General features: G+C 47.1%; 4 protein-coding genes across 9 annotated transcripts in view; 1 reads left to right on the top strand and 3 right to left on the bottom strand.

Moving 5' to 3' along the window:
- LOC103636525 (V-type proton ATPase subunit a1) overlaps positions 1–4860 on the bottom strand; it is an 11749-nt gene extending 6889 nt beyond the window's left edge. The window contains exons 1-3 of the mRNA XM_008658871.3: positions 4401–4860; positions 3433–3477; positions 1–25 (exon numbers count right to left, since the gene is read on the bottom strand). The exon at positions 1–25 is cut by the window's left edge and continues 98 nt beyond it. Coding sequence (XP_008657093.1) covers positions 1–25; positions 3433–3477; positions 4401–4541 — 211 coding nt within the window. The 5' untranslated portion in view covers positions 4542–4860. The remainder of the gene's footprint in view (positions 26–3432; positions 3478–4400) is intronic.
- A 14029-nt stretch (positions 4861–18889) lies between these two features.
- On the top strand, positions 18890–23377 carry LOC100279467 (uncharacterized). 3 transcript variants are annotated; one of them, XM_008656586.4, is made up of 4 exons: positions 18952–19475; positions 19629–20615; positions 20735–20873; positions 21801–23284. In XM_008656586.4, the coding sequence occupies exons 2-4, from the start codon at positions 20545–20547 to the stop codon at positions 23124–23126; spliced, it is 1536 nt and encodes a 511-aa protein (XP_008654808.1). In that variant the 5' UTR covers positions 18952–19475; positions 19629–20544; the 3' UTR covers positions 23127–23284. The 3 variants fall into 3 exon arrangements, with proteins under 3 accessions (XP_008654809.1, XP_008654808.1, NP_001145943.1); XM_008656587.4 differs by lacking the exon at positions 19629–20615 and having other exon boundaries at positions 18890–19475; NM_001152471.1 differs by lacking the exon at positions 18952–19475 and having other exon boundaries at positions 20157–20615; positions 21801–23377.
- Positions 23378–25670: 2293 nt separating this feature from the next.
- Positions 25671–29039, bottom strand: LOC100276971 (uncharacterized). Of its 2 annotated transcripts, XM_035961942.1 has the most exons (4): positions 28975–29039; positions 28679–28872; positions 28273–28345; positions 25671–26023 (listed from the first exon to the last, which is right to left on the bottom strand). In XM_035961942.1, exons 2-4 carry the CDS (start codon positions 28773–28775, stop codon positions 25957–25959), a joined length of 237 nt encoding a protein of 78 aa, XP_035817835.1. In that variant the 5' UTR covers positions 28776–28872; positions 28975–29039; the 3' UTR covers positions 25671–25956. The 2 variants fall into 2 exon arrangements, with proteins under 2 accessions (XP_035817835.1, XP_008657094.1); XM_008658872.3 differs by lacking the exon at positions 28975–29039 and having other exon boundaries at positions 28679–28915.
- A 5161-nt stretch (positions 29040–34200) lies between these two features.
- Positions 34201–35899, bottom strand: LOC100278761 (uncharacterized). Of its 3 annotated transcripts, none has more exons than XM_008656539.4 (3): positions 35583–35894; positions 34550–35001; positions 34201–34467 (listed from the first exon to the last, which is right to left on the bottom strand). In XM_008656539.4, exons 1-2 carry the CDS (start codon positions 35630–35632, stop codon positions 34560–34562), a joined length of 492 nt encoding a protein of 163 aa, XP_008654761.1. In that variant the 5' UTR covers positions 35633–35894; the 3' UTR covers positions 34201–34467; positions 34550–34559. The 3 variants fall into 3 exon arrangements, with proteins under 3 accessions (XP_008654761.1, NP_001359412.1, XP_008654762.1); XM_008656540.4 differs by having other exon boundaries at positions 34216–34549; positions 34626–35001; positions 35583–35761; NM_001372483.1 differs by having other exon boundaries at positions 34208–35001; positions 35583–35899.
- Between the last annotated feature and the right edge of the window lie 34492 nt (positions 35900–70391).

A 70391-nucleotide genomic window follows, 5' to 3' on the forward strand; every position in this document is an offset into this window, starting at 1 on the left:
GTGACATTTCTGCACATCGCTTTACCTGCAATGGAATTAAGATGTGTTTGTCAACATAATTAAAAAGTTAGTGAGACCAGAGATTTTTAAATATCAGCAACAGCCCAAACAATAAGTTTTAGTACTGGCCGCTTCATCATCATATTGTTTATGTACTGTGCTATTTTTAAAGGATGTGAAGTCTGGTTCTAATTTCCTATCATCTACCATACTGTACTCAGTGCTATGAGCATATTTTAACTGGTAACTTGATTGGCAATCCAGTACTAATGATATCAAATAGCATAATGCAATGAGTAGATTAACCCCTTTTCCCCAAAAAATACACTGCATATGTGTTTACCAAAAATCTTGCTTCCCAGCTGCTTCCAATAACTTTGGGAAACAAAGAAAGTTAAAAGTATTAACCTTAACCATTTCATAGAATGACTCGGTTTGATTCTGCATGTTCTCTGTAATAATTTTATGAGAGAACAGAAAGATTCACTATTCATAGTGTGAAAGTGAAACACCTAACCTGTAATGCTTGTACCAGAGAACTGTACTATACAATTAATGTATTTCAACAATTATGGGAGGGGGCACAAACTTGGCTGATGATGCCTATTTGTTCAGAAGAAGAAAAACTACCAGGAACAAAGCTATTAGTAATCTTTCTGTTGAACCTTTCTTGTGTTCCATTTACATTCCAGCAAATGAAAAGAAAAATCCCTAAAATGTTTATCAATGTGTAGTTTCCTTGAAGTGATACATCTTATCAAAACTTAAAAAAAAACTAATCATCTTGCTGCACATTGGATAGTCCTAGCAACACAAGGAGTACTATCTGGGTATTACATAACTGTAACACCCAAGTAAAGATCTTGTTTAACAAATCTCTACTACTTATTAAGGCTATAAGGGTAGCCTGCCGTTCTGCAACTGCCTCCCTCCCGCGCGGCAAAAATATGTGGCAAGCAGGAATCGAACTGTGACCGATTCGCTAGAGGAGCCCACGCTTAACCAACCCAACTACGGTTGTTTTGTGTTACATGTGGTCGTTTATTTATTTTATAGCCGAACATTGTTTCTCTCTCAAGTCTCCTTTTAACTCTCACGCGCACAACGACTCCAAAGAAACCGCACAGCGACGACGACGTCTCTACTACTTGTCTATTACTTGTCTCACTACCATCTCAGTATAAAATCAGTGGGTTGTGGCATCCACTGAAACTTGGTTACCTTCCAATGGAGGTAACCTTAGTGGCTATAATCGTTACCCTTGTTGGCCAAAGTTATTTTTATATGATTATTCTATTAGTTGGTCTATGATTGAATTCTCATATTTCTTGTATAAGATTTATCTTTAGGTGGCTCCTCTTTCACACAGTTGTTATTTTGTTGGTGCAGCCCCGCGCTCTTGCACTTTTTTTTGCAATATATTGTACCCCATCGGTTGGAGTCTTCATGCAATTTTGTGGCTTGATTACATGAGTACTTTTATTTTTCTTATTTCCATCTTTTGTGTATATGTGGATCAATCGATAAAGGCATCGATATGAGTATATGACTCTCGTTACCAAAGCCTAATAAAAAGAAAAATAAAGAATAAATGATCTAATTCATCTAAAAAAGGAGACATAAGATAGGTTTATTATAAAATATAATCGCATATCATCTGAAATTATAGGTTTATTGTTATCCAAAAATAAAATCAGACATTCCTACATTTCTTTGGTCCTGGATTGAGCAATGCTCCCTTTGCATATAACACACTTACACACATTGAGGTTGATGATAATATATGTATTGTTTATTTATTGTTGTGTACTAACATTTCATCCAATATTTGTATGTTGTTGCAACACACGAGTATTGTACTGTCATATATAGAAGTTTGTATGATATTGCAATATAGTGGTGAAATAACTAGATTAAAATAACAAAATTTATGTATGACTAGGATCACAAATGGATTATGAAACATTTTCTTGTAACGGTATAACACATATTTGTACATGAGTTATCGTGTTATTATATGTTATCATGGTATTATATGTTCCGTTGCAACGCGCGGGCACTTCTCTATTATATTATTATGTTTTCTCTAGGAAATGTGTGGTTTTGACGAAGAAGCGAAGTCATATATGGATCCTAGCGCGATAGAGTTGGTAACAACATAAAATAATTGGCCTCAAATAAATTATTACATCACACTTTTCAAATTTGTAAGTCAGGATTTCTTTTATCTATATAATTAAATAAAATGTGCAAACATATAATTCTAATGTCTCATGGTTTGCAGGTTCTTATGCCATGGAGATACTCTACAGGCTATGTACTTTTCGTTATTAATCATGCAAACAAATTTGTGTCTGTGTTTAATTTCACACCTACTCCAGAATGGTGCAAAGATATAACACTAAACAGATTTTGGGAAGCTATTCTTCTTATTTCGAAGAAATATAAGGTTGCATACGGTGTCAAACGTATTGGATGGTCACATGACATTTATATGTGGCGACATTCAATTCGACCTGATGCTCCAATCGATTTAAAAGGGTAATTACTTAAAATTATTATGTCATATATATAGATGTTATGTTTATAATTTCATAATATAACAAAGTTGGTAACTTTTTCAGTCTTAATACTGGTCATTTTGCTCTGCACATTATGGAGTGGTGGAACAGTGGTTTAAAAGCGCAACTTAGTATGGTGAGAATAATAGCATTTCTTATAACATTTCTTTACATGATGGTGCGACTCTGCGTAGGAATTTATTTATTGATCTGTTGACATACGAGAGGAACATATCGATTTAACAGTCATGGAAATATACAAGAGTACCTTGATCATATTATGGAAAAAAACTAGATGAAATAGATAGTTATGCTTATGTTAATTTTATATTTATTGATTTTGAATTTTTGCCATTAAATCTTCTTGTTAAATTTTATATAATACACTATTAGGTGAGTGACTGTGCGTTACATGCCTGAGTTTCTCTTTGATATCATTCCGGATGGCTTACGAATGTTGTCATTCATCTCATAATCGTATAACACATATTTGTGTATATAAGTTATTGAGATATTATATGTTCCAGATGCAATGCACGGACACTGACCTATCTTATATAATATACTAGGTGAGTGCTCGTACGTCACATGCCCGAGTTTCTCTTCGATGTCATCTCGGACAGCTCGCATATGTCATCCTCTATCTCATAACTATATAACACATATGTGCATATATAATTTATCGAGATATTATATGTCCCCGTTGCAACGCACGGGCACTTAGAAGAGATAAGTGAAGAATAAAACAAAATAAAAGGTGGTTTCCAAATACATGTCTAAGATAAGGCATTTGTGTGATAAAAAAAGGTGGATGCAAAGTAAGATGATCAGCACAAAAATGCATTGAAGAATCGGGTAAGTGGGGGAATACCTGGTTGACAAATATACGCTGGAAAGGACTCTTATCCTCATTCAACTGAACAAGATAAGAAAAGAGATGAAATGGTTAACACTATGATAGTCAACACAAAGAGAAACATATATCCTTAAATTCGACGTATCCCCCCCCCAACACACCCACACAGATATTTAATCAAACATCACGTGGGGAAAAACAATATGATTTGAAACCAACCATCCTTACCAATTCACCTTCAAACAACAATACAACAAACTGACAATAACATGTGATTCCTCAGAATAATCAAACCTAATGATAATGAGTCGGTATATAAAAAGCATATAAAACTAAGAGAGTAAAATGAAAATGACATGCCAGGGTTTAAACACCTAATCACAAAACACTGTCACTTTTTTCATTGATTGAACCAATTTATCAGTCTGACTTGCTACTTTTGCTTAAAAGCAGAAGACTATGTGTAATGGTATAAGTAACAAAGGGTGTACCTTCACCCTATAGTAATTTGTCCGCGCAGCTTGTCAAAAGTAGACAGTGGGAATTCTTTGCTTACACTGGCTTAAGGTCAACACAGATGGATACGGTGAATATGATCAAGCGAAACTAGAGCACGGCGATCCAATTTCACGCTTGTCATGAAAACCCCTCCTGCTCTCCTACATTAAACCTGAGGCCTCAATGAGGCTGCTGGGTCTGATCTAAACCAAGCTCCCACGCCAATCGATCAGCGCGGCCGCCCAGCCAGCTCAGACGTGAAACGCGCGCCAAACCGTGATCGAACGACAGCGGAGATCAAAACAGCCGGTCTCCAATCCTACCACGGCCTACAGCTAGATCCAGCAGAGCGCAGAGCGTGACGCGCGCGAGCGGGGCCGGGGGAGAGAGACCACGACTCGAGGCTGGATTCACGTAGATCCGGGCGAGAAGGCCAGAGGCGGTGAGGTAGCAGGGAGCGGCGAGAGAGAGGGAGGGGCACTCACGTCCTTGAACTGGAGTAGGCCGAGCTCGCCGAGGTAGGTGACGGCGAGGCGCGAGCTCTCGGCGGGCATGATGAGCTGCACGAAGCACATCTTCTCGGACCGCATGTGGTCCATCGGGGGCAGCCGGTCGAACAGCCCCATCCCGACCGCCCGCCGGAGCGTAGCGTCGCGTAGCGTAGCGCGGCCTCCCAAAGCTTCCAGAAGGCGTCGCTAGAGCGAGGAGGAGGACGACGCGGTGCGGTGGTCGCGGGTGGCGCGCCTCAGATCTGACTCTCGGAGGGTAGGCCTAATTCTATTTTCCACTCTGTTCTGCCTAGTGCGCAACTGCCAATGCCATGACCCATGAGGAGTGACGGAGGGAGGAAGCGGCTCGGAAAGGGAGGCGCGCAGTCTCTGGCCCGTGGGCCACCATTCCTGGTGGGCGAGGGGAACCGGTCGAGGTTTCAGTTGAGCGCTCGGCCCCCCGGGTTTGGTGTGTTTTACGCAAGTAACCTTGTCGGTCCCGCAATCAACAACAAAAAAAAAACTTGTCGGTCCCGCGTTTCTCGGACTGGGCCTGCCTGCCTGACTGGCTGCCTTTGCCTCCTCTCCTCGTCATGTCATGGCTAGACGACGGACGTGAATGGAACGCAAAGACCAGTCGTCGGCTGGGATCATGCGCGAGCGGCTGGGCTGGGGGCCCTGCGGCGAATACGGGCCCGTATCAGAGGCATCGAGTTGGTACAGCCCATTCGCAGACTTTGTTTGTGGATTTCGAACCAAACCGTGTCCAGGCCTTTTTATGCTTCACCCCCTTTCTGATTTGTGCTACAGACCGGGACTGAAACTCGTCTGTATTTGACAGCGGATCTGTTTTTTTTCTTCTTCTTTTTACGAATAACAGAGCTCCTGGCATTTTAGTTCAGTTTGGAACCGGATTTTAGCAGCGAACGAGGACCTTGAGGCCCCCATGACGTAGACGTGGTACGTGACGCCGAGCAGAGCTGGATCGACGTAGGTTCCGGGCGAGCAGTGGATACGATACGACGGCAAGCAAGTCAAAGTACGACGCCTACCCGGCCGGCGCCGGCAGCAGGCAGCTGCGTCATCGATCGATTGCATTCATCTATTCTGTTCTGTATGTTCAGTCAGGATCGACACCTCACGCGCGCAGAGTTTGTCTTCAGACCAGGTGACCATCTCGGCGCGTGTCGGGTCGGTCAGTAAACCTTTGGCTTCAGTACTCCGCGACTAAACTTCATAGCGGTAGATGAAGCTTTCGAGGTCGGTACATGTACGTCACGGGAAGGAATTCACCCGTGTGGAGTCACGGGTTGGTCTGCGATAGTAGCTCGCTAGACGCCCGATCCCGGCGTACGTACGCTCTGTGAAACGATGGGTCGTCACGAGCGACCGGAGTGACTCACATGCATCGGCCGACGGATCCGCGCCTACCTGAAACGTGCGCACCCGTCTAGTAGGCAGTAGCCCATGATTAGGGATGGCAACGGGTTTAAAACCCGTGGGTATAGAAATTACAAACCCGTACCCACGAGATTGATGTTAAACTCGTACCCGCACCCGCTATCCGCGACGAGTAGCGTATGTTACCCAAACCTGCTACTCGTGGCCCACGGGTTTATGGCACCCGCATACATAGGCCGTGTTTGGTTTCCGCAGATTTTTTTTAAATCTGCATGTTCATGTTACCCAAGAAAACCCAACTTTGGCTTGATTCTACAGATTTTGTTTCTACGAGCGCAGAATCTAAGGCACAGAATAAACTCTGTTTGGATCCATAATATATTTTTAAAATCTACCGTAAACCAAACACGCCCATATATATGCGGGTACACCCACGGGCACAGTACCCATAAGTTGTCATATTATATATTTATATATATATATATATATACATATATATATATATATACATATACATATATATATATATATATATACACGCGTGCGCAGGTATGCGAGTTTATGGACACGAGTATAACATTTTCATATCCACGAGAAAAAACCCGTCGGGTTGAGAATCAAACTCGTACCGTATCCACGGGTATAAACTCACATCCAAATCTGCACTCTATAGGGTTTTTACCCGCGGGCACGTGGCTAAAATGTGCCCGTTGCTGTCCCTACCGATGATGCGCCGCTCCCGCGCGAGTGTTCTTCCGCGTCGGGCGCGCTCGAAAAAGTGAGATGCGGACGGGAGCTGGTCTCTGCTCTGACCGGTCTCCTTGTCGCCCAGGCGCGCGACCGTGGCGTACCGGTGGCGGTGGTGGGGGTCACCCCCGGCATGCACGCCGGAACACTAGAGCCCAAAACCCGTGCTGGTGGATCTGCTGCTCCTCTCCCGACTCCGGTGGTAAGAATGACACTGTAGATCTGAACTAGTAGTGCGGTGGTGCCGTACAGTCATATCGTTCGACATGCGGTTAATACAGTTACTCTAATTGCCCGGTCTCTGAATTCTGAACGTCCTTCTAGACTTTCCACGTGCTCTGGCCCCTTGGTCTCGATCGTATCATACGGTTTGCCACGTGCTTGCGTCACAGCGGTATACTACTACGCTCTTTCCGTACTCGAAACAAAAGCATCGCTCATCAAGTGGACAGCACGGGGTGGCGAGTTGGCGACTGGCGATCGTCATCATCATCATTATCCTAGATCAGGGATCGACGACGGCGCGGCGTCCGAGCCCAACAACGGCGGGGCGTTGAATCTCCTGGGAAAAGAAAACAATATTTGCCGAAAGTCATCAGGTACGGGTACGGACATTTCGTTTGGTTTTCTAGTAGGGCTCGGGAGTCGGGAGACCGCGCACACAGAAATGATTATTGTGTTCCCTCAGCTCGCAGCTCTGGTCGCCGCCGCGGCAGCTTTCTCGGAAATCCTGACTGGCCTGTAGGCCTGCAAATGGGATGGGTGTAAATGGGTATTTTAGGTGGGTTTAAGAAATGGTTTTGTTTTGGTGGATTATGATGGGTTTTAATTATTAACGGGTTGGGTTGGGTGGGTTTATTTTATATTGCGGGTCAAAATAGTGGATACCCATGTGTATAAATGGATTTGTATAGGTATGGGTTTCCATGGGTATTCACCAATCAGACTACCACCTTAATCAGTACCATTTTATTTCAGGTTTAGAGAAGTCTTTGATTTCTTTAGTCACACACAGCACACTATACTATACCATTTTATCAGTACTATTTTTTTAAAAAATGTGACCAACTATAAAGTTGCATAACTTTTTGATATCTATAAATTCTATTTTAATAGTTTCTACATCCGAGACCGTTTACAAAATTTGAATTTTAAATTTGAAAACTTTACACGAATTTTTCAATGATAAGATGATTTCAAATAAAAAAGTTGACAATTACAAAGTTTCATAACATTTCAAGACATACAACTTTTATTTTGGTGGTTTTCCCATCCGAGGTAGTTTGAAAAATTTAAAATTCAAACATAGTTTTGCATGGCAAGATGATTTCAAACCAAAACATTGTCAACTACAAAGTTTCATAACTCTTAAATACCTACAACTTTCATGTTGGTGGTTTTTTCTTTCGATGTTGTTTTCAAAATTCAAATTTTACATTTTTTAAATTCAGGCATAGTTTTCGTTGACAATATGACTTCAAATGAAAAGTTGTCAACTAAAAACTTCTATAACTTTTCAAGATCTACAAAGTTTATTTTGGTTGTTTGATCATTTGTTCATCTCACATGATAGTTCTAACAATATGCACAAATTTTATACATATCTCTCGTAGTTCCATAAACTATGAGAGAGAGATAGGTTTTATGAACAAATTTATTTTTAGTCTATCATATGAAGAAATGTTCAAAATATAAAATGTACATCATGATGAGTTATACAAATTTGTAGTTGAAAACTTTTTCATTTGAATTAATTTGCTGCTTTAAAATATGTATGCAGTTGGCTTGATGTGAGACAATAAGCTAAACCCACGGGTTTTCCATGGGTTTCCACCCAATTACGGGTTGGTTTGGGATCAATAATGTTATTGGATGGGTTGGGTTTAACTTCCCTCTAGTATTTTTGGTTGGGTGTGGGATGGATATCAAAGTAATTAGATTTGGGTATGGGTGGGAGTGGATTGGATTTTTTGCCATTAGCAGGCCTACTGGCCTGTTGTCTGGTTAAGGTTTCTTATATACTACTGCTCACCACCTCCCCTGTGCAACAAGTGCAACGCAGTTACACCAGATGCTGCATTCTATGTCCACAACTCGGTCCCCTTCCCCTCCGGGCAATGGTGGCTTTCGCGGACTCGGACCATGAGATGATTCAGGCCAAGCAACGGAGAGGAGTCTGTTTGCGGCGCCTACGGCCGCCCCTGTTGGAACTTGGAACTGGGAGCTCTGCAGTCTTGAGGCTAGCCGCACTCGCTACTGGACACGCGAACGCTAAAGTATAGCGTAGAAATTTTTGCTGCAGCGGGCGACTGGATGAGATACTCTATGCACTGTAGCGTACGAGTGAACGCTACTACTTCGAGCCTGCGTACGGCGGAACGCTAAACCGATAGAATATGCATGCATGCACGAGCGTGCGTACTGGGTGAATGGTCTATCCACTGTGCGCGACAGCGACCCGCCGACGATGGATTTTTTTTTGAGATAAAAAAGTGTGGGAAAGATGATAGAATATATGGTAGTTGGTATAGGGTAGATATTTAGGGTGAATATGAACGCGGAGTATTATAGGATAGAGTAGAGAATCTCGCTGACCAGGATGAAATATTCCTTTTAGAGTAGAAATTTAGGGTTCCATGAGTGCGGATAGCCTGAGAGTTGGTTTGTCATCCCATTCAGCATGTGTTTCTCGTCCATCTCCGCTTCATCTCAAAAAGGTCTATCACGTACTACCCTGTGTTGACGCCTTTTCGGAGCGCCAAATACTCAAGAAGAACCGGCGGCGGTGCTCTCTGGTCAGGCGCGGACGGTCCGCGGCCTGGGGCCGGACGGTCCGCGACCTGGTGCAGGAGCTCGGGTTCCCTGCCTGACGACCGGACGGTCCGCGCCCTAGGGCCGGACGGTCCGCGCGTGCGCAGGGGCGGCGGAAGATCGCCGGCGGCGCCTGGATCTCGCTCCCGGGAGGGACCCCGTCGGGGAGGAGAGATCCTAGGGGTTGTCTAGGCTCGGGCCGGCCGACCTAGACTCCTCTAATCGACGTAGAGTCGAGGAGAGGCGGAGAATTTGGGGATCGAAAAGCTAAACTAGAACTAGACTAGAACTACTCCTAATTGTACTGGAAATAAATGCGAATAGAAGTTGTATTGATTCGATTGTTGATTACAAATCGGCCGTAGACCTCTCTATTTATAGAGGAGGGGGGGCTGGACCCTTTACACAACTGATTCCGAGCTAATCCCGCGAATATAGCTAACAACCGTAGCACAAAACTCGAAACCCTAATCTGCTCTGCGCACGCGCGGACCGTCCGGCCCACAGGCGCGGACCGTCCGGACCGCGGACCGTCCGGCCTCAGGGCCGGACAGTCCGCCGGCTCATTTCTGGTTCGAACATATGCCCCCTGTCTTTTGGTGGAGCTGGGCGAACCAAAAGCAACTAACTCGATGTGATCACATCGGTTTTCTTAAGCATCTTGCCACATACTAGGATGGTACTGTTTGAGGAAACGTCCATTCAAAGCCTTAGGTAAATCTTTGCCTTGTAATGTTTGTAGTAAATAAGCGTTACCAGACATCACCTGTTTTACTTTATAAGGACCCTCCCAGCTTGGCGACCATTTCCCGAACTTTCGGTCTTTATTCCTTAGAGGCAGAATGGTCTTCCACACCAAGTTTCCTACTTGAAATGATTTTGCTTTGACCTTCTTGTTGTAGGCCCTGGCTACCATGATCTTGTCCTTTTCTATTGCTCCCAAAGCTATCATCCTCTTGTCGGTCACCTTATCAATATTATCCATCATTGAATTATAATAATCAGTAGCAGTTAGATCATTTTGTCTGACAAACCTGACAGCATTCAAACTTATTTCCACAGGTAACACTGCTTCCTGCCCATAGACAAGCTCAAAAGGAGATACTTTAGTAGCACTATGTTTAGATATTCTATGAGCCCATAAAGCTTCAGACAAAATCTTATGCCAATGTTTAGGATTATCAGATACCTTCTTCTTTATCAAATTAATCAACGTCCTATTACTAGACTCGGCTTGCCCATTGGCCTGAGCATAATATGGAGACGAATTAAGCAGCTTAATTTTGTATAATTCAGCAAATTCACGTACCTCCTTTGACATAAAAGAAGTACCTTGATCTGTAGTCAAGGTCTGGGGAATGCCGAATCTATGAATAATATGCTCAGTTATGAACTCAATTATCTCCTTGTGCATCATGTTCTTTAGAGCAACGGCTTCAGTCCATTTGGTAAAATAGTCAGTGGCAACTAACACAAACCGATGCCCCTTTGATGATGAAGGATGAATTTCTCCAATAAAGTCTAATCCCCATCCTCTGAACGGCCAAGGCTTGATGATAGGATGTAATTCGGCTGCAGGGACCAACTGTAGGTCGCCGAATTTTTGACACACTTGGCACCCCTTATAGTACTTGAAACAATCAGCTATCATACTAGGCCAATAAAAACCAGACCTTCGCAACAACCACTTCATCTTTGGAGCTGATTGATGGGTACCACAAATTCCTTCATGCACTTCGGCCATGGCTAATATAGCATCATCTGGGCCCAAGCACTTAAGCAGGACATCATTAACCGTTCGACGGTAAAGTTCATCACTCATCAAAACATACTTGAAAGCTGTTCGCCGAATGTTCTTATTTGTCCTGATATTGGGATTTTGCAAATAATTAAGTATAGGTGTCCTCCAATCACTTGCATCGGCTTCATTGTCAGCCGAATCGATTAAGAGAACATTTCTGGTAACCTCGGACGGTCCGGCGTCATCACGCGGACGGTCCGCGACCTGGGAATTTGGCTCTGCACCGGTTATCAGATTTTCAGTTTTGTGAAATTTCCCTCTCTTTATCCGATAACCTGATGCATCTTGTGCCAAATCGTTAGCTCTATGATTCTCAACTCTAGAGATATGCCGAATACTGAATTCGTCAAAAGAATGGATTATGCTCCAACATTTCTCAAGATAACTATTTAGAGTACCATCAAGACATTGATATTCTTCTAACACTTGTTGGACAACCAGCTGAGAATCACCAAATACCTTCACATGTTTTACTCTCATACCGTTTAAAAGTTCTAAACCGAATAGGAGGGCCTCATATTCAGCTTGATTATTAGTGCAATAAGTTTTCAATCGGCTAGAGAAGTCAAAGGAGACATTACTTGGTGAAACAAGCACAATGCCAATTCCTTGCCCTTCATTGCAAACCGATCCATCAAAATATAAAGTCCAAGGAGTAATAGTGAGGTATGACATGTCTAGTTCATGAATATCATTAACCCGATGTTCTACAATAAAATCCGCTACGACTTGGCCTTTCATAGATTTCAATGGTTCATAAGCCAAGTCATATTCTATGAGTGCATAAGCCCACTTACCAATTCTACCACTCATAATTGGGTTATGCAACATGTATTTGATTACATCGGCTTGACCAGAAACAGTGCAATGACTAGACAGTAAATAACATCTACATTTGGTGCATGCATAAAACAAGCACAAGCATAACTTTTCAATAAAAGTGTACCTTGTTTCGGCATCCACCAACCTTCGGCTTAGATATGTCACCACATGCTCCTTCTCCTCAGTGTCTTGTGTTAGAACAGCCCCAATAACTTTGTCTTCAGCTGCAATGTATAATCTGAATGGTGCTCCTACTTGTGGTGCTTTTAACACGGGCGCCGAAGACAAGTATTTTTTAATGAGATCAAATGCTTCCTGCTGCTCTGCCCCCCAAGTGAATTCAGCATCGTTCTTAAGCCGAAGGATAGGAGTGAAGGCATCAATCTTCCCAGCTAGGTTAGAAATAAACCTTCGTAAATAATTCACCTTGCCGAGAAACCTCTGTACTTCGACCTTACAAGTCGGAGGCCCCACATTCCGAATAGACTTGATTCGGTCAGGGTCTATTTCTATACCATGTTCATGGACGACAAATCCTAAAAACTTACCAGCCGACACTCCAAAAGCACATTTATGTGGGTTCATTTTTAAACCATGCCGACACATTTTATCAAAGGCTTTGCGCAAATCAGCTATATGAGAACTAAACTCAGCCGATTTGACTACAATATCATCAATGTAGACTTCCACAGTGTTTCCTAACAACTCATGGAAGATCAAATTCATAGCCCTCTGATAAGTAGCACCAGCATTTTTCAGACCAAATGTCATGACAACCCACTCAAATAAACCAATGAAGCCTGGACATATAAAGGTCGTTTTAGACGCATCTTCTTCGGCCATGAAAATCTGATTATATCCGGCATTACCATCAAGGAAGCTAATAATTCTATTTCCTGATGCATTATTGATTAATGTGTCTGCTATGGGCATGGGATATTCGTCTTTAGGAGTTGCTCTATTTAAATTGCGAAAATCAATGCATACTCTAAGTTTACCTGTCTCCTTCTTCTCCACCGGCACAATATTGGGGACCCACTCTGCGTATCTGCAAGGTCTGATAAAATCAGCTTCTAACAGCCGGTGGATTTCGTCCTTGATGCGTGGGAGAAGATCCGGACGAAATATTCTAGCTCTTTGCTTGAAAGGTCTGAAACCAGATTTAATAGGCAGCCGATGCTCTACGATCTCTCGGCTTAATCCAGGCATCTCAGTATAATTCCAAGCAAAGCAATCTGAATATTCCTTCAATAGACCGATCATCTCATTCCTAGAATCGGTCTCCAGGGTCTTGTTTACAAAAGTCGGCCTTGGAGTTCTACCATCTCCTATGTCAATCTCCTCCAAAGGATCGGCCGATGTAAACCCCTGTCCTAGTTTATCAAGATCTCTGAATTCCTCTATCATGTCTCCCACAGAGGAATCAGATGATCTTTGTGTGATGGCGGACTTTCCAGTCTCGGGGACCGGATCATCCGTAACACTGTCTTTTCGTTGTGGTAGATGTTCAGTCTTAAAGTCCGAACTCTTTCGGACCAGACCGTCCGGCCTTGGCGGCCGAACTGTCCATGACTAAAGACTCATGAACTTTGTGTGTATTCATCATTTAAACTTTATTTAGGATTTAGCCGATTCTCCATCGACTCTAGCATTACAGGAATGAAACCTTTCTTATCTATACTTATGAATTGATAATCAGAAAAATCTACTCCTGTGAGACATGTAGCAGTCTCATAAGTCCAGAGTACAGGGGCATCGGCCACAGCGATGCAGGCCGATACATCAGCATGTACTTGTTCTATGTCATCGCCTACCCATTGTATTAGCATTTGATGTAATGTAGAAGGTATACATTGATTGGCGTGAATCCAATCTCTGCCTAGAATTAAACTGTAATTTCCTTCTACATCAGCGACGAAGAATGCAGCAGCAAGGGTCTTAGTCCCGATGGTTAATTCAACGGACGTGACTCCCCTGGCTTTGATCGAACTATCAGTTCCAACACCACTGAGGGTCATGTTGGTCTTGACAAGTTCGTCATCTTGTTTACCTAATTTTCTGTATAATGAATAAGGCATTAGATTTACAGCCGCCCCTCCGTCTACCAACATCTTAGCAATCGGTATCCCATCAATGTGACCGCGCACGAAGAGCGGCTTTAAATGATTTACCGATTCCTTTGGTTTAGTAAAGGCGACTTCTTTAGGACCAAAATCAAACTGGGCAACAACAGGTTCATCATCGCCGATGATAGTACAATCGGCAGAAAATGTAATAATATTTACATCCATACCTGGGCGTTCTGGAGAAGCCTCGTAGTCGACCAGGTCTTCTCCCAGCAAGTCGTCCTCTTCCATTGATGTTGTCGTGTCGTTGGAGGCCTCCTGGTGAACGGCGGACGGTCCGTGCGCGGGGGCCGGACGGTCCGCGCCTGGTGCAGGTCGACTTTCTATTTCTGTGGCCGTTTGTTTTTTCTCAACGGCCTTCGATCTCCATTTCTTTTTGCGGTGGCGGGTATAGTGGATGTGTGTCATTAAATGTCTTTTCCGCCTCCTTCTCCTGGCTCTCCTTTGCTCTTAGGCGCTGTAATTTTCTCTTTTGGGATCGTGTCAATCCCGCTGGGCACCATCGAGGCATGGAGTATTTTGGATCGGCTGTTTTGATGGTAGCCGTATCCTTTTCGGTTGTGTTGGCCTATTCGCCAAAAATCATCGGCCCTTTATTGTCTCCCTGTATGACAACATCTGCGGTGCCTATTTTGATGATGTCCTTTTTTGTTGTTCTTTGAGTTGCTATAGTCATATGCCCCCCTGCCGGATTGGTCGGCCTAGGAGGCCGAGTAGTTCGGCAATCTTGTTGGGCCTGTGTCTGGTGACCGGATTGAGTAGTGCTCAATCGGTCTTGTACTGGTGGCGTCAACCTGTCAAAAACAGATGTTTGGGGTGCCAAGGCGGGGTACTGTGGCATCCCAAATGGATATGGTGGCATGCCCCACATTTGATTTGGGCCATACGGCGGAGGTAAATATGTGTATGGATATGGCATAGGTGGATATGGAGGTGGAGGTGTCCATGCATGTATGTTAGGTCTCACTTGTACAGTATGACCTTTCATTTCTTCCGATTGGTGGGGTGGTCCAATCGGCCTGACCTGACGCTGCTCATGAATGGGTGAGCGGGGTCGCTTTGCTGGCCGGTCACTGGGGTCGGCCTTCTTTTTTACGTATTTAGACAATAATTGATCAAAAGTTGGGCCGGCTTTAACCAACCGACCAGCTGCCTTGAATGTATTTGTTTTCCACGTACCTATCTCTGGTCGTCGTGGTTTGAAAGTACGTGGCCGTTGTAAGTCCTGGGTACGGCCAGACCGTCCGCCGGAGCTCTCCGGACCGTCCGGTGGGGTCCCGGACCGTCCGCGCCTACGTGCCGGACCGTCCGGGATACGCAGCACGGGTTCCTGTATCTGTCTCCCTGTCTGCGCTTGCCCCCCAGTACTGGAGGCTGTGATGGTTACTTTTAGGGTCTCCCCTCCATCGGGAGTCTTCTCAGCTATCACTTTCCTGCAAGAAACTTTATGATCCTCATCGGCCCTTTTAGAATCGCCGGTGACTATCTCTTTGCCTTTATCGGCCGTGTTTGGCCGAACCAGGACTTTCTTGCCCTCGAAGTCGATCACGTTCATCGGAAAGGGCTCTGTATCCACCTGCATTTCCTGAAATTTCAATCGTCCCTCATTAATGGCCGATTGAATCTGTCGACGGAATACATTACAATCATTAGTGGCATGAGAAAATGAGTTATGCCACTTGCAGTATGCACGACGTTTTAGCTCGTCGGCGGATGGAACAGTGTGATTTATTTTAATATTGCCATTTTTAAGTAACTCATCAAATATTTTATCACATTTACCAACATTAAATGTAAACTTTACCTCCTCTTGGCGTTTCTTTTGAACCGGCTGTAAGGAAGCACAAGCCGAAGATTTGGCCTGCTTTGGCCAAACCATTTCAGCAGCGTACACTTCTGCTGATTCGTCATCTGAGCTACTTTGGTCGCATTCTACTATGTGTACGTTGTGACGCATTGTTTTAGCAGTTTCTTTGCTCCGGCTTTCACAAGCCAAAGCTCTCTGGTGTAACTGTGCTAGTGTAAAAAATTGGATGCCTTCTAATCTTTCTTTTAAATAATATCGTAGACCATTAAAGGCTAATCCTACTAGTTGTTTCTCTGCTAAATGAATTTGAAAGCATCGGTTTCTTGTATCTCGGAATCTCCGGATGTAATCATTAACTGATTCATCTTTTGTCTGTCGCAACGACACTAAATCTACCAAATCCAACTCATAGTCACCGGAGAAAAAATGATCATGAAATTTTTGTTCTAGATCCCCCCATGATGAAATGGAATTAGGAGGTAAAGTGGCATACCATGCAAACGCGATTCCTGTTAGCGATAATGAAAATAAACGTACGCGAAATGCCTCTGTGTCGGCCAATTCTCCCAATTGTGCTAAGAACTGGCCTATATGTTCGCGTGTGTTTTTCCCTTGATCACCCGAAAATTTTGCGAATTCGGGTATCCTGGTTCCCTGTGGGTATGGGTGGTGATCAAATCGGCTGTCATAAGGTTTCCGATATGATTGCCCCCCAGGGACCATGCTTACTCCGAGCTTATCTCGGAACGCCCCGGCTATTTCTTCCCTTACTATATCAATGACAGCCGGTGCGAGACCACCGGCTCTCTGGTCAAACATAGGTGGGGTTGGCTGGATATTAGCATGTTGTCTTTCCCCCCATTGGTTTGAATTACGTGGTGCATTTTCATTTGCCCTATATGGGTCATAGGTTTGATCGTTTCTTTCCGGCCTCCTGGGTGGGGCCGGAAAGCTTTCCTGGGCTCTGGATCTTGAATTAATGGGTTGATGCATTGTATAGTGCGATGGGAAGTGCTGCTGGGACGGGCGAGGATTCCGGTAACAATCCTCCTCAAAAAGGTCATGTGCGGACTGTCCGGACATTGGCCCGGACCGTCCGTGATTATGTGCGGACCGTCCGTTGTTGTACGCGGATGGTCCGACTGGGTAGTTTAGATTTTGTGTCGTATGTGGTGGTTCGGGCGCATATCTAGGTAACTCATTAAAAATCGGCCCGACTGTTGTTGGTCCGGACGGTCCGCGCTCACGTGCGGACGGTCCGGGCATGTGCAGATCGGCTGATTTGCTGCCGATTTGCGGTTGCTCAGGGTATGTGTCCATCGGCATCCCATAAAGGGGTTGTGACTGGTCGTGACAACCTGTAGCCGATGTGTTACGCGTGTTACCTCCTAACTCAACCTCGTGTGAAGGAAAATTTGCGATGTTAGACTTATCGAATGCACGTACTAGTCTCTTAACATCGCTTTGCATACCCCCTATGATGCTCTGCATTTGTTCACGCTGCTCTTCTACATAATTTCTAAGAGATTGTAGCTCGTTGGTATTACTTACATTGGGGATATCTGGCGTGGGTTGGAGCGAAGCCTGATCCGTCGCCCGATGTCGGACGACCTTGTTGTTCCTGTCCACTTTGAAGTTGGCCAAGAATTTTGCTTTCGCCTCCTGGATCATCCGCTCTTTGTGCTCCTCAAACTGGAGCTGCTCGTCAGCCGGCAAGGTTTCCCAAGTCGGCTCTATGACGTTGCTTGGAGAAATATCAGAGCTCTCCCTTGAACCGGCCATTGAGGGCCGATTTGATGAGCCTAGATGTGTCTTTCCCCAGCGGAGTCGCCAAAAAGTATGTTGACGCCTTTTCGGAGCGCCAAATACTCAAGAAGAACCGGCGGCAGTGCTCTTTGGTCAGGCGCGGACGGTCCACGGCCTGGGGCCGGACGGTCCGCGACCTGGTGCAGGAGCTCGAGTTCCCTGCCTGACGACCGGACGGTCCGCGCCCTAGGGCCGGACGGTCCGCGCGTGCGCAGGGGCGGCGGTAGATCGCCGGCGGCGCCTAGATCTCGCTCCCGGGAGGGACCCCGTCGGGGAGGAGAGATCCTAGGGGTTGTCTAGGCTCGGGCCGGCCGACCTAGACTCCTCTAATCGACGTAGAGTCGAGGAGAGGCGGAGAATTTGGGGATCGAAAAGCTAAACTAGAACTAGACTAGAACTACTCCTAATTGTACTGGAAATAAATGCGAATAGAAGTTGTATTGATTCGATTGTTGATTACAAATCGGCCGTAGACCTCTCTATTTATAGAGGAGGGGGGCTGGACCCTTTACACAACTGATTCCGAGCTAATCCCGCGAATATAGCTAACAACCGTAGCACAAAACTCGGAACCCTAATCTGCTCTGCGCACGCGCGGACCGTCCGGCCCACAGGCGCGGACCGTCCGGACCAGGACCGTCCGGCCTCCGGCTCATTTCTGGTTCGAACACCCTGCCTGGTTTATCTCTCACAATATCTTCAATTACCTGTCTATCCAGGCGCGGACGAGCTGTAAAGCCTTGGATCATCTCCCACACGCCTCAATCATCCGTGGTAGCCCCAGCTCACGCGCGTGGCTATCAATAGTTAGTTATGCCAGAGGCACGTAAGCCTAATGTAGCACAGCTAGCAAAGCAACACGCGTCTCTCTTTCTCTGGCGACTGTCGCTTGTTGCGCCTCATTCTGTTTTTATTCAAAAATGTTTCTCGGTATCGTCCGGGCGCGGGTTTCGTTCTGCTAAAGCTCCATCTCCATCTAATTAACTCTACATGTGCGTGCAACACGCATGCATGACTCCAGGCAGCAGCTAGCGAAGCGCTGACTGTGGGCGGCGCCCCGGCCGCTGCTGCTTTTGCGTGGGGGCGTTTTTGAGTGAGCGCGAAGACTAAGCGAGCCAGCGAGCGAACAAAAGAGGGAGCCGTGGAGTGGTGGGGTTCTTGCTCGCTTGCTTGCTTCAGGCCTACCTTTCGGCAGTCTTAAGCTTGGTGGTTGTAGTGGCGCAAGTATAATGCGTTATTATCCTCCACCAGAGAGGACCCATAGGCCATATGCATGTAGGCATGTAGCTGCAAGTCTCTCTCTCTCTACACCCTATACTTAGTAGCGGAGATCATGCTGTCCCTGTCGCTGCCTAAGTGGTTGGAGGACTGACTAGTTAGTGCCAGACCCAGACTAGAGACGGGCAAGCCAGCAGCCAATTCGTCCGTGTTGTTGTTGCTGTTGTCGTCGTCCACTATTTAGTTGCTTTGCGCGCGTGCAGAGAGCGAGCTACCTACCCTATAGAGTGTACATAGCAAGCTCCGCCGCCGTCGCCATTCCTAGACACACCTTAGCTCGCTCTCGCCCATGTCCGTGACAACAAGGGAGCCGGAGCTATAGCTGACACCCGCTTTCGTCCTTTGTCCTTTCGCGGCATTCCTCTTGGCCTTGGATGGAGGGGTGCCCGTGCCTCTGAGCTCCGGCCTCCGGGAATTAATAAAGCAAGATAGGAGGATATCGCCATGCAGGCGGCGGCCAAGGCCAAGACAAGGTTTGTTCTGTTTCATCCCCCCCTTCTTCCATGTGCTTCCGCCTGATGATTGATGCATATGCATTTTCCTCGTTTATTTCTCTCCGCGTCAATCTTGCCGATGCTCATTAGATTCTCCTCTCCGAGTCAATGTCATGTTCCACTCTGCTGCAGCATGCACGAGCTGACGAGCTAATCGCCTACTCTGTGACTGTACACGCGCTCACGAAAGCGCAGAAGCGAGGCATGTTCTCTCTGCTCAGCAGTGGTCGCAAAGCAACAGAGGCTCACAGACAGCTGCAGCGACGGTTTGAGAATTGAGACGGAGTTATGCGACCGGGCGGCTCTAAACTACGTACCGTATTGCTTTCCTCCTCATCAGCATCTATCTACCCACGTCTCCCATTTATTTTTTACCTTTTTCATGGAGCGAGCCGACGAGGAGGAAGCGACCAAGTTTTCAAATCACAGCCGCATGTGATGTGACCATGGGGGTGTCCGTGTCCCTCCCGTTCTTGAGCTCGGAGCCAAGGAGGACAGGCAGGTCCACTTGTTTGCCTAACCCGCATCTGTCCGGGCGGCCTTTTTGATCCCCGCCCCTCCGCCCCACCCCATCTCACTCACACTCTGCCCGGCCTTTTGATCCCCTCCACGCCCGTGCTCGCCTACGCGGCGGAGATTATGTTAAGCTAATGCTCCTATCCCAGTTCGGCCTCGGAGTTGCTCTTGCTCCTCCCCTCCACTTCCTGTCGGCCTCTTGCGCTTTCCGGCCTCGGATTCTTTGTGTGCCCACCATTGCATCTAGCTGCGGCTTCTCTCCTTCGCTCTGCATCTGAGTCGAGCACTCGAGCTGGAGCATCGATCCGCCTCGTCCTTCCAGACGCGGCTTCAGCTAGAATCCATCGCTCTTTTTTTAGTTCGGTTTCCATTTCCCATCAGAGCTTCCAACCGGTTCTACTCGATTTGGATTTTTGGAGCTGGAGTCTCCCAGAGCAAAACTTCCCCTCCCCTTCCCTCCTCCTCCCCCCTTGCATTTGACATGAGGAGGAGAAGAGACGCTGCAATCTCCCCCATGTTATAAGGCTAAGGCATGCTGTCGTTGAACAAAATGCATTTCCTCAAGTTATATTCCAGCACCAGCAGCAACAGCAACAGCTTCAGGTAGTGTGCTGTTCTCGGGGCGTGAGCTTGCCTTGCCTGCACTAGTTGTCCTCTGCGATTTTTGAGGTCCTCGGATCCATACCTGATGATGTCGTGGCTAATTTTCCTTTGGCGTGAAGGAATGGCTCCTCGGAACACCCCGCCCGGACGTCCTCCCAGGGCAGCAACAAGGCCGGGCGGACGGCGAGGATGGCCGAGTCTCCCACCGGCCTCAGCCCCAAGGTGGACCGCCGCACGGCGGTGAGCGCCGAGAGAGAGGTAAAAATAAAAAATGGCGAAATCCCCACCTGTGTCTCTCTGCAGTTTCTCCATTTCAGAATGCTGTTACATTCAGTAATTTCGCGTGGCAGAAGGTCAAGCAAGCCTCGGTGTTTCTGTTTGGTAGTACCGTCCAATTAAGTTCGTGACAAGTCTTTGAAAGACTGCTACTGTTTACTGCTCTTAAATGCGTTGAATTTCTATATCAATTTCTCATGGTTCATGTGATTAGACAGTACTGCTCATATCTGTTTTAACTCTGGTACTCAATTAAATGGTCCTCGGCGTCTCGCTCTGTCTCTCATGATGCAGCAAACTGTCAGTTAGGCTGAAACAGACAAGTGTAGCCAAGCTCCCAAATCAAATGGTCCAGGTCCAGGGTATCGAATGGCCAGCAAACCCTTGGAATAATTGAAGCTGGTCCTCGTGTTGCCACCCAACTGATGGATTAAGATGGCGGTACCAGCTCTGCTACCACCAGTGTCGCTGCAACCAACGGCAAAACAGGCGTGTCTGATAGAACTGATGACGCAAACTCTTGTTTGGGACCGGGACCAGGAACCGTAATTGACACCGGACAAAAACCCTGAAAATAGGAAGGCTATCAGTCATATATCCCATCATGCTAGTCATTTTCTCATACAGAAACTAGAATTCGGTAGCAAGACAAGATTATCGCCGACCTTTCAACAACTGTATGCTTTTTTTCTATCTAGATACTGGAGATGAGCTAGAAAGTTTCTCATGACCACTGCACTGCATTGGTTAAGCTCGCCAGCGTCTCCCAATCGAAAAAATGTCACTGTGCAAATCAAATCACCAGAAGTTTTTCAAACGGAGCTTGAGAAGTAGTACAGTACAGTACTAATATTGACATCAGTGATCTCGTCGGCATTAATTTGTCCTTGTGTGCAATGAAATCACCAGAAAAGGAGGCCACCGACGACGAAGCTGTCGGAGCTGGAGTCCCAGCTGTCGCAGCTGCAAGAGGAGCTCAAGAAGGCCAGGGAGCAACTACACTCCTCTGAACTCTCCAGGAAGCGGGCCCTGCAGGAGGCCGACGACGCCAAGGCGCAGGCGCGCGACTCCAAGGCGCAGCTCGCCGAGCTCTCGTCGGCCGAGGAGACCCGACTCCTGGAGCTGCGACGTCTATCGCAGGAGCGCGACCGCTCGTGGCAGTCGGAACTGGAGGCCATGCAGAAGCAGCACGCCGCGGACTCGACCGCTCTGGCCGCGGCGATGGGCGAGGTGCACCGCCTCCGCGTTCAGCTCGCCGCCGCGGCGCGCGCCGACCGCCGGCAGGACGTGGTGGAGGCGTTGGCCACTATCGACGAGCTCAGGGCGAAGCTCGAGGCGAGCGAGGAGGCCGAGGCGCAGGCGCGCGCCATGCACGAGGAGTGCAAGCAGCAGCTGGAGGCGAGCCGGGCCACCATCGATTCGCTGCTCACCGACGGGTCCAAGCTGATGGACTCGTTCAGCCTCGTGGTGAAGGAGCTCGAGGAGTCGCGTGCCAAGGTCAAGGCCCTCGAGGACGAGATCGCGGAGACGTCGTCGAGGGCCGCAGGCGACCACTGCAGTTGCTCGGGCTCGGAGTCAGAGGCCTCCGAGCTGAGGGCGGAGCTAGAGGCCGCGGAGGCCAGGTACCAAGAAGAGAAGATCCTTAGCACTGTCGAGACGCAGTGCGCGTACGAGCTCATGGACCAGATAAAGACAGAGTCCGACCTGCGGCACGGCAAGCTCGCGGCGGCGCTCGAGGGCGCCAAGTCCGAGGTCATCTTCCTCAAGGCGAGTCTGTTCGACAAGGAATCCGAGCTACGTAGTGCCCTGGACGCGATCAAGAAGCTACAAGCGGAGACGAGAGCAGACGGCTCGGCCGACGCGCTGAAGCAGCAGCTGCAGTGCGCGCTGCACGAGAACGGGCAGCTGAAGCAGGAGTTGCACCAGTACGAGTCCGAGAAGGGCTCCGCGACCGCGAGGACGGCGGAGGCCGACGCGTCGGAAGCGGCGAAGAAGGGTGAGATGGAAACCGAGCTGCGCCGCCTGCGGGTACAGGCCGAGCAGTGGCGGAAGGCCGCGGAGACAGCCATGGCGCTGCTGACGGTTGGCAAGGGCGGGAACGGCAAGTTCGTGGAGCGGAGCGAGTCGTGGGAGGGCGTTAAGTACGCGGGCCTCTGCGAGGAATTGGACGACGACGCGGCTGTCAGGAAGAACGGCAACGTGCTCAGGAGGATCAGCGGCATGTGGAAGAAATGAGTGCGATCGGGCAGCTGAGCGGCGGACGCGGCGAGGGCTGTACTGATCTGTAGCCTTGGGTCTCTCTGGTGTAATTGTTTTTTTTAAAAGGAGGATGACCCTATGGTTTTAGAAAAAGAAAGGTAACAAATATAATACATGAGTTGCCAGTGACAAAAGAGCACAAACCAGTACTGACAGATTTAAGCTAGCAACAAAAGAACACAGACTACTATACACTCTGAAACTATGATAAACTCTGAAACTATGATAAACTTAAATCTCCAGGACATCTGATGGCACCAGCGTAGACAGATGAAAATTCTTCATCTAGCGAAGAACTTCCATCTTTCACTTGGATTACACGCTCTCTATCCACCTTCTTAAAAAGAATGCTCCAGTTCTCTAACATTGATAGCGCAATGTTCAGTTGGATCATGGGAAACCTTTTTCTCTATAACCATCTTATTCCTTGTGGTACAAATATGCCATGCAAATCCTACAAAAAGAACATCAAAAGTCTGCTAGGCAAGGGCCCTTGCCCTGAAGCCAACTTCTAATAAAGTTTGCATAGTAGAAGTGTGATCCCACTTAAACACTTCTCTCAAAATTTCAAAACTGCTAGGCAAGGGCCCCTTGCCGGACTGTGATCCCCCTTGAACACTTCGACACAAAATAGATAGGTGACAGCAGAAGAAAATATGATCAATTGTTTCAAAATTTCGACATAAGCAACATTTGCCACTATCCTTCGAATCCCACTTGACTAAACATTGAGCCACCTGCAGTTTTTTATTGAAGTTTTGCCAAAGGAAGAACTTACTTTTCAAAGGAATTCTGCACTTCCACAAAAATCCAACTATCATGCTAGTTATACCCCTATCAATCATGAACCTATATAAGGATTTAGGTGCTGTTTGGTTCAGATCTTTTGGCCTGTAATCAATTCACGGCGCTAATAGATTCCTTCAGTTGGGGTTTGGTTGGATAGAGCTGCAATCCATCACACCGTGAATCAATACGGGCCCATGAAACTTCGTTAGCGCTCCTCACCGGACGCTATCTGATGACCCCCGTCGCTCCTCTAAAATTGGCTGCTGCAAGGGATTGGATCATGTTGCCCAAAGCAACCAAACAAAATCAGGTAATCATTGCATTGCAACGATTCACGCTGCAATCTCATTCCATTACTGTTACCGTTACATTTGATGAACCAAACACCACCTTAGTAGTGAACTATTTACTTTTAGAAACCACCCATGATAGAATCAGGCCTATTCACTAAAGATACTGTCTGAAGAGCATTAACTAAGACTAGCTAATTCTACCATTCCTAGGCTGACAGATCTCCTAAAATCAACATCCCAATCCTCAATGGTCTCAAAGTCTCAACAGAACAGCTAGGATCTCTAACAATCCTATAATGATCTTCTTATAGAATCTTTAAAGGATTTATGAAGCCAACAGCCATTCCAAAACTTAAAAGTTCTCCAATTACCAATATGAAAGTTTGTCCCTACTTGAAGAGATGTTTCACTTTATGCAACCCACTCCAGAATTGTGATCCCCCTTTAGCATTAGAAGAGAAGAAATCTCCCTCTTTCATGTATTTTGACTTTAAGACTTTAAACCATCTAGAATGGACAGGCATCCTATACCAAAGTTCTAATGCTTGAAAACATTTAATACTTTATAATTATTTTTACGTAAGTTTATCTAGCAACCAAAAATATTCAATATAAAGTTATAAAATATTGATATAGAAAGATAGTATATTAAAAAATCGACATACTGAGGTTATGATCGCCCCCACGGTATTTTAATAAGAAGACATTCTCATACAGGTTGAAAAAACCTCTAAATCCCTGCTCCACCTATACACAGCGGCACCGTAGCGTAGCCCATATAAGAACGACCACGACCGAGACTTAGAATTGTGCTTTGACGTAGGACAGATGAGAGAATTTTTTTAATCACAGCCTGAAAATTCGCTCTCACGGGAAGTCAAACCCAGAACCTGAGGAGGAGTGCTATTCAAACCCGGCTAGAGACGCTTTCTCAAGATAGTATATTATATACGGTCATAAATGATTGTGTTATGAAGTGAACTAGTGATAGAGAGGTGGTATTGTTGAATAATAGGTCCTAAGTTTGATTCTCCAATGTTGTAGGCTTTTTTATTTTTTTTGGTTTTCTGGAGACCATTAACAAAGACATGAGTGTTAAGACGTCTGACTCTGTAAATTAATGAAGACAGATGTGTCTCCACTAATTTATTAATGAAGGCAAAAATTTTGATTAATGCAAATGTGACAGCGACAGATGTCGTGCCTGTCTTCGTCAATAAGAAACGACCGTATCTGAAAATGAATTCAGTGCCATGGCTGATTCTACTCATAAACTGTCTATCTACTTTATTAGATAGCGTGAACAAAGAAAATAGAAGAACTAATGAACTAGAAAAGCAAAACATACGGATTCAAATGAAAGAAATGTGATGTCACGTTGGACTCATGTTCATTTTCCTCAAAAAATTATAATGTGAAATTTGAAGAAACAAGCTAATAATACTATGAATGTGATGTCATGCAGTCAAACTGTGGCCACATATAGTAAATGAGTAACAAAACATAATACCAAGGAAATGGATATAATTACAGTAGAACTCAGGATGTGATATCGTGCGCTCAAACCTTAGTTACACACTTACACAAAGTACATTAAAATAAAGAATAATGTTAAGAATCTTACATATTGGAACTACATCATACACATCACTACAGCTTGTTGGAACCCAGTTCAGATTCCAGAACTAGCAGATTTTGCTGCTTCTGTGTTTTGCGTTGAAGGCTTAGGAGGAGGGCATGCCAATTCCCATGCCGTAATTTGCGCCTTGGAAAATCCGTGCCTTCAGGTGGCTGAAAGAGGTTCATTAGAAAGTAGTTAGAAACAAAAGGGTTTAGTAGCATGAAACATTTAGGAATTCTTAATATTATTAATGGAAAAACATGGGCAAGTGACAACAGACTGAAAAGTAATAATATGACCCACGATTCTGTTTCAAAGAAGAACAATGAGGTGAGAAGTGGGTTCGTACTCCCCCAATTTCAAACTGTAATTCGTTCTAGCTTTTTAGGTCCCTAGTTTTTGCTAGGCACCTTGATATATATTATGTCTACATACATAAGCAAAGCTATGAATCTAGAAAAGCTAGAATGACTTACAATTTGAAATAGAAAGAGTAATTATTATAGTTGTTAAGGCGTCGCTTAAGCGGTAAGGCACCCTCCTCGCCTTACGGACGCGAATAAGGCGTCCGCCTTAGGCATCAAGGGTTATATGGTTTAGTGTTTCTTTGTTTGGCGTTTGGGCTATTGGGGTGCAGACTTTGGCTTTCGGCAATTGGGCTGGTATAACCTATTAACGTTGGGATGCAGGACTGCAGGCTGCAACGTTCATCCGTGCTGCGTTGTTTGGGCTAGGGCGCTGGGCTGTGGGCGTTCGGCTCTCACCCTTTCTGCTCTCTCTGCTCTCACATCTATGCTGTCTGCTCTCTCTGCCTGCGAACAATAGAAGTATTACCACTTACTAGCAGTCCAGCAATTTGTTTTGCTTTTTAAATGATGAATGTGAGTGACAGTAATGACTGATGAGGCGAACGAGGAAGATGGAGAAGAGAATCCTCCTACATTTCATGATGAGTTTGACGATGGTTATTGAGATGGGAGTGTTATCTACTACTATCTATTGCTAGTTATGTTGAACTTTAAGTCTATTATGTTGGTTTATATTAAACTTGTACTCCTATTTGCTACTATAATATTATTATCACTATCTATTTGAGACTGTATTCTATTTTTATTGCCTACTTTTATATATTACTAAGGTGTCGTCTTGCCTTACGTCTTATCGCTTAAAAGATAAAAAGGGGTTGGTCACCTCGCCTTGCCGCCTTAACAACTATGGTAATTATCAACCAGCTACTTCTTTATTGGGTTGGTATCCTAGCTTGCTCTGGATATCTTTTTTTTCAGTGTTATAACCCCTCTGATCTTCTAGCAGAGTTAGAGTGGTTGTTTGTAAGGGTCAGTAAGGAACCATTTCCTTCATCTCTCTTTAATATAAAATACACAGTTCTAATGCATGTTCAAAAAAATATCAACCAACTACTTAAGCTGTACTTAGTTAGCATTTCACACAAAACTGAAATTTTGACAAACGTATAGCAAAGTAGATTATAATGTACATTTTTACCTATCCAACCGAAACATATCCTGAATATGCTCATGTATAGTAACACTAGCAGATTTAGTAATGTGCAAGGAAAAATTGGTACAACTTGTATTTGTAGTTAACTAAACAACCCAGTTGTAAGCAAAGATGGAATCTCCTAAGTCACACTAAAGTCATAAACAATGAGTCCACATCATCTAGTGCTTAAAAAGAACACTAAAGGATAAATCACATTTGATGAAGAGGTAACACGTTTTTCAGCAAGCATTTTTCTATGAGATGAATTCAACTAACATTACTGTACTCAACAAACCAAAACGCACACTTAATGTTGCAAATCAGTTCTTAATTAACCTGCAAGAAATAGAAATACACAATCCTGGATCATAATGCATTTTGTTTCAACAACCTGCATTGTGACAGGGTGCTGTTGGAATATTTGCCTTCAATCTAGGGAAATATTTATCTAAATTCGCCGTTGAATTACATTAAACTGTCCAAATGTTCTAAAATGGTTGGCTGAGTTAGAGCCTTAGAGATTGCTCCTTCCATCTTCCAAGTTCTAAATACTCCGATTTTCATGTAATCTCTTTGCTTTCAGCGCACTGAACTTTTGCCAACAGAACTGAATCAGCTCTTGCATTCATACTATTTTTCTACTTAATTTTAAACTGATTTAGTAAAACTAGGAACCTATTTCCTAACAAGAAATACTCGGCTAGAGCTCATATAACATAAACAAGAAAAATATCAGATACCATATTGCAATTTTCAGACTTCTTAGGAAACATCAACAAGTTTCCGTTCCCACCGTGATTTGGGAACTTACAGTTCTGAAGCTCAATAAGGGCTTGTTTGGGAGGCAGTGGAATCCATTCCCCCTGGTCCCAAACATGCCCTAAAAATGTAATCAACACACTATTTGTTTGGATACCTTTCGTAGACATCAGTGGCGAAGCGGGATCCGTTGAAGCAGATGAACCAGAGCAGGATCAGCACCAGTATGTCTACTCTAGTTAAAGGATGAACATAAAATCCAGTTACTTCGAAAGGAACACCGGATCAGAAACATTGCCCAACAAATTCGAAGAAATGCTGGCGCCGAACGCGGAATCAACGGATTGCCTGGCCGACAAAACGTTTCCCCAAAGAACGGATCCAACAAGTGCCTACCCAAACCTAAGCCCTGCCGGGACAGAGGCAAAGATACCCCGCCAGAATCAGACGGGGATCTAACATAAGCCTTAGTTGATGACGAAGTCGAGAAAAGCAAGGTCGGAATCTGCAAAGGGGACAGTAATACATAAACTGAATTGGATCAAGACACGGCGGAAGGATACTGAATAGGCAGCGCTCCCACCAATCGAGCATGTAGAGGCCCATGGTGACGTTGTAGAGGTGGATCTTCTTGCCCACCCAGCTCATCTCGCCGGCCATGTCTTCTACAGGTTCCGCCTTCTTACGGAGATCTCGTGGGCCGTGGGCGCCTGTGTTCCGCAGGTTCAACGTAGCTGAATTCTGAATCAACGGTGCGCTGTTGGGGACACAGAGGTTGTCGTTTATTTATACAGAACATTGTACAAAGAATCGGAAAGCCTGACTGCCTTTGTTTACTCCCTGCCTTGTTTTACTAGACCTATTCCATGTCGTTTGGGCCTAGCCGCGCAGATTTGAAGTCAGCGTCAGCCGGGTCAAATTTGGCCGCCGAGTGCAGCTGGCTTTTCTTTTCCAACTAGTACAGCACGAACTGCTTTGCACGCACGCGTCTCATGGTGCACCAAAATCCGGTTCAGTCTATTCCTATTTCATATCAATTAGATGAGATTGAAAAGATTTAGTAAATATTTTGACTTATAATGAATTTAAACTTACAAAATCCTGTTCAATCTATATGAGTTGAGATGAAAATGAGGGGACCCTTAAATGGCCAAATCCCCTCGGTGTCACCGAAAATTATAGGGCTTCTTTCAATCATTTATTTCATCTCAGTGTCATCGATTTAGAGTTTCATTTCCCACACTATGGGGGTGTTTGGTTTGAGGAACCATTCCATCCAAAATGAGGTGGTGCATCATGGATTCATTCCTCAAATTTGGTGGAATGACCTCAATTCTCATATTAGTACTAACTAATTAACTATGAGGAATAAGGTGGTGATGGATAAACTCATTCCAATCCACAAACCAAACAAAAAAGTGAGGAGCGAGAAGACGATAGACTAGCTCATCCCTCAAACCAAACATACTATATCATTTCGTTGGTTTTAAAGGATGTTTAAATGTACTAGAGCTAATAGTTAGCTGCTAAGGTTAGTTGAACACATTCAAACAACTTAGGTAATAGTTCACTTTTAACAAATTAGCTAATAGTTAGATATCTAATTACACTATCATTTTTTAGCCAACTAATTATCAACTCTAATGCATTCAAACACCTGGTTGTTAGGTCTCGTATAGAAACAATAATTTTATTCTCCAAGATACAATAAAATTTTGCTACATTATCTTTAAAAACCATTGTACAAAAATTTTGCCTATTCCCTTAGATACCATTGCACTGAAAATGTATTCATTTCAAATCTCACAAGGAGAGTATATATATGTGTGAGAGAAATAGTGAATAAAAATACAAATATAACACCTATTTAGGGCCCCTTTCGCACAACTCTTAGGGCGGCTCCAGCTCGGGTTCATCGTAAAGTCCTACCAAATGTTCAAAAAAGGGCTTATCATCGATAGCGCTCCAAGAGTTGGAGTTGTTTCCTTGTTGGAAGCGAGAGCACAAAAAATGTGGTTTATATCGGCTCCTCTTACATTTTCCTGTAAGAATCTAGTACGCTTAGAGGGAGGTGAATAAGCTGCCTGCAAAAACTCAACTCCAAACCCAATCAAATTCTCAAGTGGCAGTGCCGCTCTACACCCGACACTACCGTGGTCCGACACTACCATGTAGATGTCATGCGCTTCTGGACAACCTATAATGCTCAGGCTCAGATCAAACTTTAGCAGGTTCAATGAATACTAGTAACTAATTTATACCTAAAGTATGAAGTTGAAACTAGCAATCCATAGTAAACAGAAAGCACATGGTTATAAGATCTTCTAACTAAATATCACTCAAACCCTGACTATTCATATGTTCATTTTAGATCAAGCACACAGAGACACAAGATTTATTATGTGGTTCAGCTCGCTATAAAGGCTTGTCTATCTCCACGTTGTTGAGGAGAGCCACAACAGAAAATGGTCTCACACCCTTTCTTGATCTCAAGCCAAAAGCTTTCGCTCTTAGGATGAGAGGTTTTTTCACTATCTCAAGGGAAACTTACAAAGATCCAAGACTGCAACAAACTCTTGCAGCTCATGTAAGATGCACAACGCTGGCTAGGAGCAAGCTCCAAGAATCAAGTGAGTAATGGCGGTCTTTAGAACTCCAATGCTCAAGAGGAAGATCTGAGAAGGAATTAGGGTTCTTATTGTTCGTGATGTTCTTCTCGGTTTGAAATGGTGAGAGAAAACTGTTGAGCTTGGGGATGGAGTGCGTGTGAAGGGATGTTTCTCCATGAGAGGTAAAGGGGACATAAGTAGTCTTTTTGCTATATCCTCCTGTCAGGATATGCAACATGTGACTGTTAGGGCACAGAATGAACAATTCGAAGCTCTAGTGTCCCAACAGATATTTTTAAAGTTTGGCAGTGCCGCGTAGACCAGAGAACCCAGAACGACTTGGATTTTGGCACTTAGTTTCTAGACCTAAATAGATATGGGAGATGGAGTTTGAGCACTGGAGAAACAAGTAAAACTAGTAAACTCACAGATTCTTGATAGTACGGCATCTCTATACTATAAAACAATATAAATGTTCAATACAACCCTCGTTAACTTTTGGGGTCCCTTCTTTGCCATGTGGTCAAGCGTTACACAATTATTGTTTGTTTTGTGCTGAAAAGAACAAGAAAGGTCAATCACAAAAGCAATCGCTATTTTGGCAATAAGGAAATATACAATTTATGATTGCTAATTACTTTGGGCAAGTTTGCATTTGTGCGCATGGCGCATTTGTCCAACTGTGACATCTAACACTTGATTGTTGATCCTTATCGGGTATGGTAATTAGGGATACCCATATTACACCCCTAAATCGCGCTTAAACCCTAAAAATACAATCAAGCTGCGTCCCCTGAGATCTAAGGATCAAGAGCCACGCTTCGCCCGAGGTCTCCCTCAGGGATCTCCACAAACTCTGCCTCGCCCGAGCCTGCCCTCGAACGGAGTGTGTTCTCAGGAGAATCCTCGTCATGGCTGAGGTCCCCTCACCCCAGAACGGTGGTCTCCGCCTCGCCCGAGCGTGCCTCGGGCAAGGGAGACAAACCCAGGGCAAGACTCATTCGAAGTCTGCCGAGGGACAGCTGCATTCAATGTGCGTACCTAACCCATGCAAGCTTGCGTGTGTGTATAGGAACAACAAGACCGCGGTCCTGTCATAGATTCACCAACTATGATTACGCAGGCGACCATTGTTCATGCAGCACGTCGTCTGCCAACTCTCGATGGGACATATAATACAAGGATACAAGTTAGCCCTCGGGCGCAAACTCTGTCTCGCCCGAAGCGGAACTCGATCCTCGTGACAAACTCTGCCTCGTCCGAGCCCGATCTCGGCTACCTGCGCCCCGCGAACCCCGCAGGAGGCCACTCCTTCAACAGTTCGGTCGCGACCTCGGGCAGACTGCCGCCTCGCCCGAGCCCGGCTCTGACCTCGATGTCCGCAATGGGAGGACGCCCGACGTCATCAGAAACTGCAGAGCTAATGCACTAGTTGAGAAGCTTTTTTCCATACTTAGTACGGTGTCAACCACTACAGTATGGCCAACCCCTCGCCAGGGGGGCTCGGGTACGTGACCGAGCCCTTAGGCTTGGCCTCGGCTCTCAGCAGGAACTAAGTGGGCATAAGTCAACAACAAGTGCATCCCCTCACAATGCGCAGCCAACTCCCGTCCTCCAGGCAGCTCCTCTTGGAGGCTATAAATAGGATAGCCCACGGCTTCTGAAAGACACAGGAAAACACTTCACAAGTTTTCTCCTCCACACGGTATTGGCGCTTGCCTCAATCATCCCTTGGGACTTGGGATCCTTCCCTCTCTCGCTCTGCTTGTACTCCCTACTGCAAGCACTTAGGTGCAAGTAATATAAATCTCATCACCTTCTACTGGAAGTAGGATCTCTTCTTGTCCGAACCAGGATAAAAGACTTGCGTCAACTTACATCACCATCTGGGTCAGGGGCATGCAACATTAGGTCCTCAGATCCAAACACTGACTACTATATATACACTTGTGTTAGACAATTTACATTGCATGTACTTCTATGTAATAAACTGATACAGTTCCGCAAATCTCATCTGTGAATGAAGTTATGTTTGCCCTTTCCCTAATTATTGTTCGTCAACATTGCTTTCTAAACTTGATTCAATGTATATTCATATCAAAGAAGACATTTGAGTCATTTCCTTTCTCTGTCTAATTACATGTTCTCATCCACAGCCTTGGTTGTCCAGAGCCTATGATCCTTGCACCGAAAGATATGCAAGTATTTAGAGGTGCAGATGGCATTGCATGCAAATACAACTGGAATTCATTACCCTTGGCAAACATGCAGGTTATAATGATTATACTTGACAGCATACCATATATTTGATGTTCCTTTTTTAGACGTGGACTCATCACTCATGTACACTGTTTGTCACAGCAATGTTATTGGGTCCTACTGGGCAGATTCCCCAAGATCTATGCTTCCAATCTACCAAGAACTGATAGCAGCTGGTATCAAGATCTGGGTTTTCAGGTGAGCACCAGTAGTTTTAGCCTCTCCTGTATTATTTTTCATGACAGCAATTTACCGGGTGTGCTCACGTCTGATTCAGATTTTGGTCAGTTCTGCAATTGCATGTTTTGCAATTTCATGTTTTTAGGTGATTTCATTGTACGGAGTTATTATCTATAGGTGATTTCATGTTCTGAAATTGTAGTATCATTTTACTGGTATTGGACTGCTGGTATAAATGGATGTTTTCTCCAAACATTTTAACTTGTGTGGATGTTTTCTCTTTTTTTTTTAAAAAAAAATGAACCTTCTCTGAAACTAAGTTTTCATGCAGAATAATGTGTCGTATTATCATGGATTGCATTGACTATTGACTTAGGTGCATTTTCCTTCTCTACCTGTTCTCAGCAGCAACACAGATGATGTAATTCCTGTAACTGCGACAAGGTACTCGATAGATGCTCTCAAGCTCCCAACGGTCAGTACAAGAACAATCCGCACTAATAAGAAAATTCTGGAGCAGAATAGATTTTCCAGCTTAATTTAATTGCTATTTTCCTGATGTCACAGGCTGGAGGTTGGAACCAAGTATACAAAGGACAAACCCTTGTAACCATAGCAGGCGCAGGACATGAAGTGCCGCTGCACCGGCCTCGACAAGCTTTGATTATGTTCAGACACTTCTTGCAGAATAAACCAATGCCAACAAAAAAAATAGCAAATTGAAGCAGAATTTTAGTGTAAAATACCAGTCATATTTTTTCAAATTCTTTTTACTTGATTTGATTGTTATTGTTATGACATATTCTTTCTACATAGAGTATGTCACAGAGAACCACTTTTAGGCATAGATTCTCTTCTCCCAGATATTCACTTCCCATAAAGAATCATGAGTAGCATTTATTCTACCAAACAGGCCCTAATTGTGTAATCTGGATTCCTACAGTAAAATTCAAATACTTATGATATCACAGTACCAAAAAATGTTTTTTTTCAAGAAAGTAAGAGAGCTAGGAAGCTAAACCATCCACACATGCAAGCGAGACAAGAGTACAAGACTAATCAAAATTTCAATTCTATGACATAATACAAACGCTATAGAACCAATCGGAATACACAAACCTTTAATCATTTTCCCGACACCAACCAAAATTTCAAAAACCATGTTGCTCTATACTTACCAATGTACAGAGGAAACACAGAGGCATTACAAACAGCAAGATGACTGAAAGCAGCATGCAGCTGATCAAACCTCTGAAAAGTCTAGACACGCCAAGAAATATCTTCCCTTGCTCCACTTCGTCCTCCTGCAGTCCATCGCCATCCCAGGTTACAGCAAATTCAAATTCATCCAGGCTGGAAGAAGAACACGGCACACCAACTCGACACCTGCAATGCATCATCGATGCGTGAAGGGAACGACAGCAGAGTCATCCGACGACGGCTGCAGCGCGCTGATCCTGACCACGTAGCTCTTCTGGCTCGACGCGACGCTGCTGCGGCCCGAGCCGGAGCTCGGGCGCGTGTCGTCCGAGGAGCCGTCACCGCCGAAGAGGCTGGAGGAGCTGGAGTCCTCCTCCTCCTCCTTCCCGTAGGCGCTGCCGATGTGCCCCCCGCACTTTCGGCAGAGCAGGCGCGACCGCCTCCTGAAGAGGCCCCAGGAGCGGGCGGAGCGGAAGTAGGGCGTGCAGGTGAGCTCGTGGGCCAGCGTGAACCGGCTCTCGTCGACCGCGACGAAGGCGACGACGCCCTTCCTGATCTGCTTGCGGTACTTGGGCCCGATGCCCTCCGTGTCCCGCGCCGAGGAGCTCAGGTTCAGCGCGTACCCGCAGTACCCGCAGCTGCCAGTGCCAGTGGCAGCAACAGTGGGTGTGAGTGGAGAGTGACAGACATGTCGCCAGCCAGGAAAACCACCCGGCAGTTTCAGGTGCAGAGGGCGTGCGTGCGTGTGATGAATGCTGGTGCTTGAAAAATTGTCACTTTTGCAAAGGACTCGGCAGCTGTATTTCTCAGCCGCCCTGACCGAAACCTTAGTCCTTAAGTAAAGAGTGACACGCCGAGTCTGGGTTTGGGGGTATGAATGAATCGGTGCTTCCGCTTGTCCTTGGCAAGCTTGCGGAGGCCAATCGGAGAACGGAAAATGATTGGGACAATTCGCACCAATCGCTTAGTTCCACACACACACACATACAGTAGGGCGAACTACATAGCGAATCAAAAGGTAGCAAAGAGAACGAGTAGCAGATTAGCAGTAAACCGCAACTCAAATATTCCCCTACTTCCTAGTGAAATATTCCGTACTTCCCACTGAGGATCAGAGATGGATGGATTCCAAATGTTTTGATCCAGCAGGCCGGCAACAGAAGAAGAAGGAAGTTGAGAAGCGGCAGAGAGAGAGAACCGAATCGCGTAGGCATCGAACCTGTAGGTGACGTCCTTGATGGAGGAGTAGCTGTCGAGAGACCTCTCCATGGCCGACGATTAGGGACGGTGTTCGCTTCGCTGGCGCATCCACTTTTCTCTCCTGCTGATCAGAGAGCAGACGGGACGGGAGAGAGGAGACGTGGGGCGAGTGCGGGTGGGGGAGAGAGAGCGGGGGTCAGGAATTCAGGAACGCGAGCGGTTTGCTTAAAAGGAAGTTGTTTGGTCGGGTTGCGCCACCGACCGGACACGGAGGATTGGCCTCCGGCCGAGGCTTTGCGCCGCTGCTAGTTACGCAATTCTTTAATCAGGTATCCTAGTTGATTAACTAGGCAGCGCCGTGATGGATTTGGTTAAGCATGGGCGCTGGCTTCTGCTCTGACCAAAGCGCGATGCTATTGCAGCGACGGCCGTGCCGATATGGATGCCCAGGGTCCAGGGACCAGGGTAGTGGAAGCGTCAAGCGTGGCAACGTAGTGCAACGAACGAAAAGGACCAGGGGGCACGCGCCGTCGTGACCAGGAGAGGCGTGGCCGCGACGTGTTTATACCCGGAGAGAGAGACGACGACGGCGAGAGTTGGGCTGGGCGGCACGTCCGCCTGAGATTAGGTGCCACATGATGGTTGGTCAGCGCCTCTGCTAGTGCTTTTGCTCGGCCATGCTCTTACCAGCATCTTGTGCAACGATCTGTCATGTTTTTTTTCCTTCTCAAAAGCCGAACGGCCATGGTTTGCTCTCATCAGCAGCTTGTGCGTCGATTAGCCATGTTTTTTTATTTAGGCCTTGTTCGTTTGTGTCGGATTGCACTCAGAACCGTTCCAGCTAATCAAAGTTTATATAAATTAGAGAAGCAATCCGGTTAGAAATCGTTCCGACCTACCAATCCGGCACAAACGAACAAGGTCTTATTATTCTCTAAGTCGAGCGTCGTGTTTTTGTGGGGGGAGACGTAACGCACTCTCGCTCGAAAGGCCAGTGCCAGAGGATTTAAAATTAAAGACCTCGAAGGTCTGAAGAGTGAGCTACATTACAAAGTGCACGGAGAGAACGCACAGGCGAAGACTTAGGCGCTACCTCCACCCGCATAGACCAGGGCGAAGAACATCAAGAACTCCAGAGACTGAACAATCTGGACTGCGAAGACCATACATTGTAACCTGTCACTAATTGTAATAGGGAGCCCGTGTATAGTCAGCCCATGCTACAGGATTCCGACTGTAAGCTGCCACGCGAGCAGAGTTAGTAATGGGTCAGCCCATGTTTATAATTGATTACACTGTAATGATCCGTCATAACCCCGTAAGGGGAAATTCCAGGGATAACGTAGGTAACTGAGGGTATAATCGTCTTTGATGGGGCGGGGCCGACCCTCGGTTACCTATAAATACCCTGTATTGTACCATTGTGAGAGACAGAGAAAAACATTGTTGTCCTAATACATTGTGTTTATCGACATCAAACTGTTTCCTATTCTTCCACTGTTTGAGCTTAGCTGACCACGAGTTAGTAAGTTCCAATAGGCAGTATGAGAGTCTGTCCTCGATATTTTTCACATGTTGGTTGTTCACTACAAACCAGCAGTCTTGTCAATGATGTTCGGATTGCGAAATGTTTTTTTTTTTGTTAATCCTCCACCACAAATGCAACCCCGTCATGTTCCTGGAAATAGTGTGCGCGCGGTATGATCGACAACCTGCAAAGCCAGAAATGCAGCCATGTGAAGCAAAGCAACTGCCACGCCTTCTGTGCTCAACTTCAGGTTAAAACAAGACGGGGAATCCCTCGTTGTTTCAGTAAACATTAGGTTGCATAGAATAAATTTATCCGCAAATAAATAACAGAACAGTAAAGCCACAGGATTTCGTTTCATATCATATAAGGATTTCACAGCCTTAGGAGACACTGGTAACGAGTCAGTTGGTAACGATGATATTTTATTAACCAATCTGTCGAATCAATTGTTATAGTCGATTGCCGGGCTTCTATATTCATAATATTTACAAAATATCCATTCTTTGTTGAATACAAGTGGTTGTGAGCTCTATTGGTTAGAATCTAGGCGTGCGAGGGTGGAGGGAGACCTTTTGAACCCCAATGCCACGCAGTGCTTTGCTCGTTGGACATTTATTTTTTCCTTTTATTTCGCTGGCTGCGCTCGTTGGAGGAGACAACGCACGAAGCGAGAAACTTCCATTTAAATATAGTAGAGATTTGCACGTGTATAAACATATGAGATTTTATGTCTGATCTAGATTTGTCGGTATAAAGTGGATAGATGAAGCTAACACAACAAGTAGGATATTAAGTGAGCATAGTACATAAATGCAAATTCATCATAATGCTTGTTGAACTGCACAAAAAAGGCTGAAAGAAAGGTAATCACGTGAAGAATATACAACATCAAATATTGAAATATTTAAAACAAACATGTCCAATAATCTACAATGTCGTATGAGCTACTTTTGAAATAAACTATGGTTGAAAATTGAATCATCACATTGCCTTACAAACAGTAGTATATTGCTATAGATGCCTAGACTTGGTGAGACTTATATGTGTAGTACTGAGTACATTGCATTGATTTGCTTGCTAAAAATCTACCATGCTCCAAGAAAACATGTAACTTCCAGTATAATAACTTTCTTACCTAGCACTGATATTACAAAACTAGGGACCTACCTGAGTATGATTACTTAGCATGCCAATAAGCAAAAAATGAACAGAACCATGTGTAAATATTAACATGGAATATTTTTAGTTAAATAGATTTATCAACCATTCTGCCCAATCCAATTTCACGTCAATGTTGAATTGCTCCTCAGGGCATATCCCCCCATGTGCATACACAGTTGGATACACATGGGGATGTGTGTGCAGTAGGAAAGAGCATGTGCTCTTAGGCTATCTCTAGCAGCTTATCCATCTTCATTTCTCATTTCAAACTCCACTATAAACAATGTATTCTACAATGCAAAACAATGTAAATTGGTAACTCCAAACTGTGTAACATGGCATAAGTCTCCAAAGATCCCATATCTTGGAAGTAAGTTATGAATTCATCCTTATATATTTTCCCCGCGCCAAAGTCTCACTTATCTTGCACCTGATTTTTAAGTTCTTCATCCAATTTTTCATCAGAAGGTTTTCCATCCAAAACTTTGATCACAGCCACTAGCCCAACAATCTGATTTTTGTTCTCCGGTATGTCTATTCCGAAAAAAACCTTGCTCTGGTATCCCAAAACCAAACAACCAGAGCTTCCCGTGAGAATGACACCCTGTCCCCATATGTCCAAACTCACTACACTTGTAGCACAACATATCGTTTGTGCATTTAGATTGGTGATGACCTATCCTCATACAACGGAAGCATTTGATCTGCCTCTTTTGTTCATCCTTCATCCAAAATTCCTTCTCATTATGCAAGAGTTTCCTATTATCAGAATTCTGACCCCCCATGATAGAAGACTGCACCCCTGATCTCTTTCTCTCTTCCTCGCTAGTCCGTCTCCTTTGCTACTAGCCTCAAAACGCTCTTCTTCACGTCGACTTGCAAAACCACCCCTACCAAGAGCAAATGACGGACGACCTCCCTGCCTCCTTTCCAAAGACCACCCTGCCAAGATTTCCAGTACCCGTGACATTTTCCTGACGGCGTCACCCTTGTTCCTAAAGATCCACTTCTCTACTCTCCCCTTCGCCCTTCTGAAGTTTGGATATCAAATCCTGCTCCCTTTTAAAGTCCAGATCCAAGAGATCATCGTCTTCCATTCATTTCCCTTACCATTTCTTCCAGTGCTCGATCCTTGTTCCCTCCGCCACGCCATCCCTTCTCTGACTACATGTGCAAAGAAACGCTCAAGACTAGGAGGATGTCCAACTTGATGAACACAACGAGCAAGATGACCTAGACACCATATTTCATCCAATCTGGCTAGGAAGAATTAGTTGGCTATGCTAGCTTTCCTAGGCACCCAAAAACAATCCAGGTAAATGGGCATCCACGAATGTCCAAATATTTGGGCCGAGGAAAGGCCCTTTCCCTTGTGTTCCAAGTTTCCCGCTCTGTCTTGCCTGCCATCATCCACCATGGATGAATCTCCATCACTATCTTCCATAAGATTCCTATCACCATCCTCCAACATATTCTGATCCTGGATTATGAGCTCCTTGCTCAAATCGCCTAAAACACTTATTGATCAATCGAACAAACAATTATGTTGTCGGTGTTTCGGACCCAGGGGACCCTCAACCGAACCGACTAGTGAATTTTATGTCGTGTGTCCCTGCCCGGATGGATTGATGCAAGATGAAACACAAGATTTATCCTGGTTCGGGCTAAGATGGTCCTACTTCTAGCAGAGGGAGGATGAGGCTTATATTATCTTGCACGGGGGTGCTTGTAGTAGGGGATACAAGCTTTATGAGACAGGGAACGAATCCTAGGTCTCTTGAGAGATCGAGTGTTGTGGAGTGAAGGTTGCACTGAAGAGTTCTTTGTTCGTGTTGCGTGAGTCGTAAGGGTGAGCTCCCCCTCCCCCCTTTGGGAAGGCCCAACATCTCCTTTTATAGGTACATGGAGGTGATCCAGCTGTACATATGGGGGTGTGGCTATATGCTAACGTGGCCGGCGGAGAAGTGCTTGAGCCCTGTAGAAGCGTGGCTGGCGGTGCGGCCCCGGGTCCTGCTGACGTTTCTTTGACTTCGTAGAGAGCTTGAGGACAGTCGACGTCATGGGCGCATGTCGGGGATCATCATTACCTGTTACTGGAGTAATTTGATGTGACGCCGGTCTTGTTCCTTCGTAGCCTGAGGTGGCTAGCTAGGGTTAGGATAATGTCATATTCCCTGTTCGCATAGTCGGTCCGAGGCTGTCTCGGGCGAGGCGGTGACTTCTCCCGAGGCCGAGGCCTAGGTCGGGCGAGGCGGAGACCTCCTCCCGAGGACGAGGTTGAGGCCGAGGGTTGGGTCGGACGCGGTGACGACTCCTCCTGAGGCCGAGGCTGGGGTCAGGCGAGGCAGAGCTCCCTGTCGTGCCCGAGGCTGAACTCGGGAGAGGCGGTAACTTACTGTTGTTAGTCTTACCCTGGTGGTTGGCATAGTGGTCAGAATGGGGTGAATAGTGTCGTCATTCTGTCAGAACGATCAGTAAAAGGGTGAAGTGACTGCGGTCATTTCGACCTTGCTAACCGCGGCGCGTGTGTCAGGATAAGGTGTCAGGTGATCCTTGCATTAAATGCGCACGTGATACGGTTGGTGGCAAGGCGGTTTGGCCGAGGCCGCTACCCGACAAAGTTTACCCGAGTTCTGCCTCGGGCAAGCCTGGGGTGCGCCCCCTGCCTGAGGGGGACCCTTGGGCGAGCCGTGAATCCGTATGGGACTACTATTCTTGCCCGAGGCTGGGCTCGGGTGAGACGGGACCGTGTCCCTCGGTAGACAAGGACTTAACTCTGAACTGTGCTTACCAGTCTTTTTAAAAGATGTTCTTCAGCCATGTTTAGGAGTACCGGGGGTACCCCTAATTATGGTACCCGACAGTAGCCCCTGAGCCTCAAAGGGAGTGTAGGCACTCGCTTGGAGGTTCTACCGGACTTTTGCAAGGCGACTGATCTTTTTTAGCGGTATTTTGTTCCGATGGGTGCGCGCGAGCGCACCCGTCGGGTGTAGCCCCCGAGGCCTCGGAGGAGTGTTTTGACTCCTCTAAGGTATTAACGCTCTTCTTGTTATTCCTTGGTTGGCCTTGTTCTCTCATGCGGCCTGGTCGCAGTTTGGGTGCATAGTCAGGCCCTAAGTTTTTAAGTTAGCTTGTCGACGCGGTCAACAATTTAGCCGTAGCCTGGTGCGAGAGCAGCCCCCGAGCCTCTGCACGGAGCAAGAGGACGATCAAGGACCGTCTCGGCTTTTTATAGTATGCCCCTTCGTTGCCTTTCTGCAAGGAAGAAGGGGGGAACGCTGAAAGGGAAATGTGCCCTTGGGCCATTTCTAAGTATTTTGGTGATTGAGTGCCAACACAAGTGCTTAAATGTGAATCTATGCTCATGGATGAACAAAGTGCAAATCAAGAGCAAAGGTATGTTTCTAAGTCTTAGTACATTGGTTTTGTGTACTAATATACCTGTCTAAGTATGAGAAACAGGAAGAAGAGGAAAAGAGAAGAGTTGGCTGTGTACAGCCAAGAGGCTGTTTCGGTCTGGGGCACCGGACTGTCCGGTGGTGCACCGGACAGTGTCCGGTGCGCCAGGCTGCCTCGGGCGAACTGGCCGCTCTCGGGAATTGACTGACGACGTACGGCTAAAATTCACCGGACTGTCCGGTGTGCACCGGACTGTCCGGTGTGCACCGGACTATCCGGTGAGCCAACGGTCGGCCGGGCCAACGGTCGGCCGCGCGATCTGCGCGGGACACGTGGCCGAGCCAACGGTCGGAAGGGGGCACCGGACTGTCCGGTGTGCACCGGACATGTCCGGTGCGCCAACGGCTCCCGCATCTGCAACGGTCGGCTTCGCTATTTAAGGAAGGGAATCGGGCACCGGACAGTGTCCGGTGTGCACCGGACTGTCCGGTGCGCCCGACGACAGAAGGCAAGGATGGCCTTCTAGATTTGTTCTCAACGGCTCCTAGCTGCCTTGGGGCTATAAAAGGGACCCCTAGGCGCATGGAGGAGAACACCAAGCATTCCTACAACATTCCTAAGCACCAAGACATCGATTCCACGCATTTGGTTCATTGTGATAGCATCTAGAGCTCTTGTTGAGTTGTGAACTCATTGAGTTGTGTTGCGAGCTCTTGTTGCGACTTGTGTGCGTGTTGTTGCTCTGATTTTGAGTCTTGTGTGCGTTGCTAGTTCTCCCTTACTCCGTATTTCTTTGTGAATCTTAAGTGTAAGGGCGAGAGGCTCCAAGTTGTGGAGATTCCTCGCAAACGGGATATTGAAAGGCAAAGCAAAACACCGTGGTATTCAAGTTGGTCTTTGGACCACTTGAGAGGGGTTGATTGCAACCCTCGTCCGTTGGGACGCCACAACGTGGAGTAGGCAAGCGTTGGTCTTGGCCGAACCACGGGATAAACCACTGTGTCATCTCTGTGTTTGATCTCTTGTGGTATTGTGTTTTGTTGTGACTCCTCTCTAGCCACTTGGCAATTATTGTGCTAACACTTAACAAGTTTTTGTGGCTATAAGTTTAAGTTTTCACAGGATCACCTATTCACCCCCCCTCTAGGTGCTCTCAATTGGTATCAGAGCCGTTCTCTTCACAAAGGGACTAACCGCCCGAAGAGATGGATCCTAAAGGGAAAGGAATCGTGATCAACGACAAGGAGAAGGAGTCCTTCGTCAACGAGCCAAGGGATGACAAGTCCAACGACTCGGGCTCGGGCCACAGACGCAAAGATGGGAAGAAGAAGAAGACAAGACGTATCAAGGAGATCGTCTACTACGACAGCGATGAGTCTACTTCCTCCCAAAAGGACGACGACCACAACGAATACGAGAGAAAGAAACCGGTCAATTCGAACTTTTCTTTTGATTACTCTCGTATTCCTCAAAGTACTAATACTCATTTATTATCTATTCCACTTGGTAAACCTCCTCATTTTGATGGAGAGGACTACGGATTTTGGAGTCACAAAATGCGTAGTCACTTGTTCTCTCTCCATCCTAGCATATGGGAGATTGTAGAAAGTGGAATGCACTTTGATAGTACGGATAGTCCCATGTTTATTAATGAACAGATTCATAAAAATGCACAAGCTACTACTGTGTTGCTAGCCTCTTTGTGCAGGGACGAGTACCATAAGGTGAGCGGCTTGGACAATGCCAAGCAGATCTGGGACACCCTCAAGATCTCTCATGAGGGGAACGATGTCACCTTACTCACCAAGATGGAGTTGGTGGAGGGCGAGCTTGGACGGTTCGCAATGATAAGGGGCGAGGAGCCAACTCAAACATACAACCGGCTCAAGACCCTTATCAACAAAATAAGGAGCTACGGAAGCACGCGATGGACGGATCACGACGTCGTCCGCCTAATGCTAAGGTCCTTTACTGTTCTTGATCCTCATTTGGTGAACAATATTCCCGAAAATCCTAGGTACACCAAGATGTCGCCCGAAGAAGTACTTGGGAAATTCGTTAGCGGGCGAATGATGATCAAGGAGGCAAGATACGTGGACGACGCCTTGAATGGTCCGATCAACGAGCCGCAACCCCTTGCTCTCAAGGCAACGAGGAGCAAGGAGGCGCTACCGAGCAAGGTGGCGCAAGTTGAGGCGGTCGGGCTAAATAATGAGGAGATGGCTCTCATCATTAAGCTCTTCAAGACGGCGCTTAAAGGTCGCAAGGGACAGCCAAGCAAGACCAAAACAAAGGAGAAGCGCTCGTGCTTCAAATGTGGTAAGATTGGTCATTTCATTGCTAACTGTCCCGATAATGAAAGTGACCAGGAAAAGGGGAACAAAAGGGAGAAGAAGAAGCATTACAAGAAGGCCAAGGGCGAGGCACATATCGGAAAGGAATGGGATTCGGATTGCTCCTCCTCCGACTCCGACAATGAAGGACTCGCTGCCACCGCCTTCAACAAGTCATCCCTCTTCCCCAACGAGCGTCACACATGTCTTATGGCAAGGGAGAAGAAGGTATGCAATCAAAACAATGTCACTTATGATTCCTCTAGTGATGATGAGTCCAGTGATGAAGAAATAGATTACTCTAGTTTGTTCATGGGATTGGATAGAACTAAACTAGAAAAGATTAACGAATTGATTGATGCCTTGAATGAAAAGGATAGACTCTTAGAAAAACAAGAGGATCTTTTATATGAAGAGCATGACAAATTTGTAGAGGCTCAAAAATCTTATGCTTTAGAAGTTAAAAGAAATGAAGTGCTTTCTAGTGAATTATCTTCTTGTCATGAAACCATTGCTACTTTAAAAGGTGTTAATAATGATTTAAATGCTAAACTAGAAATGCTTATAGGAGTTGTAATGCATATAATGCTTTTGATTCTCATGCCATGTTTGCTTCTAGCTCTTCTTATGTGCATGATAGAAATGTTGGTAGGAGAAATGTTGTTCATAATATGCCTAGGAGAAATGTTGTTCCTAGGAAAGTAAATGAACCTTCTACAATATATCATGCTTTGAATGCTTCCTTTGCAATTTGTAGAAAGGATAGAAAGGTGATTGCTAGGAAATTAGGGGCAAAATGCAAGGGTGATAAAACTTGCATTTGGGTCCCTAAGACAATTGTGACTAACCTTGTAGGACCCAACAAGAGTTGGGTACCTAAGTCCCAAGCCTAAATTTGCCTTGCAGGTTTATGCATCCGGGGGTTCAAGCTGGATTATCGACAGCGGATGCACAAACCATATGACGGGGGAGAAGAAGATGTTCACCTCCTACGTCAAGAATAAGGATTCCCAAGATTCAATTATATTCGGTGATGGGAATCAAGGCAAGGTAAAAGGGCTAGGTAAAATTGCAATCTCAAATGAGCATTCTATCTCTAATGTGTTTTTAGTGGAAAGTCTTGGATATAATTTGCTATCTGTTAGTCAATTATGTCATATGGGATATAACTGTCTATTTACAAATGTAGATGTGTATGTCTTTAGAAGAAGTGATGGTTCACTAGCTTTTAAGGGTGTATTAGACGGCAAGCTCTACTTAGTTGATTTTGCAAAAGAAGAGGCCGGTCTAGATGCATGCTTAATTGCTAAGACTAGCATGGGCTGGCTGTGGCATCGCCGCTTAGCACATATGGGGATGAAGAACCTTCACAAGCTTCTAAAGGGAGAACACGTGATAGGTTTGACTAACGTACAATTCGAAAAAGATAGACCTTGTGCAGCTTGTCAAGCAGGTAAACAGGTGGGAGGAGCGCATCACAGGAAGAATGTGATGACCACTTCAAGACCCCTGGAGCTGCTGCATATGGACCTCTTCGGACCCGTCGCCTATCTGAGCATAGGGGGAAGTAAGTATGGTCTAGTTATTGTTGATGACTTTTCCCGCTTCACTTGGGTGTTCTTTTTGCAGGATAAGTCTGAAACCCAAGGGACCCTCAAGCGCTTCCTCAGGAGAGCTCAAAATGAGTTTGAGCTCAAGGTGAAGAAGATAAGGAGCGACAACGGGTCCGAGTTCAAGAATCTTCAAGTGGAGGAGTTCCTTGAGGAGGAAGGGATCAAGCACGAGTTCTCCGCTCCCTACACACCACAGCAAAATGGTGTGGTAGAGAGGAAGAACAGGACGCTAATCGATATGGCGAGGACGATGCTTGGAGAATTCAAGACCCCCGAGTGTTTCTGGTCGGAAGCCGTGAACACGGCTTGCCACGCCATCAACAGGGTCTACCTTCATCGCCTCCTCAAGAAGACTTCGTATGAGCTACTAACCGGTAACAAACCCAATGTATCTTACTTTCGTGTATTTGGAAGCAAATGCTACATTCTAGTGAAGAAAGGTAGAAATTCTAAATTTGCTCCCAAAGCTGTAGAAGGGTTTTTGTTAGGTTATGACTCAAATACAAAGGCGTATAGAGTCTTCAACAAATCATCGGGTTTGGTTGAAGTCTCTAGCGACGTTGTATTTGATGAGACTAATGGCTCTCCAAGAGAGCAAGTTGTTGATTGTGATGATGTAGATGAAGAAGATGTTCTGACGGTCGCTATACGAACCATGGCGATTGCAGAAGTGAGGCCACAGGAACAAGATGAACGAGATCAACCTTCTTCTTCAACAACGGTGCATCCCCCATCTCAAGACGATGAACAGGTTCATCAAAAGGAGGCGTATGATCAAGGGGGAGCACAAGATGATCACGTAATGGAGGAAGAAGCGCAACCGGCACCTCCAACCCAAGTTCGAGCGATGATTCAAAGGGATCATCCCGTCGACCAAATTTTGGGTGACATTAGCAAGGGAGTAACTACTCGATCTCGATTAGTTAATTTTTGTGAGCATTACTCCTTTGTCTCTTCTATTGAGCCTTTCAGGGTAGAGGAGGCCTTGCTAGATCCGGATTGGGTATTGGCCATGCAGGAGGAACTCAACAACTTCAAGCGCAATGAAGTTTGGACACTGGTGCCTCGTCTCGAGCAAAATGTTGTGGGAACCAAGTGGGTGTTCCGCAACAAACAGGACGAGCACGGGGTGGTGACGAGGAACAAGGCTCGACTTGTGGCAAAAGGTTATGCCCAAGTCGCAGGTTTGGACTTTGAGGAGACGTTTGCTCCTGTGGCTAGGCTAGAATCAATTCGTATCTTGCTAGCATATGCCGCTCACCATTCTTTCAGGTTGTTCCAAATGGATGTGAAGAGCGCTTTCCTCAACGGGCCAATCAAGGAGGAGGTGTACGTGGAGCAACCCCCTAGCTTCGAGGATGAACGGTACCCCGACCACGTGTGTAAGCTCTCTAAGGCGCTCTATGGACTTAAGCAAGCCCCAAGAGCATGGTATGAATGCCTTAGAGACTTTTTACTTGCTAATGCTTTCAAGGTTGGGAAAGCCGATCCAACTCTGTTCACTAAGACATGTGATGGTGATTTGTTTGTGTGCCAAATTTATGTCGATGACATAATATTTGGTTCTACTAACCAAAAGTCTTGTGAAGAGTTTAGCAGGGTGATGACGCAGAAATTCGAGATGTCGATGATGGGCGAGTTGAACTACTTCCTTGGGTTCCAAGTGAAGCAACTCAAGGACGACACCTTCATCTCCCAAACGAAGTACATGCAAGATCTGCTAAAGCGGTTTGGGATGAAGGACGCCAAGCCCGCAAAGACTCCGATGGGGACTGACGGACACACCAAAGGAGGTAAGTCAGTTGATCAAAAAGCATACCGGTCAATGATAGGGTCTTTACTTTATTTATGTGCTAGTAGACCGGACATTATGCTTAGCGTATGCATGTGTGCTAGATTTTAATCCGATCCTAAGGAGTGTCACTTAGTGGCGGTGAAGCGAATTCTTAGATATTTGGTTGCTACGCCTTGCTTCGGGCTCTGGTATCCAAAGGGGTCTACCTTTGACTTGGTTGGATACTCAGACTCCGACTATGCTGGATGTAAGGTCGATAGGAAGAGTACATCGGGGACGTGCCAATTCTTAGGAAGGTCCCTGGTGTCATGGAACTCTAAGAAACAAACTTCTGTTGCCCTATCCACCGCTGAGGCCGAGTACGTTGCCGCAGGACAGTGTTGCGCGCAACTACTTTGGATGAGGCAAACCCTCCGGGACTTTGGCTACAATCTGAGCAAAGTCCCACTCCTATGTGATAATGAGAGTGCTATCCGCATGGCGGAAAATCCTGTTGAGCACAGCCGTACAAAGCACATAGACATCCGGCATCACTTTTTGAGAGACCACCAGCAAAAGGGAGATATCGAAGTGTTTCATGTTAGCACCGAGAACCAGCTAGGCGATATCTTTACCAAGCCTCTAGATGAGAAGACCTTTTGCAGGTTGCGTAGTGAGCTAAATGTCTTAGATTCGCGGAACTTGGATTGAATTGTAGCATACTTGTGTTTATGCTTATGATCATGTTCCTTCTGCATTTTGTTGCTTATTGTGGTGCTCAAGTTGTACAAACACTCCCTGGACCTCACAAGTCCGTTGCAAAGTGATGCACATGTTTAGGGGGAGATGTGTTACAACTTGACCCTTTGAGACTAACCATGTGTTCGAGTTTGATAATTTAGTCTCGAAGGAGGATTGAAAGGGAAAAGGTGGACTTGGACCATGAAAGACTTCCACTGCACTCCGATGAGAGGGTAACTTATTCCAAGTTCATCTCATAAACTCTTATTGCCATTTGATCTTAATTGAAGACTTTGGTGAGGCAATGGGGTTATAGGGCCAAGATTGATCCCGTTTTGGTGGTTGATGCCAAAGGGGGAGAAAATAAAGGCCAAAGCAATAAATGGATCAGCTACCACTTGAGAAACTTTGAAAACAGTAGAATAGAGCTTTTGGTTTGTCAAAACTCTTGCATTGTCTCTTTTGTCAAAAGTTGGCCTCTTGTGGGGAGAAGTGTTGATTATGGGAAATAGGGGGAGTTTTTGAAATCTTTGATCAATCTCTTTTGGAATGACTCTATTTATGCTTCAACATGTGTGTTTGACTTAGAGATAGAGATTTGAGTTTGATTTGCAAAAACAAACCAAGTGGTGGCAAAGGATGATCCATATATGCCAAATTGAATCAAAATGAATTTGAGTTTTTTATTTGAAGTGATATTGCACTTGTTCTAGTTGCTTTATGTCGTGTTGGCATAAATCACCAAAAAGGGGGAGATTGAAAGGGAAATGTGCCCTTGGGCCATTTCTAAGTATTTTGGTGATTGAGTGCCAACACAAGTGCTTAAATGTGAATCTATGCTCATGGATGAACAAAGTGCAAATCAAGAGCAAAGGTATGTTTCTAAGTCTTAGTACATTGGTTTTGTGTACTAATATACCTGTCTAAGTATGAGAAACAGGAAGAAGAGGAAAAGAGAAGAGTTGGCTGTGTACAGCCAAGAGGCTGTTTCGGTCTGGGGCACCGGACTGTCCGGTGGTGCACCGGACAGTGTCCGGTGCGCCAGGCTGCCTCGGGCGAACTGGCCGCTCTCGGGAATTGACTGGCGACGTACGGCTAAAATTCACCGGACTGTCCGGTGTGCACCGGACTGTCCGGTGAGCCAACGGTCGGCCGGGCCAACGGTCGACCGCGCGATCTGCGCGGGACACGTGGCCGAGCCAACGGTCGGAAGGGGGCACCGGACATGTCCGGTGCGCCAACGGCTCCCGCATCTGCAACGGTCGGCTTCGCTATTTAAGGAAGGGAATCAGGCACCGGACTGTCCGGTGCGCCCGACGACAGAAGGCAAGGATGGCCTTCTGGATTTGTTCTCAACGGCTCCTAGCTGCCTTGGGGCTATAAAAGGGACCCCTAGGCGCATGGAGGAGAACACCAAGCATTCCTACAACATTCCTAAGCACCAAGACATCGATTCCACACATTTGGTTCATTGTGATAGCATCTAGAGCTCTTGTTGAGTTGTGAACTCATTGAGTTGTGTTGCGAGCTCTTGTTGCGACTTGTGTGCGTGTTGTTGCTCTGATTTTGAGTCTTGTGTGCGTTGCTAGTTCTCCCTTACTCCGTATTTCTTTGTGAATCTTAAGTGTAAGGGCGAGAGGCTCCAAGTTGTGGAGATTCCTCGCAAACGGGATATTGAAAGGCAAAGCAAAACACCGTGGTATTCAAGTTGGTCTTTGGACCACTTGAGAGGGGTTGATTGCAACCCTCGTTCGTTGGGACGCCACAACGTGGAGTAGGCAAGCGTTGGTCTTGGCCGAACCACGGGATAAACCACTGTGTCATCTCTGTGTTTGATCTCTTGTGGTATTGTGTTTTGTTGTGACTCCTCTCTAGCCACTTGGCAATTATTGTGCTAACACTTAACAAGTTTTTGTGGCTATAAGTTTAAGTTTTCACAGGATCACCTATTCACCCCCCCTCTAGGTGCTCTCAAACGCGCCATGTTACCCTCGGTGGGTACTGAACACGGTGTTTCCAGTGAGTTGTTAACGGGTAATCCGAGTGGACGCCTGAGCCCCGTTCGATAAGGGTCGGCTAGTGGCCTAGAGGCGCGTTCCAAAAGTACCTGCAGGTGATTCGCTGGACCCAGACCCATTTGGTAGGGTCCGAGGGCTCGGTGCCTCCCTCCGGTGGGATTCCATTACAAATCGTTCCCGCTGGTCTCGGAAATGTCCTAGGGTACCTCGGGAGCATATCCCGAGCCTCGGCCATGTAACAGATGTACCCAGAGTCATCCCTGACTCTGCATGCTCTGGGGCGGCTATTGAACCCTTCCGAGGGGCCAACCTTCGAACCCCTAATCAGTAGAGGGCTTGGAGCCCAAGTGGTCTGGGGCGGTCGTCGAACCCCGTAGGGCGTAACCTTCGAACCCCTGATCGGTAGGAGGGCTCGGGGCCTGTTTCCTTTGCTGAGAAGGACTCTTTCGAAATATCTCCTTTCCCGATCCCTGCGGAGAGAGAGAGGGGGGAAAGTAAAAAAGGATATAAACTAAAACAGTGTAGCACACCTTTTTGAGGCGGTCATGATGACGGAGGCGAAACGGCGCCCGCTCGCCTGCTAGGGGTGACGCGTGTCCTGTCAGAGAGTTAATGTGACTGGACGGGCGACTCGCGGGGTATCCGTTGCACGTGCGCGAGTCATTCGAGGAACGGAAAAGCCGTTTTGATTTTGAATTTAAAATTCACGAGGGGCTCAGGCGAAGTTTTGGGTGGATTCTGCCCGGGCCTTTATATACCTGGGAGGGGGACCGGGAGTGGTTTTTTACCCTGCCATTTGCGCTTCCGTTCGTGCCTTCTGCCTTTGCTTCCGTAACCTGAGAGAGTAGACAGAGAGAAGAGAGAACCGTGCACCTCGTCCCCTCTGCTTCCGCTTGGCAATGGCCGACAAGCCGACCGTCATTCCGCCGCGCGACCCGTGGCCCTCCTCCACCGTCACTGCGGAGGATCTGCAGGCCCTCGTTGCTGAGGGTCTGCTCCGTCCTCTCTCCGGCGGGCCGCAGCCTGAGTGGTTGGCCCCCGGGAGCGAGGCCGACCTGACTCTACCGCCGGGGGTACGTGGTCAGCTTTACCCCTTTTCATGAGCGGGGGTTTGGGATGCCGGCGAGCCGCTTCATGCGGGCGCTCCCGCACTACTACGGGTGGAGCTTCACAACTTCAACCCCAACTCCATCGCGCAGGCGGCCATTTTCGTGGCGGATTGCGAGGGGTTCCTAGGGATTGACCCCCACTGGGACCTGTGGACCCATCTCTTCTCCGCGGAGTTCTTCACCGCGTCGACGGATGTGAAGAAGGTCCGTATGGCGGTGCGGGCTGGCGGCTGCACCCTCCAGCTGAGGTTGAGGCACGCTCAGCAGTACATCCCGGCCTCCCTTGTGTCTTCGAACAAGGGGTGGCAGAACCGGTGGTTTTATCTCCGGAATGATGACGGGGTGCTACCGCCTTTTTCTCAATGAGTGGTGACCGCCGCCGGTGATAACTGGCGCTGGGGGGCCACACGCGAGAACCAGGAGAAGCTCCAACCCATTCTCCGTGCCCTGCAGAAGCTCCAAGCCGAAGGCCTTACCGCCGCAGGGGTCACCGCCGCTATCCACCGCCAGAGGGTGCTCCCATTGGTAGAGCGGCGGTTGCGGCTTTGGGAAATGAAGCCGGGGGTCGATTTGGAGGGTTCACGGATGTCCTCGACCCCCTCTCTACCGACGACCTCCTCAGACGAATAGCGGGCATGGTAGGGAGGCTGGACGCTGGCGTCCTTAACCAGCCTCCGATGCGTCCCGACCACGGGTATGTGTCCCTGGTAAGTGTTCGACCCTTCTTCTGTTCTGTGTCGTGTTTCTTATGTTTTTAGCCCTTACCCTTGGGATTTTTGCTCGTCCCCAAGGGTTGAGGAACTTTAAAACCTTCCGACCACCGGTCCCGGAGGACGCGGCGGATTGAACCGCGCGCAGGCTCGCCGCGGAGAAGGATAAGCAGAAAAAGGACGCGGAAAAGGCCCGAGCTCGCGAGAGGATGCGGGCTCGGGAAGCCTTGGAGAAGCGTCGTCAGAGGCAAGCAAGGGGGGCTCCCGTTGGAGCCATCACCGGACACGCCCGACGACGATGATGATGATGATGATGATGATGATGATGACGAGGGCGATGACATGGTGGCCTGACTTGGCCTCAGTCCAGATACGAGGCTGGGCCAGGGGTTGTCAAGCCAGCCCCTAGGTGGGCTAGCACCACCGGTGTTTGGGGCCGGGACACCGGGGTCCCGGTCCGAGGAGCGGAGGCGGGCAGAGGGGGTACTTGACCCCTTGGCCGAGATAATTGGGATGACTCCGGGGGGCCACGCCGACCCGCATGCCCCCCGAGAGCAAGTGCCCGTGCCAGCCGTGCGGGAAGTTGTTCCCTCGGCTGTTGTGACATCGCCAAGGCAGGCCGCCCCCTCGTCGCCCCGAGCGTCCAAGGCGGAGGCGGCGTCGAAGCCGGTCGCTGGCCAACTCTCAGCAGCGTCTACGGAGGCCGGGGTCCGAGAGGTCTCCACGCAGGCACGATTGGCCTTGCCCCAGAGCGAGTGAGTATCTGAGGGCACCCTTGTTTCAGCTGTTTTTCTGTGTATCTTGATTTTGTCTTCTCTTCTTTTCAGCAAGCGGAGGCAGGGCTCAGCTGGTCTGGCCCCCACGAAGGCCCTTAAGACGAGACCGGCCTCTTCAGCCGGAGCTGCGGCGCGCCACGCCGGTTGGTTGGCCTCCGCGCAAGGCGCCCTCCGGTGGGGGGGGGGCTAGGAGGCACGGGCTGCCATGGGGCAAGCCTCCCAGGTAGACCCCCCCGGTTCGAGCGGCGATCGTGCCAGGGGAGGTGGTTGACGCGACGGTGGCTTTGGGCCCGCCTTCCTCGTTGCTGACGCCGACGTCGATTCCTGCCGGGGCCGCCGCTGGTGCGTCCACGGAGCTGCACGCCACCGCCGATGTCGAGATGGCTGAGGTGCCTCCGCCCCTGGCTCCTTTGGTCCTGGTCGTCCCTGACTCCCTCGTTTTCGACCATGGGGAGGGGGCGACCGTTGTCGCCGAGGTTGGTGAGCAGAGGCCTGTCGCCTTGACCGAGGAGAGGACCGATGCGTCGGCTGCAGAGGGACCTGATGCCTCGGTCGCGGGGCGCACAGATCCTTGGCCCGTCGTGGGGAGCGGCGGCCTCATCCCCACGCAGCTCAATCCCAATGAGTAGGGAGCGCAGCCGCTCGTGTTTTGGGGCCGCGATACCTCATAGCCTCTCCTTGCCCTTAATGATGAGGGAGAGGAAAGGTTGAGGAAAGTTTTTCGTGACTATAGCGATGCGGTGATGAGGTCGCTAAAGACAGCCACGTACGTCCTTTCCCAAGACATTCCCAGGGTCTTCCAGGTAAGGATTTAGACGCATACCTCGTGTGGTCAGAGCATTCTTTGTGATATTCTATTTTTCCTTTCAGGAGCTCGCGGACATGAGCGCTGCTAAGTCGCTGTTTCTCCGCTGTGAGAGCAGCGTTTGGGAATCGCTGCGGCAGCAGGGGGTCGTGCTTGCCGAGGCCAATGAGCGCCTCACCCAACAGAGCGCCGAGGTGGCGGACCTTCGGCTGCTCTGTGAGGAGCTGAAGTCGTACGCAGCGGCGGCGCGGACAGAGGCGGCGTCGGCACGGATGGAGGCTTCGTCGGCTCGGGAGCAGGTGGCTTCCCAGGCCGAGGAGACGCAGAAGCGGCAGCTAGAGCTTGGTCATAGCCGTCGGGGCAGGGTCCTTTCGGAGGGCCTGGCCGTAGCCGTCGGGGCGGCCTGGTCTACCCAAGCAATGGCTACACAGCAGCATGCCCGGGCCAAAGGTATGTTTTGCCTGCTTCGTGATTTTGCTTTAGCTTAACTCTTCTCCTCATGTCTGAATATTGTCTTGCTGTCTTCAGGGTTCGATACTGCTCTTAATGAGTCCGTTAAGAACTGCAAGGCGCTTGCCCAGGCGGCCGAGCAGAAGGAGGCTGACCGCATGGCTATGTCCAAGGCCATCTCGGCCTTTTGCTGGACTTTTGGCCTTGACGATGTCCCCTCGGGCAGCTCTCCTCAGAGTCGCCTGCGGGCCTTGGGCGGCCACGTGCGCAGCAGACTCCACGGGGCGTTGCATCATGGTGTTAGGCGGGCCTTCACCGTCCTCGCTTCCCACTACGACGTGGATTTGGAGCGGGTCAGCGAGGGCTACTGCCTACCTGATGACGAGGATGCCACCCTGGCCGAGGCTAAAAGGCTTAATGCGGTTGCCGAGGGTCCAGGCGCGGCGTTGGCCTCCTTTTTTGAGGTGGAGATCCTCCCACCCGTGTCGCCGTCCGAGGCTAGGCCACATTCTGCCCCCTGCCAGCGAGGCTGCTTCGTCTGCCGCAGGTGGAAACGACGCCGAGGGTGCTGCTCCTCCCCCTGCCGATGCCTGAGCCTGTGTAAGATGGTTATTTTAAGTATGTGTATGTTTTCTGTGGCTGCTGAGGCCTGAACATTTGGGTGTTTGAGTATAAATCCACGTTTCTTTCCTCTCGTTTCGAGCGTTAGGACTTGTTCGGTAGCAGAATCACTTATCCGAGCGTGAGTTACCTTTCGCGGAAGGTGATGAGTGAGGTATCCGTATCCCGGAGGCGTAGGAGTCCCTTGGCTCAGTCGGCCTTGCCGTTCGAGGTCTCTCTCGTTCGTTTTTTGGATTCCGTTATCGATATAGTCGATAGGCACGAAAGTTGTTTTGGTAGAAAACTTTTCCGAGGAAAATTTTGACGCAGAGGGGGTTCCCCCCTTCTAGCCCCCGAGGGAGGGTCAGTGTTTGCTGAGGCAAGGCTGATCCTTCCTTGCCAGTTAGACTTTATTTATACATGTAAAGGAATCGAGATACATGAACGGCTTGAAACATTTAAGGGTAAAAGCGACGTAGTTGTTCGATGTTCCAAGCGTTGTTGTAGACCTTGCCTTGATCGTTGGCTAGCTTGTATGTCCCGGGCTTCAATACTTCGGCGATGATGAACGGCCCTTCCCAGGGAGGAGTAAGCTTGTGGCGTCCTCGGGGGTCTTGTCGTAGCCGAAGCACCAAGTCCCCAACTTGGAAGCCTCGGGGCCGAATCCTTCAGGCGTGGTAGCGTCGTAGAGACTGTTGATACCGCGCTGAGTGCAGTAAGGCTACGTCCCGAGCCTCTTCTAGGTGGTCCAATGAATCCTCTCGGCTGGTTTGGTTGTTTTGGTCGTCGTATGCCTTTGCCCTCGGGGAACCGTATTCTAAGTCCGTGGGTGGGATGGCCTCGGCCCCATAGACCAGAAAAAACGGCGAGAAACTCGTGGCTCGGCTCGGTGTTGTCCTCAGACTCCAAACCACCGAGGGTAGCTCTTTTATCCACTGCTTGCCAAACTTGTTGGGGTCGTTGTAGATCCTTGGTTTTAGTCCCTGCAAAATCATGCCATTGGCACGCTCCACCTGTCCATTTGTCATTAGGTGAGCTACGGCGGCCCAGTCCACACGGATGTGGTGGTCCACGCAGAAGTCTAGGAACTTTTTCCCCGTGAACTACATGCTGTTGTCGGTGATGATAGAGTTCAGGATCCCGAAGCGGTGGATGATATTTGTAGAGAACGCCACCGCCTGCTCAGACCTGATGCTGGTTAAGGGTCAGACTTCGATCCACTTGGAGAATTTGTCGATAGCGACCAGTAGGTGCGTGAAGCCCCCAGGTGCCTTCTGTAAGGGACCGACGAGGTCCAGAACCCACACAGCAAACGACCAAGTGATAGGTATTGTCTGTAGAGCCTGAGCAGGCAGGTGTGTCCGTCTCACATAGAATTGACATCCTTGGCAGGAGCATATAATCCTAGTGGCATCGGCCACCACGGTCAGCCAGTAGAAGCCTTGTCAGAAAGCATTTCCTACAAGGGTTCGAGGTGCTGCATGGTGACCGCAGGCCCCGAGTGTATTTCATGTAACAGCTCTTGTCCTTGGGTGATGGATATGCATCGTTGGAGAACGCCTGAGGGGCTGCGGTGGTACAACTCTTTTTCATCACCTAGTAGAACGAACGATTTGGCACGTCGAGCCAGTCGCCGGGCTTCGACCTTATCGAGGGGCAGCTCTCCTGGGAGGAGATATTCCAGGTACGGGGTCTGCCAGTTTAGGATTGGTGTGACCCCATTCTGCTCCACCTCGACGTGCAGGGCCTCACCCTCGGCGGCCGAAGGTACCTCGAGCTGGGCCGAGGTCCCTTCGGGTTCGGGTGCGTCGTTGAGTTTTACGGATGGTTGATATATGTCTCTGGAGAAGACATTCGGGGGAATTGTTGTTCGTCCCGAGGCTATCTTGGCCAGCTCATCTGCAGTTTCGTTGTACCGTCGAGCAACATGGTTGAGTTCCAACCCATATAACTTATCTTCCAAGCGCCGAACTTCGTCACAGTAGGCCTCCATTTTTTGGTCGCGGCAGTGAGAGTTCTTCATGACTTGGTCAATAACGAGCTGCGAGTCACCACTGATAGTCGCCTAGAGGGGGGGTGAATAGGGCGAAACTGAAATTCTCAAAAATAATCACAACTACATGCCGGGTTAGCGTTAGAAATATAATCTAGTCCACGAGAGAGGGCGGAAAACAAATCGCAAGCAAATAATAAAGTGAGACACGCGGATTTGTTTTACCGAGGTTCGGTTCTCTCAAACCTACTCCCCGTTGAGGAGGCCACAAAGGCCGGGTCTCTTTCAACCCTTCCCTCTCTCAAACGGTCCCTTGGACCGAGTGAGCTTCTCTTCTCAAATCACTTGGGAAGCAAACTTCCCGCAAGGGCCACCACACGATTGGTGCCTCTTGCCTCAATTACAAGTGAGTGTTTGATCACAAGAAAGAATGCGAAAGAAAAGAAGCGATCCAAGCGCAAGAGCTCAAATGGACACTACAAATCACTCTCACTAGTCACTAGGGCTTTGTGTGGAGTTGGGAGAGGATTTGATCTCCTTTTGGTGTGCTTTGCAATGAATGCTAGCTCTTGTATAGTGGTTGGAAGCTGGAAACTTGGATCCAATGAATGGTGGGGTGGTTGGGGTATTTATAGCCCCAACCACCAAAAGTGGCCGTTGGGAGGCTGTCTGTTCGATGGCGCACCGGACAGTCCGGTGCACACCGGACAGTCCGGTGCCCCCGCCACGTCATCAGTGTCGTTGGAAATCGACCGTTGGAGTTCTGACTTCTAGGCCCGCCTTGATGTCCGGTGGCGCACCGGACATGTACTGTAGAGTGTCCGGTGCGCCAGCATGGGCGTGCCTGACCTCTGCGCGCGCTGGCGCGCAATAAATGCGCTGCAGGTAGCCGTTGGCGCCTGAAGTAGCCGTTGCTCCGCAGATGCACTGGACAGTCCGGTGCACACCGGACAGTCCGGTGAATTATAGCGGAGCGGCTAGAATGAAAACCCGAGGCTGGTGAGTTCCTGGGGCCACCCTTCCTTGGAGCACCGGACATGTCCGGTGCACACCGGACAGTCCGGTGAATTATAGCGGAGTGGCCTCTGAAAATTCCCGAAGGTGACGAGTTTGAAACCTGAGTCCTCTGGTGCACCGGACATGTCCGGTGGCGCACCGGACAGTCCGGTGCGCCAGACCAGAGGAGCCTTCGGTTGCTCCTTTGCATTTTGTTGAACCCAACACTTGGTCTTTTTATTGGCTAAGTGTGAACCTTTGACACCTGTATAACTGATACACTAGAGCAAACTAGTTAGTCCAAAGATTTGTGTTGGGCAATTCAACCACCAAAATAATTTAGGAACTAGGTGTAAGCCTAATTCCCTTTCAATCTCCCCCTTTTTGGTGATTGATGCCAACACAAACCAAAGCAAATATAGAAGTGCATAATTGAACTAGTTTGCATAATGTAAGTGTAAAGGTTGCTTGGAATTTGAGCCAATATAACTACTTACGAGATGTGCATGGATTGTTTCTTTCTTATTTAACATTTTGGACCACGCTTGCACCACATGTTTTGTTTTTGCAAACTCTTTTGTAAATCCTTTTCAAAGTTCTTTTGCAAATGGTCAAAGGTGAATGAATGGAATTTGCAAAGCATTTTCAAGATTTGAAATTTTCTCTCCCTGTTTCAAATGCTTTTCCTTTGACTAAACAAAACTCCCCCTAAAGGAGATCCTCCTTTTAGCGTTTAAGAGGGTTTTGTTATATCATTTTTGAAATACTACTTTCTCCCTCTTTTGAACACAATTGGATACCAATTGATAAATACTCTTGGAAAACACTAAGTTTTTGAAATTGGTGGTGGTGCGGTCCTTTTGCTTTGGGCTCATACTCTCTCCCCCTTTGGCATGAATCGCCAAAAACGGAATTATTAGAGCCCTCGAAGTAATGTCTTCCTCTTTGGTCATAAACAAATGAGTTAAGATTATACCAAAGATGAAGTCCTTTTGTTCTCTTCCCAAAGATGGAGAGTGGCTTGGAGCGACGGCGAAGGATGGGTTGCGGAGTGGAAGCCTTTGTCTTCGCCTAAAACTCCAATTCCCTTTCAATATACCTATGACTTGATTTGAAATAGACTTGGAAACACATTAGTCATAGCATATAAAAGAGATATGATCAAAAGTATATAAATGATCTATGTGTGCAATCTAACAAAAGAAGTTGCGGGAATCAAGAATATTGAGCTCATGCCTAAGTTTGGTAAAAGTTTGTTCATCAAGTGGCTTGGTAAAGATATCGGCTAATTGATCTTTAGTATTAATGTAAGCAATCTCGATATCTCCCTTTTGTTGATGATCCCTAAGAAAATGATACCGAATGGCTATGTGCTTAGTGCGGCTATGCTCGATGGGATTGTCGGCCATTTTGATTGCACTCTCATTATCACATAGCAAAGGAACTTTGGTTAATTTGTAACCGTAGTCCTGCAGGGTTTGCCTCATCCAAAGTAATTGCGCGCAACAATGACCTGCGGCAATGTACTCGGCTTCGGCGGTTGAAAGAGCGACCGAATTTTGCTTCTTTGAAGCCCAAGACACCAAGGATCTCCCCAAGAACTGGCAAGTACCTGATGTGCTCTTCCTGTTAATCTTACACCCTGCCCAATCGGCATCCGAATAACCAATCAAATCAAATGTGGATCCCCGAGGGTACCAAAGCCCAAACTTAGGTGTATAAGCCAAATATCTCAAGATTCGTTTTACGGCCGTAAGGTGTGATTCCTTAGGGTCGGCTTGGAATCTTGCACACATGCAAACGGAAAGCATAATGTCCGGTCGAGATGCACATAAATAAAGTAATGAACCAATCATCGACCGATATACCTTTTGATCTACGGACTTACCTCCCGTGTCGAGGTCGAGATGCCCATTGGTTCCCATGGGTGTCTTGATGGGCTTGGCATCCTTCATTCCAAACTTGCTTAGGATGTCTTGAGTGTACTTCGTTTGGCTAATGAAGGTGCCCTCCTGGAGTTGCTTTACTTGGAATCCTAAGAAATACTTCAACTCCCCCATCATTGACATCTCGAATTTCTGTGTCATAATCCTACTAAACTCTTCACATGTAGACTCGTTAGTAGACCCAAATATAATATCATCAACATAAATTTGGCATACAAACAAGTCATTTTCAAGAGTTTTAGTAAAGAGTGTAGGATCGGCTTTTCCGACTTTGAAGCCATTAGCAATGAGAAAGTCTCTAAGGCATTCATACCATGCTCTTGGGGCTTGCTTGAGCCCATAAAGCGCCTTAGAGAGCTTATAGACATGGTTAGGATACTCACTGTCTTCAAAGCCGGGAGGTTGCTCAACATAGACCTCTTCCTTGATTGGTCCATTGAGGAAAGCACTTTTCACGTCCATTTGATAAAGCTTAAAGCCATGGTAAGTAGCATAGGCTAATAATATGCGAATTGACTCAAGCCTAGCTACGGGTGCATAGGTTTCACCGAAATCCAAACCTTCGACTTGGGAGTATCCCTTGGCCACAAGTCGAGCTTTGTTCCTTGTCACCGCACCATGCTCATCTTGCTTGTTGCGGAAGACCCATTTTGTTCCTACAACATTTTGATTAGGACGTGGAACCAAATGCCATACCTCATTTCTAGTGAAGTTGTTGAGCTCCTCTTGCATTGCCAATCCGAATCTTGTAGTGCTTCCTCTACCCTGTGTGGCTCAATAGAGGAAACAAACGAGTAATGTTCACAAAAATGTGCAATACGAGATCTAGTAGTTACCCCCTTATGAATGTCGCCGAGGATGGTGTCAACGGGGTGATCTCGTTGGATTGCTTGATGGACTCTTGGGTGTGGCAGCCTTTGCTCTTCATCCTCCTTGTCTTGATCATTTGCATCTCCCCCTTGATTATTGCCATCATCTTGAGGTGGCTCATTTGCTTGATCTTCTACTTCATCAACTTGAGCTTCATCCTCATTTTGAGTTGGTGGAGATACTAGCGTGGAGGAGGATGGTTGATCTTGTGCATGTGGAGGCTCTTCGGATTCCTTAGGACACACATCCCCAATGGACATGTTCCTTAGCGCTATGCATGGAGCCTGTTCTTCACCTATCTCATCAAGATCAACTTGCTCTACTTGAGAGCCGTTAGTCTCGTCAAACACAACGTCACAAGAAACTTCAACAAGTCCTGAGGACTTGTTAAAGACTCTATATGCCCTTGTGTTTGAGTCATATCCTAGTAAAAAGCCTTCTACAGTTTTAGGAGCAAATTTAGATTTTCTACCTCTTTTAACAAGTATAAAACATTTGCTACCAAAAACTCTAAAATATGAAATATTTGGTTTTTTACCGGTTAGGAGTTCATAGGATGTCCTCTTGAGGATTCGGTGTAGATACAACCGGTTGATGGCGTAGCAAGCGGTGTTGACCGCCTCGGCCGAAAACCGATCCGAAGTCTTGTATTCATCAAGCATGGTTCTTGCCATGTCCAATAGAGTTCGATTCTTCCTCTCCACTACACCATTTTGTTGTGGGGTGTAGGGAGAAGAGAACTCATGCTTGATGCCCTCCTCCTCAAGGAAGCCTTCAATTTGAGAGTTCTTGAACTCCGTCCCGTTGTCGCTTCTAATTTTCTTGATCCTTAAGCCGAACTCATTTTGAGCCCGTCTCAAGAATCCCTTTAAGGTCTCTTGGGTATGAGATTTTTCCTGCAAAAAGAACACCCAAGTGAAGCGAGAATAATCATCCACAATAACTAGACAGTACTTACTCCCGCCGATGCTTATGTAAGCGATCGGGCCGAATAGGTCCATGTGTAGGAGCTCCAGTGGCCTGTCACTAGTCATGATGTTCTTGTGTGGATGATGAGCACCAACTTGCTTCCCTGCTTGGCATGCGCTACAAATCCTGTCTTTCTCAAAATGAACATTTGTTAATCCTAAAATGTGTTCTCCCTTTAGAAGCTTATGAAGATTCTTCATCCCAACATGGGCTAGTCGGCGGTGCCAGAGCCAACCCATGTTAGTCTTAGCAATTAAGCAAGTGTCGAGTTCAGCTCTATCAAAATCTACCAAGTATAGCTGACCTTCTAACACTCCCTTAAATGCTATTGAATCATCACTTCTTCTAAAGACAGTGACACCTACATCAGTAAATAGACAGTTGTAGCCCATTTGACATAATTGGGATACGGAAAGCAAATTGTAGTATAATGAATCAACAAGAAAAACATTTGAAATGGAATGGTCAGGAGATATAGCAATTTTACCAAGACCTTTGACCAAACCTTGATTTCCGTCCCCGAATGTGATAGCTCGTTGGGGATCTTGGTTTTTCTCATATGAGGAGAACATCCTTTTCTCCCCGGTCATGTGGTTTGTGCATCCGCTGTCGAGTATCCAACTTGAGCCCCCGGATGCATAAACCTACAAAACAAGTTTAGTTCTTGACTTTAGGTACCCAAACGGTTTTGGGTCCTTTGGCATTAGACACAAGAACTTTGGGTACCCAAACACAAGTCTTGGAGCCCTTGTGTTTGCCCCCAACAAATTTGGCAACTACCCTGCCGGATTTATTAGTCAAAACATAAGATGCATCAAAAGTTTTAAATGAAATGTCATGATCATTTGATGCACTAGAAGTTTTCTTCTTAGGCAACTTAGCACGGGTTGGTTGCCTAGAGCTAGATGTCTCACCCTTATACATAAAAGCATGGTTAGGGCCAGAGTGAGACTTCCTAGAGTTAATTTTCCTAATCTTGCTCTCAGGATAGCCGACAGGGTACAAAATGTATCCCTCATTATCCTGAGGCATGGGAGCCTTGCCCTTAACAAAGTTAGACAAGTTTTTAGGAGGGGCATTAAGTTTGACATTGTCTCCCCTTTGGAAGCCAATGCCATCCTTAATGCCAGGGCGTCTCCCATTATAGAGCATACTTCTAGCAAATTTAAACTTTTCATTTTCTAAGTTATGCTCGGCAATTTTTGCATCTAATATTGCTATATGATCATTTTGTTGTTTAATCAAAGTCATGTGATCATGAATAGCATTAATATCAACATCTCTACATCTAGTACAAATAGAAACATGCTCAACACTAGATGTAGAGGGTTTGCATGAATTAAGTTCAACGATCTTAGCACGCAAGATATCATTATGATCTCTAAGATCGGAAATTGTAACATTGCAAACATCTAGTTCTTTAGCCTTAGCAATTAAATTTTCATTTTCTACTCTAAGGCTAGCAAGAGAAATGTTTAATTCTTCAATCTTTGCAATCAAATCATTATTATCATTTCTAAGATTGGGAATTGAAACATTACAAACATGTGAATCAACCTTAGCAATTAATTTAGCATTTTCATTTCTAAGGTTGGCAATAGTGTCATGGCATGTGCTTAGCTCACTAGATAATTTGTCACATTTTTCTACCTCTAGAGCATAAGCATTTTTAACCTTAACATGTTTCTTGTTTTCTTTAATTAGAAAATCCTCTTGGGAATCCAAAAGGTCATCTTTTTCATGAATAGCACTAATCAATTCATTTAACTTTTCTTTTTGTTCCATGTTAAGGTTGGCAAAAAGAACGCGCAAGTTATCCTCTTCATTGCTAGCATCATCCTCATCACTAGAGGTTTCATATTTAGTAGATGATCTTGATTTTACCTTCTTCTTTTTGCCGTCCTTTGCCATGAGGCACTTGTGGCCGACGTTTGGGAAGAGGAGTCCTTTGGTGACGGCGATGTTGGCGGCGTCCTCGTCGGAGGAGGAGTCGGTGGAGCTCTCGTCCGAGTCCCATTCCCGGCAAACATGGGTATCACCGCCCTTCTTCTTGTAGTACCTCTTCTTTTCTCTCCTCTTTCCCTTCTTGTCGTCGCCCCTGTCACTGTCACTAGATATAGGACATTTTGCAATGAAATGACCGGGCTTACCACACTTGTAGCAAACCTTCTTGGAACGGGATTTGTAATCCTTCCCCTTCCGTTGCTTGAGGATTTGGCGAAAGCTTTTGATGATTAAAGCCATCTCCTCATTGTCGAGCTTGGAGGCATCAATTGGTTGTCTACTCGATGTAGACTCCTCCTTCTTCTCCTCCGTCGCCTTGAATGCCACCGGTTGTGCTTCGGGCATGGAGGATTCATCAAGCTCGTTGATCTTCTTTGAGCCCTTGATCATACATTCAAAGCTCACAAAATTCCCGATAACTTCCTCGGGGGTCATTTGAGTATATCTAGGATTACCACGAATTAATTGAACTTGAGTGGGGTTAAGGAAAATGAGTGATCTAAGAATAACCTTAACCACCTCGTGGTCATCCCACTTCTTGCTCCCGAGGTTCCGCACTTGGTTCACCAAAGTCTTGAGCCGGTTGTACATGTCTTGTGGCTCTTCCCCTTGGCGAAGTCGAAAGCGACCGAGCTCCCCCTCGATTGTTTCCCGCTTGGTGATCTTTGTTAGTTCATCACCCTCGTGCGCGGTCTTGAGGAGGTCCCAAATTTCCTTTGCACTCTTCAACCCTTGCACCTTGTTGTACTCCTCTCTATTTAGAGAGGCCAAGAGTATGGTTGTGGCTTGGGAGTTGAAGTGCTCGATTTGGGCCACCTCGTCCTCATCGTAATCCTCATCCCCTATTGATGGTACCTGTGCTCCAAACTCAACAACATTCCATATACTTTTGTGGAGTGAGGTTAGATGAAATTTCATTAAATCACTCCACCTAGCATAATCTTCACCGTCAAAGGTTGGCGGTTTGCCTAATGGAACGGAAAGTAATGGAGTATGTCTAGATGTACGAGAATAGTGTAAGGGGATCTTACTAAACTTCTTACGCTCTTGGCGTTTAGAAGTTACGGAGGGCGCATCGGAGTCGGAGGTCGATGTTGTAGAAGTGTCGGTCTCGTAGTAGACCACTTTCCTCATCCTCTTGTGCTTGTCGCCTTTCCGATGCGACTTGTGAGAAGAAGATTTTTCCTTCTTCTCTTTGTGGTGAGAAGAGGAAGATCTTTTCTCCTTCCGTTTGGAGGAGTCCTTCTTCTTCTCCTTCCTCTTGGTGCGGGATTCTTCCGATGAAGTGCTCCCGTGGCTTGTAGTGGGCTTTTCGCCGGTCTCCATCTCCTTTTTGGCGTGATCTCCCGACATCACTTCGAGCGGTTAGGCTCTAATGAAGCACCGGGCTCTGATACCAATTGATAGTCGCCTAGAGGGGGGTGAATAGGGCGAAACTGAAATTCTCAAAAATAATCACAACTACAAGCTGGGTTAGTGTTAGAAATATAATCTAGTCCACGAGAGAGGGCGGAAAACAAATCGCAAGCAAATAATAAAGTGAGACACGCGGATTTGTTTTACCGAGGTTCGGTTCTCTCAAACCTACTCCCCGTTGAGGAGGCCACAAAGGCCGGGTCTCTTTCAACCCTTCCCTCTCTCAAACGGTCCCTTGGACCGAGTGAGCTTCTCTTCTCAAATCACTTGGGAAGCAAACTTCCCGCAAGGGCCACCACACGATTGGTGCCTCTTGCCTCAATTACAAGTGAGTGTTTGATCACAAGAAAGAATGCGAAAGAAAAGAAGCGATCCAAGCGCAAGAGCTCAAATGGACACTACAAATCACTCTCACTAGTCACTAGGGCTTTGTGTGGAGTTGGGAGAGGATTTGATCTCCTTTTGGTGTGCTTTGCAATGAATGCTAGCTCTTGTATAGTGGTTGGAAGCTGGAAACTTGGATCCAATGAATGGTGGGGTGGTTGGGGTATTTATAGCCCCAACCACCAAAAGTGGCCGTTGGGAGGCTGTCTGTTCGATGGCGCACCGGACAGTCCGGTGCACACCGGACAGTCCGGTGCCCCCGCCACGTCATCAGTGCCGTTGGAAATCGACCGTTGGAGTTCTGACTTCTGGGCCCGCCTTGATGTCCGGTGGCGCACCGGACATGTACTGTAGAGTGTCCGGTGCGCCAGCATGGGCGTGCCTGACCTCTGCGCGCGCTGGCGCGCAATAAATGCGCTGCAGGTAGCCGTTGGCGCCTGAAGTAGTCGTTGCTCCGCAGATGCACCGGACAGTCCGGTGCACACCGGACAGTCCGGTGAATTATAGCGGAGCGGCTGGAATGAAAACCCGAGGCTGGCGAGTTCCTGGGGCCACCCTTCCTTGGAGCACCGGACATGTCCGGTGCACACCGAACAGTCCGGTGAATTATAGCGGAGTGGCCTCTGAAAATTCCCGAAGGTGACGAGTTTGAAACCTGAGTCCTCTGGTGCACCGGACATGTCCGGTGGCGCACCGGACAGTCCGGTGCGCCAGACCAGAGGAGCCTTCGGTTGCTCCTTTGCATTTTGTTGAACCCAACACTTGGTCTTTTTATTGGCTAAGTGTGAACCTTTGACACCTGTATAACTGATACACTAGAGCAAACTAGTTAGTCCAAAGATTTGTGTTGGGCAATTCAACCACCAAAATAATTTAGGAACTAGGTGTAAGCATAATTCCCTTTCAACCACGAGCATCGAGGCGTCGAACCCCTAGCTCGATGGCGATGCGCAACCCATTCACCAAGGCCTCGTATTCGGCCACGTTGTTTGACGCTGGAAAATGGAGGCGTATTACATAACGCACATGTTCTCCGAGGGGTGATACGAAGAGCAAGCCCGCGCCTACTCTGGTTTTCATAAGCGACCCATCGAAGTACATGGTCCAAAGTTCGGCCTGGATTGGAGCTATTGGCAATTGGGTGTTGGTCCATTCAACCAGGAAGTCGGCCAAGACTTGGGATTTTATGGCCTTCCGAGGGGCAAATGAAAGTGTTTCTCCCATGAGCTCCACTGCCCATTTTGCTATCCTACTCGAAGCCTCTCGGCACTGGATGATCTCCCCCAGGGGGAAGGATGACACCACAGTCACCGGATGAGACTCGAAGTAGTGTCGCAGCTTTCGTCGTGTCAGAATCATTGCATACAATAGCTTTTGGATTTACGGGTAGCAGATTTTGGTCTCGGATAGCACCTCGCTGATGAAGTAGACCGACCTCTGGATGGGCAGCGTATGCCCTTATTCTCGTCTCTCGACTACGACCATAGTGCTGACCACCTGAGTGGTTGCGGCTACGTAAATCAAGAGGGCTTCTCCCGCAGCGGGGGGCACCAAGATGGGTGCATTAGTAAGGAGTGCCTTAAGGTTTCCGAGGGCTTCTTCGGCCTCGGGAGTCCAAGTGAAGCGCTCGGTCTTCCTTAAGAGGCGGTACAAGGGTAATCCTTTCTCGCCGAGGCGCGAGATGAAGCGGCTCAGAGCCGCAAGGCATCCCATGACCCTTTGTACTCCCTTTAAATCTTTGATGGGCCCCATGTTGGTGATGACCACAATTTTCTCCGGGTTGGCCTCGATGCCTCGTTCAGAGACGATGAATCCTAGGAGCATGCCTCGGGGGACTCTGAAGACACACTTCTCGTGATTGAGTTTTACGCCCTTTTGCCCGCAGGCGCCTGAATGTTACTTCAAGGTTGGAGAGAAGGTCGGAGGTTTTCCTTGTTTTGACAACGATGTCATCGACATAAGCCTCGACCGTTCTGCCGATGTGTTCTCCGAACACATGGTTCATGCACCTTTGGTATGTAGCACCTGCATTCCTCAAGCCAAATGGCATAGTAGTATAACAATACATGCCGAAAGGTGTGATAAAAGAAGTCGCAAGCTGGTCGGATTCTTTCATCTTGATTTGGTGATAGCCTGAATAGGCATCGAGGAAAGACAGGATTTCACACCCAGCAGTGGAGTCCACAATTTGATCAATGCGAGGCAGAGGGTAGGGAACTTTTGGACATGCTTTATTCAACCCAGTGTAATCTACACACATCCTCCATTTCCCCCCTTTTTTCTTTACAAGTACAGGGTTAGCTAACCATTCTGGATGGAATACCTGTTTGATGAACCCTGCTGCCATTTGCTTGTGGACCTCCTCGCCTATGGCCCTGCGTTTTTCTTCATCAAAACGGCGCAGGTGCTGTTTCACGGGTCGGGCACCGGCTCGGATGTCCAGTGAGTGCTCGTCGATATCCCTCGGTATGTCTGGCATGTCCGAGGGACTCCACGCAAAAAATCTCGGCATTTGCGCGGAGAAAGTCGACGAGCACTACTTCCTATTTGGGGTCGAGCTCGGAGCCGATCCTGACTTTTTTGTCGGCGTCGTCGCTGGGGTCGAGAGAGACAGACTTAACTGCCTCGGCTGGCTCGAAGCTGTTGGCATGCCGCTTCGGGTCGGGCGCCTCTTTGGAGAGGCTATCCAGGTCAGCGATGAGGGCCTCAGACTCGACGAGGGCTTCGGCATACTCGACGCATTCCACGTCACACTCGTGTAGCGCCCCAATCCCTTAGGACTCAAATGTGATACAATTACTAGTCCCAGGAGGCTAGTAAACACATTTATACAACAGATGATTCCAGATCTGTTTAAACGAGACAAACCTATAAAGGTGGCAATCAACTTTAAGAGTTGGTCCACAACACGGGACATATCATCAGAGTGGGGCTGAAGCAGCCCGATATACGCAGCGAAGCAATTAAGCGGTCCAACAGCTACAGGCAAGGTTGGGAACAGTCGTAACTCTTACCCGATCTCCTTTTTCTGAAAAACAACAAATAAGCAAGGGTGAGTACAAACGTACTCAGCAGCCCACCTTCACCCGCGGAATGGGGAAATAAGATATAATGCATGGAATATGTGGAGCTCAGGATATTTTGCAGAAACAACAATATTTGATGCAGGGTTGTTTTGTAAAACATTTTGCATTTTTCAAAGCGCATCCTCCCCCAAAGGAGTAGGAAGTTTTTCAATATTAGAACAAAATCCCCTGGACTAAACCATCTAGGTATCTCAGTAGTTTCCCATTGGTTTTCTTTTTCAGAAACAGCTACTGGACTTCCCGTCCACCATAGCTCATGGCTCAACCGCTAGACCTTTTTAAAAGCCACTTTTCTCAAGCGCACCTTTTTTTTGAAACAAAACACTAATTGTCATACCACACTAGACTCGTCCATTCCTGTGGACACAGACTATTCGAATAGGTTTTCAAACTCTACGCAGAGGTGTACACTTTACCCACTAGTCCGGCTCTACGATCTCATAGCTAGTGAGACCCGAATCCGAATCTCTTTCTTTCCTCTCACGTCCCTACCTTAATGGAGTCAGGCCACCGCCATGCCCAAACCGAACAAAACATTCCCCCTCCTTATCCTCCCGGTGCTCCCCAGCCTTCATAACCTTGGGGTTTGAACCGTACGAGTTCAGATTGAGTGACTGCACACACAGTCTCGAGTGGTTGTACTTATCATGAGTACAGGTAGTGAAGGATGACGAACATGTCCTTATATGAGGGGATAATCCTTCTGCTCATGTCTAAACCAGCTGAGCCATCACCTTAGGCCCTCCCCTAAACTAGGGAGTCCCTGATCATCCCTACTCAAAGGTGATAAGGGTGAAAACCCTTCATCATACACATTTTGAAAAGCCTTTTCTTTTGAAAACTCACACCTTTCCTCAAATCAATTGTAACAAATATATCAGGGATTGATTGCGGCAAGCGGCTAGGTGGCCATAATAACTTGTCTCAAAATCATATCATGCATAAAATAACAGGCTGAGGGTTGTGGTTAAAAAATAATAGGTAATTTATGCATCAAAGGGATCTAGTGAGCTAGCCGTGCTTATCCGGCGAAAGGGGAAGGGGAGCTCACGGAACTGGCTTCTAGCTCCACTGCCTGGCGTAGACTTGCAGATCTGGCCTCCACGAGACGACACAAACGCTCCGATAACTATGCGACATGAACAAGCAAACATACAAACCAGCAAGTATACCAACAAATATTTAGTATAGTGGTCAAAATAGCGATATATGGATGGGTAGAGTCTTGAGTAGAATCTGTGTCATGTGGTGTTGAGATACTACTAGTGGCGGAGCGGAGGTGCTTACCAGGAGGGTGGACTGGAGGCGAAGCGACACTATGCGTATAGCCGGCAGAGCGGAGTAACTGAGTGGGTGGGGTGTTTGCCTTGGCTGAGGGTGTTGAGTGTGTGGAGAGGGAGAGGGTAGCTAGGTGTATTTATAGCTGGGTGTATGTGGTGTAGCACAGTGAAGTTCACTGTTGGTGAGAATAGTGATGAATGAATCGTCTGGCTTAGTATGAACAGGCAGAATATGGGACAAGAGTATTGTGGGAGTTTTCTGGAATATGAACCATGCTTAAAGGATGACATGGTTGGATAGGGAATAATTTGATAAGAATTTAGAAACAAAAAATATTGGAATCTAAGTTTGGAAGCCTGATTCGAAGGAATCTCAAAGTTAAGCATGCTCAACTTGGAGAAACCTGGGATGGGTGATCAGATGGGAAGTTCCCACTGGAAGGAAAATCACAGTCACCGGAGTTAGTATGACTGGAACATGGGTCTGGCTGGTCTTAGGTGGACTGGACAGCATGATGGACGAGTAGTTGAAATTTGGGGTGATCGGATGATCGATGAATAGTAACGACGGGAAAGTTATCATCAATATCATCGATGAATAGTAACGGTGATGAATAGTAACGATGATAAATAGTGTCAGTGAATAGTAACAACGGTGAATAGTAACTGTAAACAGTAACGATGGATGGTAACGGTGAATAGTAATGGTGAATAGTGGTGGTGAATAGTCGTATGAACGAACGATGGACGATGAACGAACGATGAACGATAAATAGGAACTATGAATGAACGATGAATAGGAACTATGAACGAACGATGAATAGAAACTATGAACGGACGGACGGACGATCGAATGATCGGACG

Source organism: Zea mays, chromosome 8 (genome assembly GCF_902167145.1).
Source record: "Zea mays cultivar B73 chromosome 8, Zm-B73-REFERENCE-NAM-5.0, whole genome shotgun sequence".
NCBI lineage: Eukaryota > Viridiplantae > Streptophyta > Magnoliopsida > Poales > Poaceae > Zea > Zea mays.

Excerpts from the sequence above, each read along its gene's own strand:
- LOC100279467 (XM_008656586.4), top strand. The coding sequence starts at position 20,545 with ATGCTGTCGTTGAACAAAATGCATTTCCTCAAGTTATATTCCAGCACC. Across the intron at positions 20,616-20,734 it reads AGCAACAGCAACAGCTTCAG|GAATGGCTCCTCGGAACACC; the intron begins GTAGTGTGCTGT and ends TTTGGCGTGAAG. Across the intron at positions 20,874-21,800 it reads CGGTGAGCGCCGAGAGAGAG|AAAAGGAGGCCACCGACGAC; the intron begins GTAAAAATAAAA and ends TGAAATCACCAG.
- LOC100276971 (XM_035961942.1), bottom strand. The coding sequence starts at position 28,775 with ATGGCCGGCGAGATGAGCTGGGTGGGCAAGAAGATCCACCTCTACAAC. Across the intron at positions 28,346-28,678 it reads GTGGGAGCGCTGCCTATTCA|ACATACTGGTGCTGATCCTG; the intron begins GTATCCTTCCGC and ends TAACTAGAGTAG. Across the intron at positions 26,024-28,272 it reads GCCACTGATGTCTACGAAAG|CCACCTGAAGGCACGGATTT; the intron begins GTATCCAAACAA and ends AACCTCTTTCAG.
- LOC100278761 (XM_008656539.4), bottom strand. The coding sequence starts at position 35,632 with ATGGAGAGGTCTCTCGACAGCTACTCCTCCATCAAGGACGTCACCTAC. Across the intron at positions 35,002-35,582 it reads ATCAAGGACGTCACCTACAG|CTGCGGGTACTGCGGGTACG; the intron begins GTTCGATGCCTA and ends TGGCACTGGCAG.